General features: G+C 35.6%; 5 protein-coding genes and 1 long non-coding RNA gene across 8 annotated transcripts; 4 read left to right on the top strand and 2 right to left on the bottom strand.

The window, feature by feature from the left end:
- Positions 1-7,046: 7,046 nt before the first annotated feature.
- LOC145161493 (uncharacterized) lies at positions 7,047-9,910 on the top strand. Of its 2 annotated transcripts, none has more exons than XM_079081025.1 (8): positions 7,047-7,579; positions 7,986-8,133; positions 8,220-8,370; positions 8,441-8,566; positions 8,663-8,743; positions 8,882-9,074; positions 9,173-9,443; positions 9,539-9,910. In XM_079081025.1, the coding sequence occupies exons 1-8, from the start codon at positions 7,373-7,375 to the stop codon at positions 9,802-9,804; spliced, it is 1,443 nt and encodes a 480-aa protein (XP_078937151.1). In that variant the 5' UTR covers positions 7,047-7,372; the 3' UTR covers positions 9,805-9,910. The 2 variants fall into 2 exon arrangements, with proteins under 2 accessions (XP_078937151.1, XP_078937152.1); XM_079081026.1 differs by having other exon boundaries at positions 9,542-9,910.
- Positions 9,911-13,015: 3,105 nt separating this feature from the next.
- Positions 13,016-16,876, top strand: LOC145161494 (uncharacterized). 2 transcript variants are annotated; one of them, XM_079081027.1, is made up of 7 exons: positions 13,016-13,353; positions 13,656-13,736; positions 14,006-14,191; positions 14,287-14,385; positions 14,465-14,617; positions 14,706-16,465; positions 16,548-16,876. In XM_079081027.1, the coding sequence occupies exons 2-7, from the start codon at positions 13,666-13,668 to the stop codon at positions 16,619-16,621; spliced, it is 2,343 nt and encodes a 780-aa protein (XP_078937153.1). In that variant the 5' UTR covers positions 13,016-13,353; positions 13,656-13,665; the 3' UTR covers positions 16,622-16,876. The 2 variants fall into 2 exon arrangements, with proteins under 2 accessions (XP_078937153.1, XP_078937154.1); XM_079081028.1 differs by lacking the exon at positions 13,016-13,353 and adding an exon at positions 13,363-13,486.
- Positions 16,877-20,093: 3,217 nt separating this feature from the next.
- Positions 20,094-22,249, bottom strand: LOC145161495 (uncharacterized). Its single transcript, XR_013738512.1, has 2 exons — positions 21,154-22,249; positions 20,094-20,437 (listed from the first exon to the last, which is right to left on the bottom strand). It is a non-coding gene; the product is annotated as an uncharacterized LOC145161495 (long non-coding RNA).
- Positions 22,250-26,812: 4,563 nt separating this feature from the next.
- LOC145157129 (cell division cycle 20.5, cofactor of APC complex-like) lies at positions 26,813-29,639 on the top strand. The gene is made up of 7 exons (XM_079076247.1): positions 26,813-27,061; positions 27,153-27,251; positions 27,490-27,678; positions 27,753-28,022; positions 28,612-28,711; positions 28,894-29,210; positions 29,336-29,639. The coding sequence occupies exons 1-7, from the start codon at positions 26,882-26,884 to the stop codon at positions 29,630-29,632; spliced, it is 1,452 nt and encodes a 483-aa protein (XP_078932373.1). The 5' UTR covers positions 26,813-26,881; the 3' UTR covers positions 29,633-29,639.
- A 33,307-nt stretch (positions 29,640-62,946) lies between these two features.
- On the top strand, positions 62,947-63,896 carry LOC145157130 (uncharacterized). Its single transcript, XM_079076249.1, has 2 exons — positions 62,947-63,304; positions 63,386-63,896. Exons 1-2 carry the CDS (start codon positions 62,999-63,001, stop codon positions 63,818-63,820), a joined length of 741 nt encoding a protein of 246 aa, XP_078932375.1. The 5' UTR covers positions 62,947-62,998; the 3' UTR covers positions 63,821-63,896.
- A 1,077-nt stretch (positions 63,897-64,973) lies between these two features.
- On the bottom strand, positions 64,974-65,898 carry LOC145157131 (uncharacterized). The gene is made up of 2 exons (XM_079076250.1): positions 65,545-65,898; positions 64,974-65,464 (listed from the first exon to the last, which is right to left on the bottom strand). Exons 1-2 carry the CDS (start codon positions 65,851-65,853, stop codon positions 65,024-65,026), a joined length of 750 nt encoding a protein of 249 aa, XP_078932376.1. The 5' UTR covers positions 65,854-65,898; the 3' UTR covers positions 64,974-65,023.
- Between the last annotated feature and the right edge of the window lie 6,191 nt (positions 65,899-72,089).

Here is a 72,089-nt window from a genome sequence, read left to right on the forward strand (position 1 = left end):
GAGCAACAAGTTCTCTAATGATGCTTCTTCACTGGGGTTTGTAGGTAAACTGAGATGGTCGGAAGATTGTGGCGATGTGGTGGTGGACGGGCGACATTGTAGTTTCGGTTGGTGGTCTTTGTACATAGGGAGCTGCACTAAGTGGTTCCCACGACAAGATGATCATGTCTTATACTTTCGTCTGTTGTGCATATGTAGACATGGAGATGGTCCCACTATCCCTTTTTTTTCTTTTTGTCGGTCAAGAAACGACAAACAACAATACGCACAACTGTTGTATTTGTTTTTTTTGTTGAGTTGAAAAGGAGTCACCATTCTTGAACTTTGTGTATACGTCTTTTTTTACCTTCTTTTTTACTGATTAATTTCTTGCATCAGTTCATATCTACACCCTTTTTTTCTCTTTTTATTTTGACTAACCAGTAAACTTAAAGGTTAATAGAAACAGGATAATTTTTTGGTGATGTTTTAACTTATGGGTTTTGATAGGCGGGATAAACGGTTTTGGGGGTTTTGTGAAATGTACAATGTACACAGCTGTGTGTACAAGCAAATAATTGCAGGGATACAGGTTTACATAGAAAAATTTTGAGCTTAAGGGGTTTTTTCCTCTTTTTTTTTGCAATGTACAAGAAACACAACCATGCCTACAAGCATTTGTTTCATGAATTCATGGAGTTGTACACAGAGAAAACCCAACTAAAAAAGGATTTTCTGATCTTATGATTTGAAAATATGAGTAAAACTCATAAAACTTCTTTTCTTCTTAACTTGCTCAATAAACCCCCAAAATTTAAACCAAAAATGGATCTAAGAAGATTTTTGCAAACTTGGGGAATGTTTGAGTGAAGAAAATCGTGTAGATCCATAAATTTTAACTAAAAAATGAGATGGATCTACAAATCTGAAAGATGGTGAAGCAAATTTGGATAGATATTGGCAAGAATCATGAGGATCTGAACAAATGATGGGTTGAAATGTACAGATCTAAGCAAACCTGATGTGAAATGCAACAGAGCTGAACAGATCTGAGAGAAAAACGAGCTTGAAACCAACTAAGGCTTTTGTTACTTGCTCGAATCCGGGATGGCACCAAATGATGCGACATAGCTCTGAACCATATCTTCACTCTCTTCTCTTCTCTTGATGGCATCTATGGCGGAGAGATCTACTAGTCACAATCAGAGAGATGCGTTAGAATCGCCCCAAAGACTGTGCCCCGGGAGCAGGCTCCGACGATCAAGTTAGATCAGCTGGTAGATCTGAGATGGTTCTCCTTAGCTGGAGAGAACCATCTTGGTGTTGGTGGTGGTGTATGGTGGTTGACAGCGGAGGGTGGCGGCTGAGCCACCCAGACGGAGTATAGTGTGGCGGCGGAGCCAATGGGGAAGATATGGGAGGCGGCTGAGCCACTTAGGGAAAGTCCCCCTTCAAAGAGGAGGCATTATTCTATTTATAGTGGACAGTTAGGTCAAGGGGAATTAGGTCAGGCCTTGGGCCATCCCAATTCAGGCCCAACTAGCAAGAAGCTGGGCAAGGCCGCCCGGGGGTGCCGGGCGAGGCCGGCGGGCGCGCACCAGGAGAGGCTAGCAAGGGAGCGTCATGCAAGGCTGGCAAGAGAGTCCCCAACAAGGCTGGCAAAGGAGTCCCCAACAAGGCTGGAAAGGGAGCACCAGGCAAGGCTGGCGTGCCAGAGTTGTCTAGGCCATGCTAATGGACCATATATCATCAATGTGAATCTATCATTTCCAACCTACAATCATAAGGCAAGGTTTATGGCAAAACCAAATTCAAATTTAGCTTTCCTTCATAGATTGAACTTCGTTATTCTAAATTCCTTGCCCTCTGGTAGCTCAAGGGACTACCAGTGCTTCCATGTTGTTAGCAAGTCAACCATATTGATAAATACACTTTCACTGACCAACGCGCTTTGCTTTTGTAGTTAAATGAAAAAAACATAGAACTCATAAGCATTGCCGACTCAACTAGAAGTGCACAAAAATAAGAAAGTGTCAACTAAACACGATAGGTTATCAACCGCAGGTCGCTTGCTAGTGATAACTAAAAGGTTTATTGTTGATTGACTCTTGAAACTCTTAAGATCAATACGACTCCCACTGAGTTCTTGACATATGAGTTTTCTCTCAAAAAACATTCTTTGATGAGCTAAAACAAATATTTAAAAGTTCGCGTGGATTCAAGAAAACACTTCATAGAATAGGCCTCAGTTTATCTTTTGTTTCTCGATTAACGAAAAACATCACAACTCCAGTTCTATATATGCTAGAGTAAGAACACATTTTAAACTCCACATATTACGAGGTGTTTTCAACCTTCTTAGTTTGAAAAATATATTCAAGAAATGATTCATAGTTACTAGAGCGTGGCTCTACAACTTGACTTGGAATCAAGTATGAAACATCTCTTGATTGAACTATTTCCAACAAAATTTGATTCTATGTCTTAGTCATACAACTGCACTAAGATGTTCTTCGAGGATCAATTGTTATCTAAATCCACAATCACTACGATGATCATAAAACATGATACTAAATCATTCTCCTTTCTTATCAGATTGGAGAATCTTTTGTCTTTCTGCCTAGTAGATTCTTCTTATTCGTTATGCTACTCTTTGAATCTTTTCAAAGTATTAGAATTATGCTTAATCTTATAAGCGCAACCATATTTACTTAAACATCAGAAAATCATGACGAATAAAGTTATCGTCCTTTGTGGTGGATTTGAATAGTCCATATGAACATGTACCGGATCCATTAGTCCTTCACTTAGACTCACATAAACATATGATCAATGAATTAGTTATAATTTTCCAATGAACAAAACTCTCATATACTATACAATGTGACCAAGTATCTGTCCATTTGGTGATGAGATTTCTTTTCACTTGGTCAATTATGAAAATACCACATGAGATATCATAAGAATCAAATCCACAATTAATATTACTAATATTGGAAACATAACCAATACATTCATAAATGTCATTGCAAGGAAATATAAATAAGGCAACCAGATAAACTAAACTTTCACTTTTATTGAAAATAAACGGAAAATTGAAACTTGTCCTTACAACGCATAAAATGAAAAACCAAATTTCTAGACATCTCAAAAGAGTAATATCAATCTATTAAATTATCCTAACTCCTTAGTAGTAGCTCCAAATTCTGATCATCGAACCATGTGACCAAAGTCCATTTCCCACGATCATATTTAGCTCACTCTGCTTAAGCTTCCTTCTTTATCTTATATCCTGCAATAACATCAAATGAGATCATCACATAATGTATTAAGAGTCTATGAATAGGAACTTGAAAAAATAATGGAGTTAGATAATGTATGTACCTGAAGTAGAGTTATTCGAACTGACTTTACCATCTTTGAGATCTTTCATTTACTTAGGGCAGCTCCGCAACCAATGTCCCTCAATTGGCAGTGAAAACAAATGGACTCTTTGGGCTTAACACATGGGATGATCTCGGAACGAGCCTTTCTCTTTACCATACGATCAAACTGTTTGACCTTGGTTGATCATTTTCCATTAGGAAGAGAATTTTTTTTCGAACCACCAATGTAACATCCCGAAAAGAGGTATAGTTCTCTGACCTTAATCTTTTGTGTATTTGTCAAGACTAGTCCTTTTTGAGAAAAGGTGGAAATTTAGTACGCAGGGCGTACGCATGGGTACATGCAGCGTACTCATGCACTTTGCATGATCGCGGAGGCCACCTAGTATGCCAGGCGTACTAGGCTCAGAGTGAAACCCTAATGCCCTCTTGTGCCCCTATTTAAGGAACATGATGGCCTCATTTACAGCCACCATTTCCCGCCTCCAACCTTCCCCAAACCCTAAATTCGTGTTCGTTGCTTGTGTGAGTGTTTGTGGCTTATTCAAGCGTTCTTGTGAAGCTTTTGGTGAAGAAGGGGTCTTGAAGGACGGATAGTTTGTGCTTCTAGCTCTTGGATCTGAACTATACTCTTGTTATTGCATCTTCCAGAGGTATCAAGTTCGAAACTTGCTCATTGTTGTGATAGTTCATGTTTTGGGTCCATTTTTAGGGTTTTATGTCCCATTTTTGGAGCTTTGTGAGTTTGATGAACTCCAGAGTATAATTCTTGTCCTTTTAGGTGTTTTTGTTTGTCTAGATTCATAAAAATGAGAGTTTGGTCGTCTAAATCTCTCCATGCATGATTTATATGGACTTTTATGTTAAGAATGTTAGAGTTTGTGAGTTTGGGACTTGTTCAACCATGCTAAGGCTTAAAGTCCACGACTTTATGAAGTAATAGACCTTATTCAAATCAGATCTGTAGTTGTAGCATTTGTGTTAACGGATTAAGACCAAATGAAGTGAGTAATGGAAGTCTGGGGAGTACGCCGTTCGTACTCCCAACTACGCGCAACGTAGTGCTGAGACCCCCGATGCATGCATGGATGATTGAACGCCTAACGTAGAGGGTTGCACGCCCAGCGTACTCGTTGGGTTTTGACTTTCGTTGACTTTTGAGCTTTTGGCCAAATTGTGGACCTTTGATCAGGGGGGGGGGGCAAAATGGTATTTTTACCCCTCTGAGATTTTGTAGAGACTCGGTCTAGCATTCGTAGGCTATTACTATGAATTATTAATTAGAGTTGAATGTGATATAACTAGGCGGAGTCTAGATCGGTAGTTCGAGTGCGAGATTGATTGCTTTCCAGCGAGAGGTGAGTCTTCTCATTATACTTACCCGTGTGGTAACTTTTGTGTGATTAGAGGGTCTTATTCATGTTATGGACCGGAGGGTCTTAATTGTATTACTGACCGGAGGTTCTTATCTGTTTATGTGTTATTTTGCATTTTGCCTTTGTGACATAGGTTATTATATTATTCTGTGTATCTGTTGAGCTATGACCGGAGGGTCCACATCGAGACGTGAGACCAGAGGGTCTTACTGAGACACATGACCGGAGGGTCCTTATCAGTTGTAGCCACGAGAGGCTAATTATTTGTGTATATGGTATTTTAGGGAACTCACTAAGCTTTGTGCTTATAGTGTTGATTAAATGTGTTTTAGGTACATCACATGATCGCGGGAAGGCATCGACATGATTCTACACACAACTTGATGATTAGGGTTTATGTAGATTTTAGGATACTTGACTATGTTTTAAGATATTTTGTGTTGACAATTACATTTTAGCATGGGTTGATGCTATGAACTATGTTTTTGTGAGATTTAAAAATGAAAAAAAATTGTTTGAAATTTTGAGTTGTTACAACCAACGTCGCCATCACCAATATCCATGGAAACCTTGGAATGAGAGCCTATAAGCAACTCTACTTCAGATGTGATTTCAAGCATTTCTGCTTCAACAACTATCAACATTTGGGTTAGATTAATTAGGGTCACATTGAGATTCCTCATATGGAAGTTTTCAACAAATTGACCATATGACTTAGGAAGCGAGAGTAGAACCAAATCAATGACTTGCTCCCTTGGGAAAATGACACCCATTCTATCCAACTTGTCAATGTATGATTTCATTTATAGAATATGCGCACACACCGAATTTCCATCTTGATGTCTACATTGTAACACCCCAAAATTTTCAAACTTTTTCAAACTTTAAAATGCTATGGTTTTAAAAACATTTGGGTGTTAACCCACATTTAACAAAAAGCGGTCCCATAAAAACATTTACAAATTTAAAATATTCGGTGTTACCATTAAGCATCAATATAACCATAGCAAGCAAATAAGAATTACATCAATACAATTATCAAGGAACTTGACAAGTTCCACTCCATTCTCTATCACTTGACTTCGAACTTCCACCTACCATTCTCTCTCCTTAAGTGTAACCTGAGATACATGACATTAAAAAGAGATACGTAAGAAAATAATGTCTCGTGAGCTACGTGGGTTTGTGACCCAAAACATTTATCACATTTTCATCAAAAATGTTTCATCTTTGCAAAACATAGTTTTAGATCATAAATCAGTTTCAAGCATGTTCAAGGAAAACTCGTTTCGTACACATCATAAATATCATTTAATTTCATTTCATTTCAAAAGACTTTTTTCTATATTCCATTTTATTTTATCATTAAGGGTTAATTCTGGTTTAAGTTGCAAGTAAAACGAACTTTGGAATGGCAGAATCTGGAACACGTATTCCGAATTTTTGTGTGTGGAACCCATATATATAGCACCGAGCTACAATATTAGGCTTGAGTCGTGTATTTTGGTCTGGAATGACGCATTCCGGACCGAATAGTCATTTTGCAAAAAAAGTTATTATTATTCAAATAACATTACAAAGTGGTTAGTTTACTTAATTTTCATAATTTTTATTTAACATGATAAAAAGAATAACAATTTATATATTTTTTTTGAAAATTTCATTTTATTTCTCCAATAACGGATATCATATCTTATAGTATATAAATTATAAATAATGGACTTTTATCCAACTACATATAACTTTATGAGAGGTTACCTATCAAATTGGTTTCACCTAAATTTTGTGAAAATCTTGAAAAAGAACTTAGAGTATGTTTGGCTAAGCTTAAAAAAGTAGTTTTCTTTTTTAATCTTATTAACGATTTCACACTTGTATAAGTTAAAATGAATGTTTGGATAAACAATTTTTTAAAAACAATTGGTGTGTGATCAAAGATAAATCATTTTTGATAAGTTAGTATCCCCTGACTTACCAAAACTCATTGTGATTTATAGCTATATACATATCTATTTTTTTTTTTGGCATTTTGCCAAACACAAAAAAATGTTTATTATCTTATAGCATTTTGACACCATATAAGGTAATAGGCTAAAAAAAACACTTGTTATTTCAAATAAGTCCTCCCTAACACCCCCTTAATTGGAAATTAAGGCAAATTTGTATTTCTCTTTATTTTAATTTGTATTAACGTTTTTAAATGCAAGGGACTGAACTTAAAATTTATTAAACAACAGGGGTGTGGATGGCAATTACTCATTCAAAAAGCTCACGGTTAGATTAAAGTCGGACAAGCGAAACAAAATCGACATACATTCCACCATTTTCCCCTGTTTGAAAGTCTGAATTGAAAGAAATCAAAATATATGTAATTAAAGCAGAGAGTAAACGAATTGGCGTGAAAGAAATTTGAAATTTACTTTCCCATTTTGTTTTATTCAAGCATGTTAATTGCTCAGGATCTCGCGCAATACAAAACCCCTCCAATTTGTCTTGTGTCCTGAGATTTAGGGTTTTTACAAAAATCTTGAATCCTTTTTGCGCTTACTTATTGATTGGCAGTGGGCTACTGACACACACAAAGACAGATATTTAAGAGTTTGAGGGGTTTTTATCCGAGTGATTGTACGGATGACAGTGATGGATGGCAGGAGGATAACGGCGAATCCACGTCCGTCTAGTGGCCGGCGGGTGGTTGCGAGGAAGCGGCCGCGTGGAGGTGTTGATGGGTTTGTTAATAGCGTTAAGAAGCTTCAGAGGAGAGAGATATGTTCGAAAAGGGGACGTGCTTTTAGTATGTGTGATGCTCAGGAGAGGTTCAGAAATATTCGATTACAGGTTATTTCTAGGTTTATATATCATTTATGTCTTTATTAGTCGTTTTGTTTTAAGTTATGCTTTTTACGATTTGTTGCATCCCTATATCGATTATACTGCACAACGTTTCAGAGAGAATAGTTAATTCGAATTATAGAAGTGAAGCTTCCCACTCAACATAAGAATGAATTTAAGTTGGTTTAAAGGAATATCTAAAATTAGTGTTTTCATGTGTAGATTAGCTTGTTCGAACCCTACTTTTAATCTTGTATTAGCATTTCTTGTTGGTGTAAGCTACATGTATTGAATCCAAAATACTTTCTAACATTCCGATAAGCTCTATTATGTATTGATTATGGGCTTTGTACTTAAAGATAACAGCATATCAGTATCCACAATCTTTTTATCTGATTGATAATTGCTTCAGGAGGAGTATGACACCCATGATCCCAAGGGACACTGTCCTACAGTTTTGCCATTTCTTAAGAAGAGGTCAAAGATTATTGAGATTGTAGCTGCTCATGATATAGTATTTGCTCTTGCACAATCAGGAGTTTGTGCAGCATTCAACAGAGGTATAGTCAAGAAGATAATCAGATACAAATGAACTTCTTACATTAAAAAAAATATCTGAAAGACATGCTCTACTTATCTGATGCAGAAACTAACAAGAGAATATGCTTTCTGAATGTTACTCCTGATGAGGTTATAAGAAGCCTGTTCTACAATAAGAACAATGATTCACTCATTACAGTTTCAGTGTATGCTTCAGACAGCTTTAGTTCCTTGAAATGCAGAACGACAAGGATTGAGTATGTATCTATAATCTTTCCAAAATCTTCTTTACTGGAAGTTTACATATCATGCTTATAATGTTGTTAGATACATAAGGAGAGGTCAACCGGATGCTGGTTTTGCTCTTTTTGAATCAGAATCTTTGAAATGGCCTGGATTTGTAGAGTTTGATGATGTAAATGGGAAGGTACTCACGTTCTCAGCACAAGATAGGTAAAATCTTGTTTTTTTTTTTTTTTTTTTTTTAATATTCTTACTTGCATGTTATTGTGTCCGATGTTCATTCATTGTTTTGTAATTTTTTTTCAGCATTTACAAGGTGTTCGACCTAAAAAACTATATGATGTTGTATTCCATATCAGATAAAAATGTACAAGAGATCAAAATAAGGTAAAGATCCCCCCTTTTTCCCAAAAATATATATATATATATATATATATATATATATATATATATATATATATATATATATGAATGGTGAATGTCATCAGTTTTCTGACTTTTTAATTTTTAATTTTTTGGAAACAGCCCTGGAATCATGTTGTTGATATTTAACAAATCCAGTGGCCATGTCCCTTTAAAGATCCTCTCTATTGAAGATGGAACTGTTTTAAAATCTTTCAACCATCTTCTTCATCGACATAAGAAGGTGGATTTTATCGAACAGTTCAATGAAAAGCTTCTTGTAAAGCAAGAGAATGAGAATCTACAGATTCTTGATGTAAGTACTAGTCTCCTCATTTCCATTTAGGTGTTTATTAAATCTTCCATTTAGAACATTGAGATTCTAAACCTAATTATGTTTCAATGTGAAAATAGGTACGAACTTCTGAGCTAATAGAAGTTAGCAGGACAGAATTCATGACTCCATCAGCATTCATCTTTCTGTATGAGAATCAGTTATTCCTGACATTCAGAAACAGAACAGTTGCAGTCTGGAATTTCAGAGGGGAACTTGTGACTTCATTTGAAGATCATTTGTTATGGCATCCAGACTGCAACACCAACAACATTTACATCACAAGTGATCAGGATCTCATCATTTCATATTGCAAAGCCGATTCAGATGATCCATTAACTGAAGGAAATGGTAAATAATAATAACTTCTTGTTATTTGTTTTTTGTTATTTGTTATTCTACTTTCAGATCATTACTTATTATTTATGGCATTTTATGATGCACAGCAGGTTCCATAAATATCAGCAATATTCTGACTGGGAAATGTCTGGCTAAAGTGAAGGCATTGAATAATGTTGTGATGGATGAATGCAGTTGCAGTGATAGTGATAGTGATAGAAGAAGATGCAAGTGCAAATCAAGGAATAGAAGGATTGAAGCTTCAAGGACTACAGAAGCTCTGGAGGATATTACTGCTCTTTTCTATGATGAAGATCGTAGTGAGATATATACTGGGAATAGGCTTGGTTTGATACATGTGTGGTCTAATTGAAATTAAATCCTTTTTTTTTTCACTTGTAGTTAATGATATATTATATTATATAATATGTTGTGTGATATTGAAATGATTGGTAAAAAAACTGGATGTTTTTTGTTTACATGTGTTAGGTGGTGGGAGTTGATAATGGTTAAATTCTGTGTGCATCATTATGAGGTGGGGGCTTAGGTTTGGTTATTTGTATCATATAATGCTTTTAACGTCCAAGGTTTTGACCCACCTGACCCACCGGTGGTGGTGGTGGTGGTGGTGTTGGGTGGTGGTGGGGTTGTGAGTTCAATTTGGTAAAAACACAATAAAAGAGATAGAAAATGTGGAGGTGTCAGAGTTACAGCTAAGGAGCAACATGGGCTGTGGAAGTGTGTGGCCTGAGCTGATGCCTGGTGGGCCTTCACCTTGACCCTTGCCCAACTACCCATGTTCCCTCTTTGACACTTTCAATTTTTTTTTTTTTTAATAAATTTGTTGGTAATTATGTTATGGTATTAACATAAGCCTTTAAGTAGTTGCCCTAGCATTCACTTGTTAGAATCATGTTCCATGTGATAACAGTTGTATGTTTATTTACTCACTTTTCATTCTTGTAGTAACTTTTGTTATTTTTTTTGTTTTGTTTTAGGTTAAATTTGGTGCAAGTGCATCTCCAATTAAGTTTCATTTTAAGTGTAGAAAATCGGGTAAAACATCTCAAACCCCCCCTATTTTTACAACAAAAATAGTGTTATAGATGGTGTTACTGTATATCTGGAGTCTTTTCTTTTTATTTACATAAAATATTATATTGAACTTTTACTTGACATATTTGATATTTCAAGTTAAAGTTTATATATACTTAGTTTATTTAATTTGTTTTAGTTTTGAGTTAATTTAAGGAAAATATCTAGAAAAGGCCAATTGTTTTAGGAAAATTAACTATTAAGTCAAGAAGTATATATATATATATATATATATATATATATATATATATATATATATATATATATATATATATTACCTATTTATGTATTTTTTTACTTCAAGTTTCATTATAATCTAACTATTAGACTTTGTAAATGAAGAAAAAAAAATATCAGAGTACTTCAAAACAAACATTTTTTTTAAAGACAATCATAATCAACGCCATTTTTGCAGGTGAATTTTTCTTTTTTCTTGAATTCAGTTTGTAGATGAACAAAGTTTATGAATATTTTTGTCGTTAATAATTTATTATGAGAAAAGTATGAATGAATTATAGTCAATCATTTGTATTTTTCGGATTTAATCAAATAAATAAGAAAAACAATTAAGTAACCGTACAATTAATGAGGGAAAATATATTAATCATAATGTTAATCACAAATTATGGCCGTTTAATTTTGAAAATAATTTAATTATTCAGATTTGATTTCTTTTGTAAACAAATTTCAATATTTTTCAGCATTTGAATATATATATATATATATATATATATATATATATATATATATATATATATATATATATATATATATATATATATTACAAATACATACAAATCATTAACCATTCCAATTGAATTATGATGCATTCAAGTTTTTTCCTACCATTCTCAAAGTTAATTCTAAGGAAAACCTTTATGAAATGAATAAATCTTCACAACCACCAAAATTTATCATGATGAAATAAAATCTCTAACTAAATTTGCTTAAAAAGACAAAAACTACACATTCGAATCCAACTTTTGATAAAATTAAGTTTTAAAATGTGAGTTTTATTCTTTGTATGTAATCTTTCTAACTTTCTTAGCTATAGTGTTAAAATGTGAGTTTTAAATTTTTTTTGTATGATACACTTATAACATTCGGGACAACCTATGCAAAATAATTCTTTTTTATGATTATTAATTTAGAAAAAAAAAGAGAGGCCATAAATATGTTATATGAAGAAAACTAACCATTATGTAATGTTGATTTAAAAAAAAAATATTTTTTTAAATGACCAATTAGTCCCGAATGGAACATCTTAAAAACGGGCCAAACCCATTTATGTGGTTCGATCCTATATAAAAGGGACCAAAAACTCATACGGAAATATAATTCTAGAAAATCTAAAAAATATTAGATTCCAGACCTCTTGCACCATCTCCATCAAAGTATTACTTTGAAGAAAAGCATAAATCCTACAAACTAGGTAAAATTGACATGTTTATCTACTTAGCTTTTATGTTTATATGTGTAAAGTACAAGTATGAAATATGAAGAACATCTATGGAATTCGAAGAACAAGTCTGTATATTCTTAGTATGCCTAGATTTCATTTCCCATAATTTATTTGTTAGAGTAGTTAGTAGGCTTGTTGGTAACTTGTATGTTGCTCGGACAACCTTAGAATTACACCATGGAATACCAACAATTGTTTGAAATAACATGATTTGTTCCAGAATGCAAAGTAATATTGATAATGACAAATCCATATATTAATTATTCAATTAGAAAGGGGTAACATGACCATCATTTGGTTTAGTATTTCCCATTTAGGTGGACCAGATGGATGACACATCATTTCCGTGCGGTATGTAGCTCGATACATTACACATGTCAAATAAATATGAACCATATGGTAACGACCATACATGTTTAATGACCGTGTTGTTGTTATCACGTGACCACACGATATAAATTATACAAAATAGAACTGAAAACGGTCCTTAACACCTTTCTTAATGTTGGTGAAACTCGATGGATTTGTTCATTCGTAAACTCGATGGATTTGACAAAGCTTTCTTCTCATACACTTGATCTGATGAACTCTTTTTCAAATGTTGGCAAAAGCAATTTTGAATTCTTAGTTTGTAAGTGAAGCGAAAGGAAACAAAGGATATGTAGTGCAAAGATTCTGAAATATGTGTCCATAATATACAATTCATAATATACAAAATGTACATTACGATGTCAGTCTTAAATTCACAACATTGGTCCGAAATATATATGCTGTTAGATTCCAAAATACATTTACGTCAAATCTCACCCCCAAGCGTATACGTATACGGTATACCAACTCTAAGATGTACGTAATTACTCTGATATGTGGCTTTCTCTACAAAATGCTCATTTTAAAAAAACAAAAAAATATGCTATTTTTGTTATATTCATTGAAAGGAAGGTGATACCACGCGCCGTAGAGTCGTAGCCTCGTAGGATTTATAAATGCTTATTAATTTAATAGTATCACAATCATTCCACTACGTGTAAACCCAATGTGTGCCCACTGCTCTGTCTCTCTCTCGCAGCGTAAACCAAACTGGAAGGAAAAACCACAGTATCCAATTCAATTTCGCATTTATGATTTGAAAACAACTTCTTTGATCACTTTTGATCGTCTCCACTTCAACTCTTTATACATTATACACACTTGTATACCTTACTGTGTGTTTGAATAGTGCATTCACAGATTTGAAATAAACTGACGATTGATTTGGGGTTTTCCTGGGAATTGTGGTAAAATTTCCTTTTCAGTGTCGTTCTGAGCTGCGAATTTTGTTGCTGAAGTTTAGGGAATTTGTTTGGCTAGATCTTATCGTCAACGGTAGGTTGTATGTCTATTGCATTATCACTATGGAATTTTGTTAGCTCATAATTCCATCATTGAATTTTCAAAGATTGTGATGATTTTCACGATAAGGCTGATGATGCTTTGCCTGATTGTTTTATATAAGTCGGTGAGTTCTGTTACGGGTGACTTTAGAGTAAAATTGACTATTTGAAAGTTGAAAATGAAAAGGATGCTTATCTGTTTTTCTTTTTTGTACGACATGAGCATGTGCAGGGGTATTTAACAAACTGTAGGAGGAAATTGAGTTAACTTAGGGTTTTGCTACATTGTTTCAGGTTGGTAGAGATGGAGGGCGGAATAAATCTTGATGCAACACTTGATTATGTTGAATTTCACACATTTCCAAGCCAGAACAGGTTATTTCCCTTTGAATTTTCATTTACAGATAATTGTTTTTCACCTGTTTACCGATTACTTTTTTACTGTTTCCTCTTGAATGGGCTGATGCTAGCAGCTCTTGAATTGATCTTCCTTCTGGACTATAACTTAGAAACTGAAGTGAAATATCAACATTTTGAATTTCTCACATTTCTATGTTTCATATCAGCCATGTTAAAATTTAGTGTACTTCACTTTTTTACTAAAATGAAAGTCCATCCATCCCCCCCTTTTGCTCTTATGGTAGGTATGAGGTAAGTGTATGGAGCAGCAACAAAGAAGAGAATTTAGCATCTGGACCCTTGAAACAACTGTTGTTACATTCACCTGAAACAAGAAATTTGTCCTCCAAAGACTCCAACACAAAGTTCAAGATTTTACCACCTGACAACATAAATGATGCCAGCTGGTTTACAATAGCCACACTGACAAGGTCCATATTATTATATGTATCTCAATTCCAATTTCCAAAGTTCTGAAAAGCTATCATTCTCTTTCTTCTCACTTTAGTTCATTTTAATTTGTTAGATTTCTACAAATTATTGGTTTGTCAGACGTCCTTAGCATTGGAAAAGAAATCTCTCAACTAGAGGGGACCAGAAATTTTATAATCTCATCATCTGATAAGTATGGTTCTTTTTGGCGTCCTTTAATTCCTTATGTTATGCTTTTTCTTATCAACATATGTTGTGGTTTCTTTGGATAGGAGTGAAATTCTGGTAGCAGTTGATTTGAGATTGACAGCATTGAAAGAGGAACTAGCTGCTGTGTTAAACAAGGCTATTAGTTCAAAATACTCACTTAAAGACATTTCTGACTTGGGAAACTTTGCTCTTCATTTTGGAGCCAAGGCTCTAGGGTATCTTTCTTTTTCTTAGATTCACGTATTATGATAATTTGGGACTTGAAGATTACTATTTAGTATTTTCTGCATGTACATGTTTCAGGGACTCATTGCAGAAGTCTGTTGAATTGAGCTCAATAGAAGATGAGGATTCAAGTGAGGAGGATGAACTGAATACTGAAAGAAGTCGTGGTGTTACAAGATCTTCAATGCCTAAAAGATCAGCATCTCCAATGAGAAGAATCCAGATAGGGCGATCTGGTTCTCGAAGAACAGCTGCATTAAGTATCAAGAGTCTCAACTATTTTCCAGGTAGGGAAAAGTCAACAATGCCCCTAGGAGATGATGAAGAGGAAGAGGAAGAAGATTCACACAGACCTGTTAACAACAATGTATTGAGAATGAGTGTACAAGATAAAATCAGTCTGTTTGAAAGCAAACAAAGAGACCAAGGTGTAGTAAATGTTCAGAAGACAACAAAGAGTGCAAACAAAGCTGTACTTAGAAGATGGAGTTCAGGAATGGGTGAAAAAGGGACTACTTTAAGCAGCCCCAAAAATATAGATCCAGATGTCAAAACAGAGACTGATAATAATAATAATAATAATTCCAATACTGAAACTTGTCCTGAAAAGGGAACAACATATGAGGAGTTGGGTGTGGAAGCTGAGAAATTTGAACAAGCTGAAAGAGATGATGAATGGAGTCAAGAAAAGGGATTTAATGATCAAAATGTGACAAGTGATGATAGCAAAATAAAGATTTCAAAGGAGCAGAAAGGCGAAGTTTACGAGGATCATGATAATAAAAAAAGGGAAGAAAAGGTCCAAAAACAAGGTGCTAGAAAGAGAGTTGAGAAAAGCTCCAGTACCAATGTGAGTGGTGCTAAATCTAATGGAAGACATCAACAAAAAACTCAAAAGAACACAGCCCAATCCCAGTTGATAAATTCCAAAACCACCATGAAACCTTCTGCAATCAAGAAATCTACATTAAACTCATCTTCTTTGCCTACTACACGAAAGTCACCACAACCTGCAACTAATCGAAAACCTGAATCTCCTGCATCATCAAAAGTTGAAAATTTACAGCCACGGTTGAAGACTGTGAAGTCAACAAAACCAGATGGGAACACGAGAATTAGAGCTACGAATATTGAGAAGAAACATCCCACATCGACTGAAAACAAAAAGACAACAACAAGAAGAAGAACCAAAGTTGAGACCCCTAAAAAAAACAGTGTGGTTCCAGTAGTTGAAACAAAGCCACCTTTCCTTCGTAAGGGTTCTAGGGTCGGCCCTGTTGCTGGTGGTGTTATAAAGACACGAGGAGTTGTATCACTATCACAACAGCCTGTCGAAACTTCTAGAACCGAAGCCACAACTACAAGGAATGTTGATATAATGATTATAAATCATGATATGATGGAAAGTAGTGATCAAAGTGAAACTCCAAAAACTAATTTTGTGGAACCCGAGGTGGTTGAATGTGAGCAATCAGACAAGTTGTCATGTGATGGTGATTTAGGGGTAGAAATAGAAGAATTGTCTGGTGTGAATGTGACAGAAGAACCCAAAGTAGAAATTTACGCAGAGAATCGTGAAAATGAGATTGTTCCGTACAAGGAAAGCCTAGTGCTGCCACGTGTTCGCCATTCCTTATCTCAGATGATGCTTGAGGAAAGCAATGAATCCGAGTGGGGTAACGACTCCCACCCTCCCACCCTAGTCTACCAAAAGGACGCACCCAGAGGATTAAAGCGACTTTTGAAGTTTGCTAGAAAAACAACTAAACCTGATTCACAATCGCATTCAACTCATTGGTCAAGCCCAGAAGGAGAGGATGATACTGACGAATCTAAAGGTAAAATTAATAAAAGAGGCTACTTATTTTATTTTATTTTATTTTATAGATTCCAATATTGTGTCGTGATTTTGCTTTTCAGCAACAAGGTCATTCTTCTCTCTTTCAGCGTTCAGGGGGAACAAGATAAATGAGACCAAGATTCTTCATCGCTAAAACTTATCACAACAACTGTAAATCATACATTCGATCAGCCCCTTCCCCTTTACAGCTGAATTCAATTCAAGGGTTATAATCATATTATATTATCTTGTGGTTATTAAATCTATATTTCATTTTTGTGGTAATTGTGGGTGTTGTAGGGTACAATGTTGAATAAGTTAGGTTGTGCGTTTCAAGGGTTAATTATGTGGGATCTTGATACTATTAATTGTTATATTATAAATTTACAATTACATGCCCTTTTGTTGATTTGATGTCTCTTTTTGGTTGACCAAATGCAAAGGATGAAATCTTATCGGTCCCTGCAATAAAAGGACTTGATTTGCTTTTTAAATTTTAAGGGATGTTGTTACAACTTATTTAAATGGCTCAGTTGATATTGAGATTCATCAATTGGTACTCAGATTTATATGAACTCCCCCAAGGATTTAAACCACTCAAAGCAACTAGCAAGTTATTTGAGAACATGCTTAGATCAAATTGAAAGCATTCTTATATGGAAAGAATAACTTAAAAATATTGAGGCAATTTACATCCATATACTTAAACAAACCATCAAAATACCATACCATAAATGTATAAATATAGCCATAGTGAAATAAGTCTAACAATCACTCACATCTAGCAAACTAAATTAAACCGGGTTACTAATCGTGACTGACAAAATAACAAATATAAGATACAAAATTCTATGGCCTGATGTACACAACCTGATATCTGATAACCTTTTATAAAAGAAGACCCTCATTAAAACCTTAAACTGCATACGCCACAAACCACACAAGCATAAAGTTGAGAGTTCATGGTTTTATTACATTATTAAACATGGAATTGTCTTTGAGAAAAATGTTGCTCAATTTATATTTTTTACATCGAGGTGTAAGGTAAACATGTAATAAGTTGCGTCATTAACCTTTTCTCGATGACAAAACTAATTTTTTAAAGATCACATTCTAAAACTTGGGATCATAATACTAATACGCATAACCGGTTGGACTCCATTAAAGAGCTCCACACCATGTGACTCAAGGCAACCAAATGTATCAAACACGAATAATATATATATGTGTTGATTTTCCATATACGTTTTCTCATATTTTTCACTTTGCATGAAACAACTTTTATTACAGTCCGCCCCACAGTGAAATCTCATTCCTCAAGCCTACGAGAGAGCAAACTCTTATTAGATCTACACATGCGTGTTCCCTCCCTATCCATCCAAAAATCAAAACATCAATTGGTGTAAGTGTTGATATTAGCATGCCTAAATACATCAAAAAGAAAGTCCTTAACAATATTTTGTTAGTACTTGAATCCCGAGAGCACTCTAGAATGTATTGCATGTTCCCCAAAAAGTCCAAACATTTCGTGCAATAAACTTAACATATCTCATCAACCGGAAATAATTGAATCATGATGTCATACTTAAGGATAACATGATACTCCACTGGTGACATATGTTGTCAGTGCCGAGATTAATATATGCTAAGGTGGGGCACTTGACCCACCTAAATTTAAAATTTTTACAAGTTATATATAAAAATATTTAGGACATATCTTAAATATTTTAAGGGACCTACCTTAATGTATTTGTTTGGATGAAAAAAGTATAAACTAAAAATAATAAAAATCATATGATATTTTGTGGCATGAAAGAGTCACATATCGACTCAAAAAAAATGGTGATGTGTTTTTATTATAAATAACTATTTCTCATTTCATGCTTCCACACCATAAGCTTGGCAATGCATGGTTTAAATCGCCATACTCCAAGTATAAATTGATTTTAGTAAAAAGAAAAAAAAAATTAAGGAATGACTGACTTAGGTTCGGTCCTTTCACCATCAATTTTATACATACCGAATTGGTTGTTTTTTCGGTTGACCTGATTTTTCTCTTGAACCGGCCCGCTTGAACTCAGTCAGGGAACCACGTGATTTTCAGCTCTAGACTCGCTACTGTATGTTGTCCAAGACCATCTATAAGGAAATCCATATAAAATGTAGAGCAATGCTCATAAACACTAAAATACTGCTTTCTATATACTTCATATCTTAGATAATTTTATTAAAAAATACATTCATCAATAAAAACATGGAAACATATATTCTCTTGTCAATAAACATTTTCTCAAACCTAATAAGAATTAAACCCTCACCCGATCCATCACATGACATCATCAACATGTGGGGGTTTTTAATGGCATCAATGGTGGAATACACAAACTAAGATCGCCCACGGTAGTGTAATGCCGTTTATCTTTCAGACGTGCCAGGTGAAATTTTGTAATAATCTCTACAAATTAAAAAAAAGTTCCATTTTTGACTCTATTGTTCTATATTCTTTTTCTTGGCTTAAATGTAAAGCTTCCAAATCCGATGTATCTTGGAATGCTTGACTTTTAAAACCGTTGTAATTGATGGATTTTTCTTATTCTACCGTTTTGCTAGAATATGCCTAATATATGACTTTGTATTTGTTACAAAAAAACGCTAATATCTAACCTTTTATAAAATTGGTCTCACTGCAACTCAACAACTTTATATTTTGTAACAAATATCTTAATAATTCATAATCAATAGTTATTTAATAATAAATTAACATCAATATATTATTTATAATTAAATTGAAAAATATAAATTTAAATACAAACAAAACATTACATAATTATCCTTTGACAAACATTTAATTGAGAGGGTTTAACGATAATCGGTAAAGGACACACCATGATGGATTTTTTGCAACAATAACCATGAGAACGAATCGTATAAATTTTGAAAATTTATTAGTGCCAACGATAGGAGACCAAAACTATAATTTACTCTTAAATGATATATCTTCCATCATGTCCTCAATCAAGACGACAATTTTCGTGGAATAGCCTTTTAGTACGTTTAATAGACATCAAGCCCAAAGCGTTTCTTTATCTTTCCCTTTCTTTGTATTAATTGTATTCATAGTATTGCAACTTTATAAATAGGAAGGATGTACTTTGATCAACACACGTCATTAATAAATCTCTCTCTCTCTATATATATATATATATATATATATATATATATATATATATATGGGAGAGCTAATGTGAAAATATAAAAATTTTGCGAAAATGCGAAAATGAAGAGAACCTATTAAATTGTGCCACATTGGTCTTGTATTTTGATTAAATTTCTAATTTTAAAGTTAGGTTTGAAGGACATAAATGTAATTTAATAAACTGACTGCATTTAACTTCTAAAGTCAGTTTTCTTCTTTGTTTAACCGGCATGTGTGAAACACATTTTTATATCAAGAATTTAACCCTTTTTTTTCGAACTTTGGATTAAGCTTGTGTGTTTAAATACCACTCACACAAACTTTATCTTCTCAAATTTGTAAAGTCTTCATACTTTGATAAAGATATCACTAACCTGAGAGTTCTTGCAAAAATGCTAATATAATACAAAATAAATAGAAACAATTACAATTTAACACATCATTCTTATGTTTATTAACTAATATAAAACTTTATATAATCATAAAGGATATGTACATAATTTTCAATAGTAACTATATCCACACTTTCACAATTTTTTACTTTTATAAACCGACTACATACATAACTTCCACAAATTCCTCTATAATTTCATCTTCATCTTCATCTTCTTATTCTTCTTGCTCCATAATAACTAATTGATCATTTAATAAAAACACAACTAAAAAGGAGTTTAATTACTTCAGAAGGATTTTCATATTCAATGTCTTCTTTTACTTCAGATTCACCTTAAGTTCCCAACACCTTTTTTCCATTTCTTCTATTTTCTTCCGTCTCTGTTCAAAGAAAGATTACTCTTTTATATAAGAATTATCTGGAGATAACCTGAAGGTAATAATGAAGAAGAGGTTTTTGATCAAGAAGTTATTGAATACACTCAATTGAACGAATTCCAGCAAGGAAAGAAACCACCTAATCTTGACATTCAAAGAGGAAATATCTAAAATAAATTTCATGTCGGATACCTAAGTGACTGTAGCAGTGTTGTACAAATCAAGTAAACTAAAGCAAACAAAAGAAATCAGTAAAAGTTTAAGATGGAAGCCATTAAATATTACTCTCTATAGCTAGAGAATCCATCTATCCAGTTAAATTTTCGATGATCCAAATTCCAAAACCACAAACTATATAGAAAATTGGCATGGAAAAAAATACACTTGAATTTAGAAAAATGTAGTAATTGATTGAATAAATAAGTGCATATACAACAGATCTCAAGAAATGCAACATTCGATTGAGCGATATTGGACAAAAAACAGTAGAAATCAAAAAATGCAGCATTTGATTGAGTGAAGTAAGGCAAAGAAACAACATAATCTATTAAAAAAAAAACACCAATCAATTTGAGAGAATTAGGGAAAAACTAGAAGGGAAAAAAACAAGAATCAACTAAATCCAAAAATGCAGCGACTGATTGCGCATATTAAAGGATAAAAACAAACGTATGGTGTAATTAAAATAGAAAGAAAAAAAAAAAACGTTAGAAGCTTACCAGTCGATGATTGCATCATTGCATCTAGTTGTTTCCTTTTCCATGATGAGCACCAAATTGAACTTAAATTAACACTTGATCAAAATAAAACTTTTCAAGAACGTGAACGATCAAACCAAATTTTTTTTTGGAGCAGGAACTTTAATAAAAGAAACTAACACAGGGTGAGCAAGAACCTGAGAAATTACATAGACAAATTATATTTCACAGTTAAATTAACGAACTAAAAACCTATATATGTGCATCATAATTTCATCTCCTATCTCCTTCTCTCTTATATAACACAACACAGAAATCAAGTGAAAATCCACAAAGAAAGAAGAATCGGTTATTAATAAGGAAAAGAACAAAATCAGAATCAGGTATTAATAAGGAAAGACCGAAATCATGTATGAAAAAGGTGAAGGAATAAGAGAGATATGTGAGGGGATGATGTGATCGCAGCTAGCAAAGCTTTGATTCCTATTGATATTGGCCACCGTCACTCAAAAGTGCCTCAATTTCACTTTGTTTCGTGTGGGAGCCTTTTGCGTTTTTTAATCAGGCATGCAAAGTTATAGACTAGGGTTTTGTTAGAGAGGAGAAAGGCGGAGGTTTGTAGTGGTGCGTTATTAGTGGAGGTGGTGACTGAGAGAGAAGATGAACAGTGGTGGGTGGTTGTTGGGCGCTAGGGTTAGAGAGAAGGGAGCAGGTACCGTGTCTCTTGAATTTGTCGAGATAAAAAAGTTTATGCCCAAAGTGCTCGGATGTGTCTATGGTGGTTTGACGACGTGGAAAAAGTGGATCAGACCCCGACTTTGGGTGATATGTTGAAATGGTGGCTCGCAGTAAAAAGGATGGAGAACACCCCGACTTTGATGGTCTTAGGTCGGAGGAGGAATAGCATCGTTTATGGGGTCGTGATGGCGGTGGTGCGTGGTATTGATGGTGGCGACAACATATGATTGTCATCGATCTCGTTGGTGGTGTTAGGAGTGGCGGAGGCGGTGATTAGGTTTGGTGGTAATGGAGAGTATCAGCGTTGATTATTATAATCGAAAGTTGGACTGGGGGAAGAGGAATAAAGGATGAAGAGAGAGAATGCAGAGAATATGAAATCGTGTGCAAACCGAAAAAATGTAAATTTACTAATTAGTATATAATCACGTAATTACAATTAATAATTAATTTATAAATTATTTCTAAAAATACTTATAGGTGGCAAATTCTGATTGATTCTTTTTATTTTCACAACATATTTATATTTTCACGTGAACCTACTTTTATATATATATATATATATATATATATATATATATATGGCGAGATCGGGTGAGAACTTATAGTTTCCCGAGAACCCGAGAACTAAAAGTGGAGCGTTAGATCAAAACTAATTCATTAAGGGCATGATCGTAATCTTATCAATCTCATTTAATGTTTAATTTTTTGTGTTATTGTAAATATTAATATAAATGTCTAAAAAATACATAATAAATCAAATTTTCAGATTTTTTTAAAAATAGTATTTTTTTAGTTTTTTTTTTAAGTGTAGATTTTTTAATTTTTTTATGGAAAACATGAATTTTTGAAAAAAATATTGAAAAAAATATTTAAAAAAAAACTGCAATTTTTTTTAAAAGCATTTAAAAATCAATAAAATAAAAAAAAATAAAATGGAAAATTTAAAAAATACTATAATTTTTTAACCAAAAAAATCAACATTTTTGGTACATTTATGCATATTTTTACAAGTGCATATATGCATATTTCATATATTATAATATTTCTAAAGAATTAATAAGAAAACTCATTTTATTTACTAATCTATAAACACAATACAATAAATATTTTATTCGATACAATATAAAATATTAAAAACAAAAAAATGCTACAGAATTTCAAAGCGTTTTCATGTCTCCGTGTCAATATTTCCATATTTTCTTCAATTTATCATTTTTCACATCTTCAATATTCACCACTATTTCTTCCAAATCAACAAGAAAAATAAAAAGAAATCGGTTGATGCACATACACTCACAAAAATACATATATGATTTAAATGTGAATCACATGTAATTCATATGTGATTTACATGTGAATCACATGTAATTAATATGTTAATTACATGTGAATCACATCTAATTCAGATATGAATTACATGTGATTCATATGTGAATAACATTTGATTTACATGTGAATAACATGTGATTTACATGTGAATAACATGTGATTTATATGTGATTTACATGTGAATCACATGTAATTCATATGTGAATTACAGGTGAATCACATCTAATTCATATATGAATTACATGTGATTCATATGTGAATAATATGTGATTTACATGTGAATCACATGTGATTCATATGTGAATAACATGTGATTTACATGTTAATCATATGTAATTCATATGTGAATTACATGTGTATGACATTGGATTTATATGTGATTTACATGTGAATCACATGTAATTTACTTAATAAGGTTCGAAAAAAAATCAAGAAGAGAAGAAAAAAAGTTACACAAGGGATTTTGTAGAAGGTTCTCATTGTTGGTTCCAACATCAATCATGATAGGAAGAACCTGTTACAATAAAAAAAGGAAAAAGATATATGTTTGCATGTGAGAAATTTTAGAAATATGTATATATTGAGATGGATAATGTGCAAACATTACTCTCTGATGATTTATTCCAGCTGCAGCAACATATAAATCCAACTTCCCAATTGCAATTCCAATACCCTGAACTCCTAGATCACCAAGACCCATTATTCTGCTTCCATCAGTAACAACAATCATATCAACCTACAAAATTTGCAAAAAGGTTTTGAAATTTGAACACAAACACCAATGTATGTATATCTAATAATTAAAAAAAATGATATCATTTATTTAAAAGTAGAGTACCTGTTCAGCAGGCCAATCATAAACCATTGACATCATTTCTCCACGATCAAGAGCACTGAAATATATCCCTCTTGGTCTTCTAAACAATCCACTGTATTTCTGTCCAACAAGTCCTACTGTTGGAGTGTATACTATTGGGGCATACTCCTTGATATTCGCCATTAAAAGTTGTTATAACATTAGATACATTGTTATTGGTTAACACCAAATGTGTTAACACCACTGTATTTCTGACAACAATCAAAACTCTTAAGCCTGTAAAGTGACAACTGATAGAAGATTAACTATATAAAAGTATTCAAATAAACTAAATGACAAGATATGCAATTTCACAGACAATAAAGCTCTTATTAGAGACCAGTTATAGGAAAAAAATGAAAATCAAAGCCTGTAAAAATATTAGTAATATGTTTTCCAGAAGAAGGTAATACCAGATCAAAAAATTGAAAGCCACTGCCATTATCAACAATCATATTTGGACCGCTATTCCCTGAAATCTAGATCGATGTGTAAGAGAGTGATGAAGGTACGATGATAGGAGGAAGAAGAGACAGATTCATAAGAGGAACCTAGAGTGATCAATATCAAAAAAGTGTTGTAAACTAAAACATAATTCCAAATCTGAAAGATATACAAAAAATGAATAAGAGATGAGGTGTAGTACCAAATCGGTCACCGGAGATGAGACAGAGATGTAATTCGATTGCAGAAGATGAGGCGGAGATGAGACTCGATCGTGACATGGCATTTAAATGAGTGAAGACATTTGGCACCTCACTTTAGTTCATAAAGTCAATCAATATGCAAAGACAAGGTCAAGACCACAATAATATTAATTCATCAATAAAAAGTAACACAAAATTCATCTAATTCAAATCAAATTCTTGAATCAAAGGGTGATGATGTCTATTTGAACATCCTACGACTTTGCACAAAATGAAGCATACAACCAGGATCAATCTGTAAGCCTAAAGTACAACTTGTGAAAGATTGAAGGAAGGAAGAATGACCAACCTGATTAGCTAGAGAGACATAATCAAACTTCATAAATCATATTTGAATTCAAAAGGATGAAGTGAAAGGTGGAGGTGCAGGTCGTCAAACGACGGTGTGGTGATTTAGACTTCGATGTTGTTTCATGTTGTGGTGTGCGAAAGGTACAGGACAGAGATGGAAACAAGAAAATCAAAGAGAGGCGTGGAAGTTGGAGCTGTATGGTGTTAGAGAGATTTATGCTTAACGTGTCTTTACAGAGCAAGCTAAAGAGCCTGCAACAACCAAAAGTGCCAAAAACTGGAAGTCAAATATCACCTACCAAATGAACAAACTTGAATTACAACATTGAAGGATCAGATGAATTTCTAGAAAAACAAATCAAATTGAATCAGGTGTAATTATCCATTAACAATCTCGTAAGAACACAAAAACCATATGAAATTCTAGAAAAAACAGCAACAACCTTCGCAGAAGGATATCAGAAAATCATGTGATATCAGAAATCAAAAATCGAAAACGAGTTACCGGTTCATAATTGTTATTAGTTTAATAAAATGAAAAATGAAAGTAAATCTGACATTCTTCCTGAAATTAAACAACAACATAGGAAAATCCGACAAAAAACTCTCAACTTCTAGAGCTTGATTTTGCAATTGCTAACATCTAGATCTTGAATTTCATCATTGAAAGATCATAATCGAGATTAATCTAGACATCTCCTTCTCCATCTTCATTGATGATCGAAAAACAATCCGTTCAAGGAGTGATTATTAATTACAGATCTTGAAGGCGTTTGTGGTATACGTTCTAGGAAAGGTGGCGGTGATGTAGGTTTTGGAGGAGACGGTGATGATGATGTCGTTTTTAGGGAGATTGGCGGATTCAATGGTCGTCGTGAAGGGTCTGGAGAGAAATCTTCCACCAGAAGCTATCATGGTGGAACGAGGTACTAGTTTGACGAGAAAGAGAGATAAGATCAGTTAATTGGGGGTAAATTTTTATATCCCTAAAATACCCCTAATGTCATTTTGTTAAGGTACCCCCGTGTCTTTACTTTTCAATTTATTTACAAAAATACCATAAAGCATATTGACCATCCTTTTTTTTTTATCCAATGCTTCACGTTTAGTTCTCGAGTTCTCGGGAAACTATAAGTTCTCAAATGATCATTCTTCTCTCTCTCTCTCTCTCTATATATATATATATATATATATATATATATATATATATATATTATTCATACCCTATCTTATTTGATCCTTGTTCTCTTTGTAAATTATTTATACAATTTCTTATTTGATCGATGTTTCATAATAGAAAGCTACAAAATAAACGTAGCGGTTTTGAAAAACTTATAGAGTTGAAGTTCTTTTGTAAGGATTTGGCAATTTTACATGCGTCAAAATGGATAAGTGTCTATTTGTCTATGAAAAATTAAATATCTTCCTACTATTTGTATCTATTTATATTCCTACTCATATCAAATATTGGCATGTGTAATCCACTAATTCTTTCTCTTAATCTCCTCCTTTGATTTTGACACTTGCATTGATCTAATGAGTAGGAAGATAAGTAGAAAGAAAATATAGAAGAATATTTGATTTCTCTTTGTTTATTTTCATAAATAAATTAATTTATAAAGTTTTATTACAAATACGTATTTTGCCCAAAAAAAAAATCTATAATAGTTATTTTGGAGATATACATACATACACAATTATGGCTGTAAGAAATAATTTTACCCCGATTTAAGTAAATAGAGGTTACCAGGAGATTTCCCACGAGGAGTAACTTCTTTTTCCGGTGAAACACTCTGTTTTACAAACCAGTTTTGGCGCCAATTTCATGAGCAACCAACAAGATCTTTCTTCCTACTCTCATGTTCTTCCGATCCCAAATTCCATCCATCATACGGAAATGATGGAATTGGAATTGAATTCAGACCCTTTAAGGGATTGGAAATTACAATCGGATTGGTACTCTCCAACTCGCCTCCATAACAGCCCCGTCGAATATGATTTTCCGGTGAACCACCTGCCCTCATTCTTTCTCAATTACTTCGAACACTTCTTGATAAGCTAATTGGGGTTTTTATTTCTGGGTGTTGTTAATTTAGGGCGATCGGTTCATACCCAACAGGAGTTTGATGGATCTTGATCAAGCCTACGCCCTGTTGACCAACAGAACCAATTTTTCTACCAGATGCAATTTTAGTGTTGGTCTTTTTTCCGTTCCAGTTTTTTGTTCTGAATTTTCTTCAAAATATTTCATGTTTGTGTCTTCCTTATTGGTTTTTGCTTCAAATTTATGCTATTTTAAATTGGAATTCGTCAACGGGTAATCTGGATTTTGAGGGTTCTTGGTATTGATTCGAAATTTGAACACGGGCATTCCAGATTTTTAGTGTGCTTGAAAGGGTTTTTCATGTTTTTGATTAATTTTCTGTGGAACAGGCGGAATACCGAAGAATAATGGAGGGGAATCTGACGTTGGATAGCGAAGGAAGACCCTTCAGAATGCTTGTTTTCAGAGGAAGCCCGAAATCAAGTAGAAAATCAATCCGATACATTGATGAAATCCGTCGTAGTGATGAAGAAAATTTCAACAATAACACCTCAAACCAACAAAGAAAACTTCCCAAGGTGATCAATCTCTGTTTATAGCTTACGAAATTTCCTTTCAAGATCATCATCAGCTGTGTTGTTTTTATGTTCAGAAAGAATCAAGAATACTGGATGCACCAGATCTAAGGGATGATTTCTACATGAACATAATGGATTGGGGGAAGAACAACATTCTTGCGATTGCATTGGGTCGAAGATTGTACCTCTGGAACGCTGCGAATGAAGGGCTTCATCATATATTTAAACCTAACGCCTTGAATGATCATCCGTCTAGCGTTTCATGGTCTCATGACGGCAAAACACTCGCCGTTGGTCATTCAAGCTCCAAGATTCAGCTCTGGGACGCCGAAACTTGCAAACTCGTACGATTCTCTTTTTTTTTTCCTCTTTTACTTACAAGTTACAATTACTCTAGTGATTCTCTAGGTTTGTGAATCAAGGGCCCATAAACAAATTGGGCTTAATATAATATATAGAAAGGTGAATCCTTTATAAATAAATTATAACATTGTAGCCAAGTATTTGTTGCACTTATTTTATACATTGAAAATAGGGCTAAATATAAAAGATAGCAACATATTTTCAATTATTTGTTTATAAAAACATTTTATTTTCAATTTTTCTTATTACACCGTTACTTTTTGAAAAGGCTACCAATTATTGCAAAATATCATTAACATACAAAACAATTTTCATTGTTAGATTCTCAAAAAACAAATAAAAGTACAAAGCTATCATTTGGTTGATTACTCAAAAAATAAAAATACAATGCCTTAACATGACAAGAATTGAAAGTACATTGCTATAATAAAAAGAAATGAAAGTATGGTGATATAATACACAAATAAATGAAAGTATGTTAGCTATTTCTCAATGATATATACGAGATGTTTATTTGTTTTGACTTTTGAGTTGGTAGTGTGTTTAGAATCTTACATTTATATTACACAGATCAGAAGACTAGAAGGTCACCATGCGATGGTCAGAGCAACTTCATGGAATGGCCACATTTTAACATCAGGCGGCAACAAAGCTATCTTGAACCATGATGGTATTTGTCGATTTTTATATATATATATATATATATATATATATATATATATATATATATATATATATATCAATTCCTCGATTTCCAATAAAAAAAATACACTCTTAATTGATTTTATAGCAAATACCGGATTAAATTATATGATTGAAAATAAAATAAAAATATTGCATTTTGGTTGGCAGCGAGGGTGAGAAACAGTTTAGTATCAGAAGTAAAGGCGCATAGGAGTCGAGTGTGTGGGTTGAAATGGTCAATGACTGGGAACTTACTGGCTAGTGGTGGTGATGATAACGTGGTGTACATCTGGGAAGCATCACGGATGAACTCAGCCCGGTTTGTCCACCGCTTCACTAACCATGTGGCTGCAGTCAAGGCTCTTGCTTGGTGCCCTTATAACTTTCAAGTCTTAGCCTCCGGTGGTGGCACAGATGATGGCTGCATTAAGTTATGGAACACTCAACAAGGGACTTGTATCACTAGCGTCAACACAGAAGCACAGGTATGCATTACTCTTTCTTCATTTCACTTTCCATTAATTCTTCGTATGTATAGTTCTACATTGTGCATGAATGGAAGGTACGTTGTTCTTTGTATCTTATGCATGGAAAGTAATTAATTGTGCAGATTTGTGGGCTGGAATGGAACAGACATTATAAGGAGATAGTAAGTGGGCATGGGTTCAGCACAAATGATGAACGTAAGAACACGCTGTCACTATGGAGGTACCCTTCAATGGTTAAAGCAGGGGAGTTATCAAGTCACTCATCGCGAGTCTTGCAGCTGGCTCAGAACCCGGATGGACTCACATTGGTGTCGGCTGGTGGGGATGAGACACTGCGGTTTTGGGAGATTTTTGGGCCTCCTCCACCGGTTAAAGGACCATACAGTGTCTTGTCGTCCAAGGCCTTTCCTATAAGATGATCAAAGATCTATGAATGAATGTAATGTGCTTATTAACAAATTAATAACTTGAAAATTGACATCACATGTAATTCTTAAAGAGTATTATTGTTCACATTAATTTGTTCACATTATAGCTACACTTATATTTTATGAAACCTATATAGTATTTAATATTCAAGAAAAACAGTTTATAATAAATGATACTAAGTGTATGTGAAAACAAAATATTTAATAAAACAACGAAAAATAAATCCTAGCCTAGCTAATTGTTTAGAATTTAATATTATGAATTTTTGGAAACAATATTTAAAATCAAGAATATCAACTTGGCACAAATAGTTTATCTTTTATTAAACAACTCTTAATTAACATAATCATAAACTACAAAATGTATCAAACCGGATTTGAACCCCCAACCCCCATTGGAGAGGGGCATATTTTCCAACTGCTAAACTACCACTACAAGAATTTAACCCTATGACGACGACACATTTTGACCATGTCCTGATGACAAGTCGTAGGCATAACCTACACCGACGACATGTCGTTGGCTCAATGTCGTCGGCATAGCCTTGTCGCAATAGGTGAAAATTGTTGTCGGGATAGGTGTCGTCCGGATAGGTACCCCCTATGCCGACGACAAGTCGTCGGCACATGTATCGTCGGAAATTATTTTCGAAAAAAAAGTTTTATTAATTGCTTTTACCGACGACTTGTCGTCGGGATAGGCCAAATGTATACCGAAGACTTGTCGTTGTGATACATTGGATCTGTAGCGATCATATGTCGTCGCCAAAAGGTTCACAACCGTTTTTATACAAAAGGTTATACCGACGACGTCAATATAGATTTCACAAAAACTACCATGTTTTAATTTTTCTACTACGTGAATTATAAATAAATAGAAATTGTAATATCAGAACCTATACCGACGAAATGTCGTCGGTATAGGTTTTCAGAAAACCGCGAACCATATTTTCATTCCCGTCGAAGCCATGACGACAACATGATGTTGGCATAGATTTTCCGGTCAAACAAATTTGGTCAAAGTTGGCAACATCTATGGTGACAACTTGTCGTCACACAGGGGTACTTGTAGCGACGACTTCAGTCGTCGCCATATGATTAAATTCTTGTAGTGTATAAATAGTTTTACTTCTCCATGTACTTTTAGGGTTTATGTCAAAAATTAATACTCCAACAATTCGATGTGTTCAATTTTAGTTATTTCGGATTTTCTTTTTGTATATTAAACATACTTAGACTTTTTATTGGGATAATCACAATGATTACATGATTATGATTTTTGAGAATATAGCTAATTGACCCAACATTCGAGTATTTGCCAATTTTACCACTATTCTGAAACATTATTGTTGTGATATGGGTACGAGCTTGTTAGGCGTGTCAAACCCAACAAATAATAGGGGTACAACAGACTCCAAATACACTGCTTTAATGCACTAAAGAGTAGTACAAAGTAAGCAGGGTCGAACCACAGAGACACGAGATAAAAGTCTATACCTATTTGCGCAAGGTACTTTGGTCACAAAAGGGGGGTTTGTTTGCAAAAGTCAAATAATGAAAATAACAATCAACTTTGAAACATACAGAAAATGAAATAGATTTGTAAACAAGTTGTAAAAGTGCTTCCAGTTCTAGTTCTCAATGTTGTTGTTCAACTTGATTATGACTTGATGTAATTCAAGATTGCTATTCTAAGTTGGCACTGAAAGATATTAACACGCTCTAACACCTCTCGCTTGCCAAATTATCTAACCAAAACACACTCTTTGACTAAACCTAGCTTTACTAATTCAACCTAAATACGCTCTTAGATTGTATTGAAAAACTGCATTAAGTTTTGTACAAGCTTCCCAACAATGTTCATTTCTTCTCATACGCTCGGAAGTGTGAAAACATGTGATATATGTTTTACAATAAGAAAACTTATTGCTTGTTACCAATTATTAACTTAATAGAACGATTAGGTGCCCTAAAAGTTAATTAACTGCACAAAAATTCAATTCATGAAAGTGGCCAATCAAACACAAATCAAATTTAAGGGTTCTAGTTTAAACAAAAACATAATCACTAGAATAGAATCACAAATCAAACATCAAATCATATGCTTCAAGTCAAGCAATCAACATGTTTTGAACAAGAACTAGAAACTAGGGTTTCTTAGCCACACATGGCTAAGAACAAATCAAACAAGAATAAAGATGGAATCAAATTTTTAATGCTTACATAAATGAAATCAAATGTGATTGCAATGATTAGGTCTTCTCAAAAGCTCCAAAAATTCTCCTAGAATCGCCCAAGATCGCCCTCAACTGCTCCAAAAACCGTCCTCTCCAAAAAATAACGTCTCCTCCTGTTTTAATTAATGTTCACGTGCATGCCATGAGACCATGCGTTTTTGGCATGGCCATGCCTTTTGCCCATGTGTTTTTGGCATGGCCATTTGTCTTGACCATGTGTTTTTGGCATGGCCCATGCTTTTTGCTAAAATTCCAAAAAGTCTTCATTGTTGGCTCCATCTTCAATCTAGCTTCACCACGAGTCATGTTGCTCAAATATAAGATGACAAAGGACAAACACGACCCGTGTCGGTGTGACAAGAATCACGTTTCAAACATAGTCCTTTGCTATGATAATAATGCACAATGACTCGGGTTCCATCTTCATGTTTTCTTCCATGGAATGACCGGTTCATCTTCTCCTCATGCTCCAAAGCTCCAAGCATCCAAGCTCCATGTATCCATACATCCATGCATCCAAGCTCCACGTTCCATGCTCCATAATGCCTGCAAAATAAATCAAAAATAGTGAAGTACCAGGCGTTCTTAATGAAATATGCAATTGCCCAAATAATTAACTAAATGCAAGAATTATGAAGTAGAATGCTATGAAATGACAGAAATAACATGCAAAATAGGTGCATAAAATGCACCTATTAGACCTCCCCAAGCTTAAACCTTTCTTGTCCTCAAGAAAGAACAAAATCGAGAATCACCCTAGAGAAGACGATAGATGACTAAAAAGAAACTAAGAAGAAAAGAATGGAAGGAACGAAAAGGACTAAATGGAATGAAGAGTGAATGCATGCAATAAAAGGGAAAAAAAGACTAATGAAAATAACATATGTATATATATATATATATATATATATATATATATATATATATATATATATATATATATATATACTTAAGAAAAAATGAACCAAAGAAAAACGATCAGACTTTACATCGATGGGGCTCCAATCAGTAATACCTAGGCGACCATCCTGCTACCTTTCGTGTATCACAGACTCCCAAAGTGAGGAAGACCACGAAACGATGTAACCCAATAAATCAACCATAGTTTTATTTAAACTTTATACCTTAATTAGCTTTTGTGAGCGAAAATAACATAGTTCGGGATCTCATGTCCTTAAGACTAGATAGTCAAGAATCAGAATCGACGCATCCTTAAGAACCCGTCATGGCAAATCAGCTTTCGCTGAAGCAGTGATCCCACCCGAAGGGGCCCAGCTCCTATGCTTTCACTTTTTCGAGAGCCACAAGTATCATATCACACAGTTCTTCATTCGCTAGATTTGACTTTGATATGGCTTCTGGTTTGATTGAACTTGGATTTGTATCTTCGTTTTGAGCTTGAGTTCTTCAGTCAACTTTTTGATTTTTTTTTTTCGATTGAGCGCTTGAAATTTTGATTTGGGTACCGGATATGACGGTTGTACCCTTTCTTCATTCTTGACTGTGTGGATCTGATACTTAAGCTCTTTGTTACCGCGAGGGTAACGCGTGTCAACAAATAGGTCCGTGTTCCGTGGGTCCAGATTTGTCGATAAAGATTCTTTTTAAACATTCAAAAGCAAATCATCATAAAGCTGTTATTACCGCCCACAAAAATGTTTCAGTATGCCATTTTTTTATTATCTAAGGTTGGGGTCTCGAATTACGGTGTTTGGGTCCCCTAGTTATGACAGCTGATTCTACACTTCCGGTAACAATCCGGTCGCTTCGGTATTTTTCTCATTTTGATTTTTTTGTTTTCCCACTTCATGGAGCTATCGTATGTAAAGATTGTCCTCATCTCGTTTTTTTTGTGAGCTTTGAAATGAATGCATGAAAATAAGAAAAATAAAAATTGTTTGGATTTTTTTTTGATTAAAAGCATGTGGAAACTAGAACCTAATGTACAAAGACCCCTCCCCAAGCTTAAGATTTAGCATCGTCCTCGATGCTCGGAGAGGGTAGGGTAACCTACTGACCGCGAGGGGGGGGGGCAACGCTGCATGAACTGCATAGCTTCTTGTACCGATTGTGTCAATTGTTGAACGGAGGCGTTGGTTGCAGACAAATCAGCGCGGATGTCGGCAACAACTTGATCAAGGTGATCAAAACGCCTCATGTATGTGTCATGGTACTGAGTCGCCCGCCTGGTGTAGAAATAACGTGCGGTCTCCACCAGGGCAACAGAAGTGGATCCCCCTGCAGTGGGAGGAGTGGAGTGAGCGGGAGGAATAGGGATGTCGTCTTCGTGGTCGACGACTGGCCGCTCACGAGCTCTCGGGATGGGAACGGGAGCGCGTGGAATGGAATATGCAGAAATATTCTTTGGTAGACACCACCGAGTCTGAGTGATGTCCTGCTGGAGTTGGAGGGAACTGAAATCCCCAGCAGGAACTCGGAAATGTGGCTCACCCTGCACCAACCATGTGATACTACCATCACCTTCTCTACGGAAGAAAGATGAGGATACAAGGACATTGGATGTGATGGTAGTAGAGCCTTGTGTGATTTTCTCGAGATCCGAGCGCTTGCTCTCAAAAAGCTCGGCACAAGCAAGGCGGGTGGCAAGATAAGAGATAATCCCGCCACAAAGGATAGGGCCGAAATCACTGGTAGAGACCTTGAGAAGTTTGGAAGCAAGGAAGGCGCCAAAATGTGGTCTCTTCAAGCCGGTGACCATGCACCAAAGAATTTCTAACTCCATCTTACCGGCTCTGCTAACGTCTTCTTGGGGGAAGACAATGTTAGCAATAATTCGGAGAGCCACCCTTAAGATCGGATGAATGATATGAGATGCTTTGGCGGATCGAGCCTCATACACATCAAGCCCCGTGATTTCCTTCCAAAAGGCTTTGACCTGGGCTTTGAAAATATTATTTTTCTCTCGCATGTAGCCTAATTTGGGACCATAAGTATTGAATTTAGAAATCCCAACAAACCCACTAAGATCGTCTAGACTCGGTTTAAATTGCAAACGCATGAGACGGAATGAGAGACATTTGGCATTGTCATTGAATTCCAAAGATTGTAAGAATTCAATGGTTGTGTTTTTATACGATTCCATTGGTTCCAAAGTGAGAAGTTTCTCCCAACCGATGTTGCTAAACAATCTATGGACGCCATCATAAATGTCACAACTGACAAAAATTAGATTAATATGTAAACACCTTTATTAGGTCATAGTGGACCCAAAACTCCATCTTAGCATTTTTTAGGGTTAAAAACACTCTTAATGGACCGAACCCTTCTTATTGGGCCCTAGTGGGCCAATAAGCCCTCAACTTAGTTCTTTTTGGGCCGAAAACATTTATTAGACCTTATATTGGGCCGAAAACCCTTCCTTGGGCTCTAATGAGCCGAAAACTTCTTAATGAACCAAGAACTCTTTTAGGCCAAGCCCAAAACTCGAAACTAATCCTTTTTGGGCTAAAGATCCCTCTTGGGCCGGTTAGCCCATTATAAAAAAAAAGAGATATAAGAAAGATGTATGCTTTTGACACCTCATTATTATATCTCATACAACCAAGAAATTGTATTGCATACTTCCATGCACTAAATTTTAACCTCCATGCAAAAACCACTCTATCTCCCCTCTCTCTTCCTTATCTCGGCCAAACACCACTCAAACCCTCTCCACTTCTCATTTCAAACTCACCCACACTACTCTCATCATCTCTCTAAAACTCAAAGGAATTTTCCTCTTTCTTTCTCTAAAATTCGTGGGTGTGCATGTGTTTTTCAAAAAGCTCTCTTTAAGCCTTCATAAATTGGTAAGTACTCTTGTTAATCTTAAAGATTATCATATCCTTCAAGCTAAACTCTTGTTTACATCATTTGCTTGGTGTTAAAACTCTTAGATCCACCGCCATTTTGAGATCTCACCAAAAACTCAAGCTAGGTTCAAAGATCCTTCTTCTTCTTCATCTACATCTCAAAAACCCCCAAGGTGAGTTCATACCCCCTTGTTTTCGGTTTTATAATGTTTTTGGGGGAGAATACAAGTGCTTTTGTGTTAGATCTATGTATATATGCATGTTTATGTGTTTAACTTTTAGATCTTTACTTGAAAATGAAGTTTATCACTTGGATCTTCATATAAACCTTGAGAAAAGTATGTGTCCTCACATATAATACTTGTAAACTTGTAGATCTTGGATTTATCCACTTAAAATAGCAAAAACAAGTGTTGTGAACAAACTTAGATAACTTAAACTCAAAAATCAGCCCTTGACAGAAAAGTTTTAGTCCAATCTCGAACTGTTTTGACCTCCTTAATGGTAATATTTTTCAAAACTGTTTTACATTCAAAAAGTTCAGGTTATTACCTTTAAAATGACTACTCTCACGTTTTCATACGATTTTTCTACTATTTTGGCGAATTTTACAAAACTGCCTATCAGATTTGAAATAATTTCGGACCAACCTGTGAAGGTGAGCAATTTCACACTTGTTAGAGGCCAATAAAAATTATGAGAAAAATTGTGAACAAAGTAGACAAAATTTACAAACTTCTAGAATTTACGGATCCAAATTTCGACTTACGATGATTTTTCTACAAATTTTCCAACAACTAGGTCAGAAAAGCCAAAAACCAGAAAAATATGTATTTCACAAAAATCAAGCCAAAAATGATATTTTCGACAAAAATGAGTTTAAAATGTTATTTTTACCACAAACTAGTAAAAAACGCAAGTTTTGAACAAAATGGGGGCTAAAGTTTTATTTTTACTATAATTGGGCCTTAATTGAAAATTTTGTGGCCTATTGGGCCAAGAACGTCATTTTTACAAAAAGTGGGCTTTTTATATCAATTTTGTAAATAATCGAGCTAAAATAAACAAAACAATAACAAACGGTTTAAACACGATATTTTTATCCTTATTGGGCCTGGAAATAATATACATGTTTAGTGGGCCTTAGTGTCCTTTTACATGTATATTGGGCTCAGGGTAGACATTCACATTCCTTTTGTGCTTGAAAATAATAGATACGTATAGTGGGCCTTAGTGGTCCACTTACATGTTTATTGGGTCTGGGGATGAGTTTTATATGTGTTCTTCTTTCTTTTCTGTGTAAATTTTCGATTAAGGATCTAGTGAGACCTGTCGGTTGGCACCTTTGAGTGTATAATCGTAGCCTGTAGTTATAACCAGAGTTTCCTGGAGGGAAAGCGGGGGTTTGTGTATTGATCTATACGGGGGTGACACCCCACACCTGAGCTGTTCGCTACAGTTAGACTAGGCCAGTCTAGGGTGACAAAAACCTTATCCTATTCCGTCGGCGTCCCAAAGACGCAAAGACAGGCGAAATTGTCATTATTTAGTATGGTTATAACGACTCATTTAGAGGAATTAACGTTATAAGATTTACGGGAAACCATTCTATTTTCTTTTTGGGATAAAACAGGAAACCATTCTATTTTCTTTTTGGGATAAAACGGGAAACCTTCTTTTTGATAAAACGACAATCTATAAGCATCGGTACTCAACCACCGGGGTTGAGATTTCAGCATTATCTATTGCAGACAACATCGGGTTGTCTGGAAATCATTCTCTTTCTATTTTCGCAAACATTAACACACATGCATTAATATAAGATTGGACACAAATATTTCAAACCATTTCTTTTTAGAAAATATTGGATTTTTGAAAGCAATATGAAAACGATTCTAAACAAGTACAAAAACCATTTTTATTCAAAACTGCTTATGAACTCACCAACTTGTTAGTTGACGCTTTTCAAAACGACTTGTATTCTCAGGAATTCCAGTAGCAGGTAATAAGTTCGACTATAAGATCAAGTGGTGCGACTTCAAGAAATTTTACTTTCTTACTTTTGTGTAACTGATGAACAAGATTCAATATGTAAACTATGTAAGTGTGTATTTCCAATGTATGATGTTTGGTTGCTATGTTTCATTCATATTCAATTGTTATGATACTGTACACAAAGTCATCCGCCCCCGGACGTTTCCGCCGTCCAGGTTCGGGGGTCGAACCTTGATTATGTATATACCTCTCGCTTGTTTGCAAAAGTCAAATAATGAAAATAATAATCAACTTTCAAACATGCAGAAAATGAAATAGATTTGTAAACAAGTTGTAAAAGTGCTTCCAGTTCTAGTTCTCAATGTTGTTGTTCAACTTGATTATGACTTGATGTAATTCAAGATTGTTATTCTAAGTTGGTACTGAAAGATATTATCATGCTCTAACAACTCTCGCTTGCCAAATTATCTAACCAAAACACGCTCTTTGACTAGACCTAGCTTTACTAATTCAACCTAAACACGCTCTTAGATTGTATTGAAAAACTGCATTAAGTTTTGTACAAGCTTCCCAACAATGTTCATTTCTTCTCATACGCTCGGAAGTGTGAAAACATGTGATATATGTTTTACAATAAGAAAACTTATTGCTTGTTACCAATTATTAACTTAATGGAACGATTAGGTGCCCTAAAAGTTAATTAACTGCACAAAAAATAAATTCATCGAAGTGGCCAATCAAACACAAATCAAATTTAAGGTTTCTAGTTTAAACAAAAACATAATCACTAGAATAGAATCACAAATCAAACATCAAATCATATGCTTCAAGTCAAGCAATCAACATGTTTTGAACAAGAACTAGAAACTAGGGTTTCTTAGCCACACATGGCTAAGAACAAATCAAACAAGAATAAAGATGGAATCAAATGTTTAATGCTTACAAAAATGAAATCAAATGTGTTTGCAATGATTAGGTCTTCTCAAAAGCTCCAAAAATTCTCCTAGAATCGCCCAAGATCGCCCTCAACTGCTCCAAAAACCGTTCTCTCCAAAAAATGATGTCTCCTCCTATTTTAATTAATGTTCACGTCCATGCCATGAGACCATGTGTTTTTGGCATGGCCATGCCTTTTGCCCATGTGTTTTTGGCATAGCCATTTGTCTTGACCATGTGTTCTTGGCATGGCCCATGCTTTTTGCTAAAGTTCCAAAAAGTCTTCACTGTTGGCTCCATCTTCAATCTAGCTTCACCACGAGTCATGTTGGTCAAATATAAGATGACAAAGGACAAACACGACCCGTGTCGGTGTGACAAGAATCACGTTTCAAACATAGTCCTTTGCTATGATAATAATGCACAATGACTCGAGTTCCATCTTCATGTTTTCTGCCATGGAATGACCGGTTCATCTTCTCCTCATGCTCCAAAGCTCCAAGCATCCAAGCTCCATGTATCCATACATCCATGCATCCAAGCTCCACGTTCCATGCTCCATAATGCCTGCAAAATAAATCAAAAATGGTGAAGTACCAGGCGTTCTTAATGAAATATGCAATTGCCCAAATAATTAACTAAATGCAAGAATTATGAAGTAGAATGCTATGAAATGACAGAAATAACATGCAAAATAGGTGCATAAAATGCACCTATCAGAGCTTAACGCCGTCAGTGGTGGTTTTGCCTGAGTTAAGCCTGAGAATCACAGTAAAGAAAGAGCCGACATTAGTCGTCGTCCGGGAGGGGGTCCCGGAATGAGACTCCGACGGTCTAGTCAGTAGTTGTATGAGAGAATTAGGGTTTAGTTTGAGATAGATAGATAGATAGATAGAGAGAGAGAGAGGAGATCCCTTCTTCTGAAGAAGTATCTCTTTTATACCTGTCGTCGTGGGAGCATGTCCCCGACAGTACTTATTGTCTTGTCTGGACCGCCAGGACGTGTATGTGTCCTATTGGCGGATCGTGCACCACTAGTGGTTATCTGCTATTGGTTTAGAACCACTGAAGAGCAACACTCTGAGCACTACACTTGTTGCTCTGGGAGTGGTTGGTACTGTTTTGGCTTGTTATAAACCGGAGCGTACGCCCAACGTCTCATCAGTACGCTCAGCGTACTGAAAGACAAATTGTTTGAAGTATGAAATCTACTCAAAGGCAACAAAAAATGGCAAAATCAAAACACGAGCGACGAACACATCGATAGTGGCTCAAAACGGTCAAGAACTTCCGAATCTGATCACAGTACATCGGATGCTCGTGTTGTTTCTGATGGGTTTGAGCATAACATCAATCCTATGGTGTTCATGCAACCCTAATTGCTTGGATCTAGTTTTTCTACTTTGAACATGCAATAAACTTCCAAGACTTATAAACCCTAGATCTAATAAACTATAACTGAAATTAGGGTTTAGATCTTACCTTTGATTGTTATATAGCAATAACAATCAATCCTTGGCTTTAGAAAGCTTAGTGCCTCAAGTGTTGCACCTCTAATGGAGTCACAAACACCACTAAGCAATTGGATGAAGAAGAAGGAGAGAGGAGGCACCAAAAACGGCTGGAAACCCTAAAAGAAGACTTAGCCACGTTTTTTGGTCTCAAGGGTTCTTTAAATAGGTAGGCAATTAGGGTTATCTAACAAGGAAACCCTAATTTGACTGCTTAAGCCCTAAGCAGCCCATGGACCCCTTCTGGAACATGCCTTGGACGATTTCTAATGGGCTTCCCCATAAAATTCGTCCAACCTATTATTCCAAGGTGATCCATAACCCAATTGCAATTATCCTATAATTACAATTCCAGTCCGCTAAGTTTAATTAATCTCTTTTAGTCACAAAATTAATTCTTAATTATCCTATAATTACAATTCCAGTCCCCAAAGTGAAACGCAATAATAATATTAATCCTATATAGCCCCAAAACTTTTGAGCGTAAATAAAAACACTTTTATTTAAACACCATATTGATTACTCATTATTCATTGCTTACTGTTTTAGAAAATCAACTTATTACTCGAATTATAACCACAATTGTCCCATGCTTCAAGCATGCACATTTTGGTTTCCTATGGTCCATACTTTGTGAAATAGATCAATTGAAAAACTTTTCCAATGAAACTCATTTCACAATCCCCAATCCTTATCATTACTGTAGGAATACCAAATTCTTGCCACTTTTAGAATATGTCAGATTCTAACATTTTATGCAACGATCCTTTCGTAAAGTCATAACACAAAAGTAATCAAGACTTGGCCAATGAAATCACAAAGTACTCTATCGGAAATTGTTACAAGACAATTCCATAGACGTGAAGTCTCACATTCAAAGTACATTCCTTTGAACATCCTTCTCGCATAAAAGTTTCTAATCTAGACATATTTCTTAATATCCAACTCCCATTAATGGAAACATTTCCATATTTGCCATATGACAACTCATTCTTAATAGAATCTTATCTATTCATAATGATGTCAATATAGTCCACCCAGTACTATACTTCCAACTACTCACAAGCGACAAATCCTCAGTGAACCTCAGATCGTCCTTTGATAGTTGTTTAATTATTTTAGTCAAAACCGATTCTAGTCCTTTTTCCCTCTTAATGCCCTAGGCATTTGGAAAATTTCAGAATGGTCAAATATTATAGCATATGCAATCGATCCTTATACCCGAAGTGTATTGGATACGATGCATAATGACTCACATAAAGACGTGATACTTTATCAGCCTTCTGCCATAATATTTTATGTGCCCTGTTCCCACAATTCGAACTATGAAGAGGGATGCCGTAATCATAATCGAATTTTGAGAATGCACTATGTATCCTTGACTAAATTTATTAACATTTCTCGATCTAAACTTTAGAATTTTGAAATGAAGTATAATATTCTCACCCTTAATTATAGCAAAACAACTTTTCAACCCTTGCAACTTTGCAAAGTGAATCTTTGTTTTCTATAATTAATATTGCTAACTTGCAATACTTACCATAATAATTATGCTCCCACTAACATGATGATTATTTTCTTACCAGCATAACACTTATGCTCCCACTAGCTTTGACATGTATTCAGAACTTATGTTACTAAGTCCCAAATGTTCAGACTAATTGCCAAATCTCACAATTCGAACTATGAAGAGGGATGTCGTAATCATAATCGAATTTGAGAATACAATTTTCACAATTGCAATCTTCTTAAAATCTCTCTAAGTGAAAGCATTTCCTTACAATCATTTTCATGAAGGAGGGAAACCTTATGTCATTTAGATTTTATGGTGTATGTGTTCCTATCCATGTGAATTTGCCAAAACGAAGGTTTGCGACAAATCCAAAACCATATGGACTGAACTTGTTCAATCCTGATTTATTGCCTCATGGTAACACGAGTGCCCACCATGTCTTCCAAGTGGTTTACCCTTACATATCAATGTACTTTCCATTGATCAAGGTGCTTTGTCTTTGTGCATTCAAATGAGAACTCATATAACTCACATACATATTTAGCTTAATTGGAATGGCACAGAAACAAAATAATGTCAACACGATAGGTTATAAACCTCAAGTCGTGCTCTAGTGATGATTAACTAGGTTCACTCTTGATATTGTTCTTGAAACTTTTCAAGACCATTAAGACTCCCACTGACTCTTTGACATATAAGATTCTCTTGTCAAGAAACATTTTTTGACAAAACAAATATTTAAGTGTTAGTGTAGTTTTTATCAAGACTATCACTTCACGTAATTGATTCTAGTTGGTCTTTGTCTTATCCAAGACATCACAACTTACCAATCTCAAATGTGCAGGAATAAGAAGACTTTTTCCAATTCCACATTTGTTGAGTGTTATAAACCTACTAAAGACTTGTCACTCAATTCACAATCTTGGAATATAACTCTAAGACTTGATATTGGAACGAAGTATGATTGACTTCTTGATTTTAACCATTTCTACAATTCTCGATTCCTCTTCTTAGACATACAAATGCACTAAGACTCACTTGGAGGATCAATTGAGATATGGTTCTTAATCATTAAGACTTATCATAAAACACAATAAAAGGTACTCTCCCTTCTTCTTAGAATAGAGAAACTTTTATCTTTCTGCCTACTTGATTCTTCTTATTCGTTCTGCTATTGATTGAAACTCTTTCGATCAACTCAGAATTATACTTAATCTTATAAGTATAACCATATTTACTAAACTTTAGTAAATCATGACGAATATCTTTATCACTCTTGTGGTGGACTTGATCAACGCACAACCTAGTGTACTCGATCTCCTAGTCCTTCTCTTGACACTTTGCTAAAGAATTAGTCTAATTTCCAAATATGAAGTTTCCCATTCATCACGCAACCAAGTTGTATGATTCCAAGTTTCTGTCCAACTGAAACTTGGGCGATGAGAATCTTCCTTTATTTGGCAAATTCTCGACATTTCCACAAATAACATAATAAAGAATCAAATCCATCATTGCTAATAATGGAAACATTCAAACATCAATTTTTCATACATGCCATCGCAAGGATAAATAAATAAGACAAAAATCAAAAGTTATTTTATTGGAAAAAATTTGTCCTTACAATGCAATTCAACTGAAAAACTATGTTATTACATATTTCTTAGAAATCTACCCTAACTCTAAAGTAGCAGCTCAAAAATCCGATCTTTGAATCCATGCGATCAAAATCCATTTCTTCGTGATCAGATTCAACTCACTTCTTCCCTTAAGCTTCCTCTCTCTTCTTCGATCCTTCAAAACATCAAAATGTAATCTTATCACATCATGTATTAAGAATCTAGAATAGGAACTTAAAAGAGTTAGATGGTGGATTTCACCTGAAGTAGAGCCATACGTCTTGACTCTCTCATCTCTTAGATCTCTCAGGTAAATAGGGCAGCTTCGTCTCCAATGCCCCTTCTCGTGGCAATAAAAGCAAATGGACTCCTTTAGAATGGCACAAGGAACTATCTCAGAATTTACCTTTTCTGGATCTCCAATGTCACCATTTTCAATGTCCATTGAAGTTTAGGAGTTTGATTCACCAGACAAATTTGCTTGACCAGCTCGCCAAATCATTGCTGATTCAGCAGCTATAAGCAAATAGGTCAAATCAATGAGGGTCACGTCATGATCCATCATATAGTACTCTCTAACGAACTCACTATATGATTCTGGAAGCGACTGAAGAACCCAGTCAATAGCCAACTCACCTGAAATCTCGACACCCAACATTCTTAACCTATCAATGTGTGACTTCATCTCTAAGACGTGTGCACACACAGGTTTCCCATCTTCGTGTTTACTTGCCAATAGGGCTTGAGTGAGCTTGAACTTTTCAAGCCTTCGAACTTGTGGGTTAGGGAGAACAATTTGAGGAGGTGGAGGAAGTGAAGCATGACTCTCATTTCCTTGATCGTCTCTTGGAACGCCATCTTCATTTGGAAAGCTTGTTCCAATGGATTTCGGAAGACCATTGTTAGATTCAGACATCTACAAAACGGGAGAAATTCAATTCAAGTTGATTAGAATCCTTGATGTAACACCCAAACGAAACATCAAGGCTAGGATCCAACACAATACTCTACAACCTAGAAGAGGGATGCCGTAATCTAGTTGCAGAATATTTGAAGGTAGGTAAATGACGATTTACCAATTCCCACCATGAAAAACAAAAAAGAAGTTTAAGTTTTAAATGAATTGAAACTCCTAGATCTTTTGAGATTCATTGAACTTTTCAATGGCATGTTTAATCTCGATTTGCCCTTCTATTTGTGACTGGGATGCCGAGGATCACAAATAAGGTGTGAATAACCATACGAATCTACGTGATGCATTTAATGATACTATCACCTAATCAATGTGTCGGTTAACCACACACGCTCCATTGATCTATGATAAACATCGAGCCACCCTTCACTACCAATGTCAACCCCAAATTAGTGTATCGGTTAACCACGCACGCTCCACTAACGTTTGGCAAGGGTGTGAAGTGTAATTCCATGGATTAGCATACAATTTCACATTTTGCCTAAAGTAACAATGATTTGGGAATTTATAAAAGCATTTAGTTACTTTGTACTTCCTTATACTTATAATGGAAGGTTTCGTCCTATCCTACCCATTCGGCTAACGACCCTCGACTAGTCAAGAGTGCGGTGGGTAAGAGTGGATACCCATTCAATCGCCATTTTATATGCAATTTCCTTAAACACCCCTTATAGACCAGCTTCGTGAATGAGGCCTACTAACGGTAAGACTGACTCTTTACTCATATATATAATATTAGACTTTTAATGTTACATATATATATATATATATATATATATATATATATATATATATATATATATATATATATAGTATAGGGTGTATTTTACACTTTTAAAATACTAGGTGGTTTTATTAACTTTCTCTTTTAATTAAACTTTAATTAACTTAACAAAACCATGAGGGTGTAATTTGAACTTTTCAAAAATACTAGAGTTTTAGAATTTAAGTATTACATAATTAAACTATTAATCAAAATTTTAAATTCCAAAACTTGAGGGCAAGTTTTGAAACATTTCAAAACATTAGGGTTTAGAATTTAAATATATTTCAAAATTAAAATTTTAATTAAAAATTTAAATTCCAAAACTTGAGGGCAAGTTTTTGAAACTTTTCAAAACATTAGGGTTTAACTATTTAAATTTCAAAAACAAAACTATTAAGTTCAAATTTAAACTATAAAACCTAAAGGGTGTAGATAGAAACTTTTCAAACTTACTAGGTCAAATATTTATCTTATAATAATCCTATATTATCCATATTTAACCAAATCCATCAATTTTGATAAGGATAATCATTCCAAATATAAAAAATCGATTTTAGGCAATAAAAACGAGTTTTGGTAATTATCCATATCAAAATCTGACAAAAAATTTGAAAAACCCGGCAACTGAAGAGCCAACTCGTTGAGTCCTCTTTGGAACTCGTCGAGTTCAAGCTACTCGTCGAGTTCTAAGAGCAACTCGGCGAGTTCATCAGGCAGACAGCAAGAAATTTCGATTTTCAGGTCTTTGGCAGTTCAATTATGCATCTATTCAATAGAAAAACGACCTAGGCTCTGATACCACTGATGGGTTTTGAGCATAACATCAATCCTATGGTGTTCATGCAACCCTAATTGCTTGGATCTAGTTTTTCTACTTTGAACATGCAATAAACTTCCAAGACTTATAAACCCTAGATCTAATAAACTATAACTGAAATTAGGGTTTAGATCTTACCTTTGATTGTTATATAGCAATAACAATCAATCCTTGGCTTCAGAAAGCTTAGTGCCTCAAGTGTTGCACCTCTAATGGAGTCACAAACACCACTAAGCAAGTGGATGAAGAAGGAGGAGAGAGGAGGCACCAAAAACGGCTGGAAACCCTAAAAGAAGACTTAGCCACATTTTTGGGTCTCAAAGGTTCTTTAAATAGGTAGGCAATTAGGGTTATCTAACAAGGAAACCCTAATTTGACTGCTTAATGTTGGGTTTTGAGCATTCTAACACTCCTATGGTGTACATGCAACCCTATAAACCTTGGATCTATGTTTTCTCTATTATACATGCAAATATTAACTATTCCAAGGTTTCATCCTAACTAGCATATTATGAAGCACCTATACTACAAAGTTCTAGTTAGATGACATACCTTTTGATGTAGCTTGATGTCTTCAAGCTTTAAGAGCTTAGCCCCAATAGTTTGGAAGCCTCAAATGGAATCACAAATCACCAAAACACCTCAAATGGAATCACAAATCACCAAAACACCTTGTCAATGACTTGTCCATTAGATAAGGGATCATATATTCCTCCATTCTAGATATCATATGGACTGAGACATGGATTATAATCATTCTCTCTGTCCATTTGTTGTTTCCCGATTTTCGATTTATGATGACTGACTGATTGAACAAATCAAATCAGTCCTGGCTTGGCCAAGCACTCACATGTGTCATCGCTAAATCATTGAGGGGCCCACAGATATCGCTTTTATCCCGAAGGTAAAAGGAATGGATAAACTTCGACTCATATGGCTTGTTCTACTACTTGTTGAATCATACACAAAGGCACGTTTTATAACATCGAGTTACCAAATGCGTTTTCGTGCAATCAATGTATAACCAACTCATAGTAACAACTCATATCTTTAGGTTTGAAGAATATAAGATATTATCGTCTCATGATCACTCGTGATAAAATCCATGAAGTGATTCAAATGAGCACGGGTTGAATCCAATACTCAGAACTTATGAGCACTCATGAGTGTTGTAGCACCACTTTGTCCACCAACTTGGACCTCTACAAACCAACCCATGACAGTCTTGATTCATATCTACTTCCAACATATGACCGACTGTGGATGGTTTGAATAACTTAATCATTCAGGAAGAGCGACTTAGTTATTCTGGAAGTCAAAACATGCAAAGTGAAACACAAGAATAAATGAATCAAATATGGTATCAAACCCTATGAATATAAATAAACACTTTTATTTATCACCATACTGATTACTCATTATTCATTGTTTCGGTTTTATCAACTTTATACTTGAATTAAAAACACTAGTTGTCCCATGCTCCAAGCATGTACACTATGTTTTTCTTAAACAATAGCTTTGCCATACACCAAGTATGCACTCTATGTTTGTCTATGATCCTTACTTTGTGAAATAAACCAATTGAACATAATTTCAATGATTCTAATTTCACACTCCCAAATCCTTATCGAAAAATGTGAGAATTTCAAATTCCTATCATTTATCGAAATCTGTTTAGATTTTAAACTTATATGCACTGACCCTCCTGTAATGAATATGTACAAAGTCACAAAGACTTGTCAACAGTCATTATAAGATATTCCAATGGAGATCAACTCCATGGAAACTAAGTCTCATATTCAAAGTACATTGCTTTGGACATGCTTCTTGCATTAAGTTTTCTAATCTTACACAGATAACTTCCACCTATGGAGACAACTCCATATTCTCATTTTGACTATCACTTCTGAATAAGAGATGCCTCTTTTCAGAATATGTCAATACGGTCCTTCCAAAATTAGCACTATACTTCCAACTGTCCCTGAGCAACCAATCTTTGGTAAACCTCAGATTGTCCTCGACAATTGCTTAATCATTTTAGTCATATCCAATTCTAGACCTTTTCCCTTCATAATGCCTCTGGGCATTTGAAAAAATTTAGAAATGACAAATATTATAGCACATGCAATCGATCCTGTACCCAAAGCAAATGGTACACGATTCATGATGTCTCACATAAAGACATGATTCTAGACCAGTCTTTTGCTACAATATTTTTATTTGCCATGTTTTCAAAATTTGACTATGAAGAGGGATGCCGTAATCATAATCGAATTTTGAGAACGCAATATATAGAATTTCCTTAAGTTGAACCAATCCAACATGAAATTCATATATATATATATATATATATATATATATATATATATATATATATTCTTGACTAAAGATGATTAAGGTCTTAATCTAAGCCTTTAGAACTGAAATGAAGTATATCCTCTCCCTTAATTATAGCAAAACAACTTTTTCAATCCCTGCAGCCTCACGAATTGAAACTTTTGTTTTCTATAATTAACATTGCTAACTTGCAACACTAACAATAATTATCATGCTCCCACTAACATGATGATTATTAGCATAACACTTATGCTCCCACTAGCTTTGACATGTACTCAGAAATTAGCTGGACTTCTAGAAATCAATACTTTATTGACTTTCTTACCAAAGTTCAGATTTCTGATACGAGATGCTTTGATAAAACTTTATCAAATCATACACCTTTCCTTTGATAGCATGCATGTGTATCTAAACAATTTCAGAACTATGAAAAGGGATGCCGTAATAATAGTCTCAATTGTTTAGACCTTTTGCCATCTGCTTCAAATCTACTTGGTGGAAGTGTTTCCTCACCAACATTTTCATGAATCGGATAGAAACCTTATGAACCTTAGATTTTATGGTGTATGTGTTCTTATCCATGTGAATCGTCAAAACCATAGTCACAAGACAAGGATAATGACAAATCCAAACTCATATGGACTGAACTTATGCAATCTTAACTTCTTGCCACCTGGCAGTACAGGTCCTGCCATTGCTTCCAAGTTGTTATGCAACCAATTGAGAACTTTCAGAACTCCTATGCAAAGCCAACTTTAACTGGAATGGGCACATAATATGTCAACACGATAGGTTATAAACCTCAAGTCGTGTGCTAGTGAAGAACCTCAGGTTTTATTCTTGATTAGTTCTTGAAATTCTTTTTAGGATCTTTAAGACTCCTACTATCCTCTTGACATATAAGACTATCTTGCCAAATATTCAAGAGATAGTGCGGATTCTTTATCAAGACAAACACTTCACACAATTGGCCTTAGTTGGTCTTTGTTTTATCCAAAACATCACAACTTACCAATTTCAAATGTACAAGAGTAGGACACTTTTACTCTTACATTTGAAAAGTGTTTTAAACCTTTCTTTAAGATATGTCACTCAAGTTACAATCTTGGAGTATGACTCTAAGAATTGTTTTGGAACGAAGTATGACTCATCTTCCTGATCTAACCATTTCAAAAATTCATGACTTTTCTTCTTAGTCATAAGAATGCACTAAGATGACCTTTAGAGGACTAATTGTGATATGATTTCTAAATCATTAAGATGATCACAAACATGATACTAAAGTACTCTCCCATCTTTTCAGATTTGAGAAACTTTTATCTTTCTGCCTAATTTGATTCTTCCCATTCGTTCTGCCATACACTGAGACTTTTCCAATGTTTCACAATTATACTTAAACTTGTAAGTATAACCATATTTACTAAACTTTAGTAAATCAAATAGTCTTAACGAGCTTTGTGGTGGATATGACCAGTGCACAAGAATGTGTACTCGATCCCTTTAGTCCTTCACTTGACTCACACATCCATGTGAACAAGTAATTAGTCTTGATTTTCCAATGCTTGAAAGTTCTCATTCATCATACTATTCAACTTGCATGATTCTAAGTTTCGGTCCAATTGAAACTTGGGTGATGAGGAACTTTCCTGATTTGGTAAATTTAGACACTACCACAAATGAAAGAATCAAATCCATTTTCCAATATTGATGTCAGTGGAATCATATAAGCAACAATTTTCCACAACTGTCATTGTAAGGATACTTCAAATAAATAAAATTAAACAATTTTCTTTTATTTTAAAACTTTGCGGAAAAACTTATCCTTACAATCCACATGGAAAATTATTGTTATCTATTCCTTAGCAATATATCATAACTTCTTAAGCAACTGCTCAAAATTCTGATGCGATCGAAATCCACCTTCGCGATCAGAATCAACATATACTTCCTTTAAGATTTCTCTCTATTCTTTGATTCTTAAAACATCAACATGTGACCCAGTCACATCATGTAATGAGGATCTCAGAATAGAACTTAACAGAGTTAGATAATGGGCTCTACCGGATGTAGAGTCAAACTTATTGACTTTAACATCCTTAGGTAAATTTGGCAGCTTTGCAATCAACGCCCCTTCCTTTGGCAAAATAAACATATGGACCCTTTGGTAATGGGACTATCTCAGACTTAGCCTTTCTCTTTACCATTTGGTCAACCGGGTTGACTATGGCCAATCCCTTTCTATTGGGAAGAGAATGCTTTTTCTGGATTTCCAGTGTCACCATTGTCACTGTCCATAAAGTTTTTGGGAAGTTGATCTTCTAATCAAATTTGCTTTACTATCGTTCCAAATCATAGTCTGTTTCATAGTAGTCCCAAAGGAACTCACTATGTGACTTAGAAAGTGATTGAACATCTAACTTTCTCAAGACTTTGACACCCAACTCTCCCGGCTTGTCAATATGTGACTTCATCTCTAAGATGTGATCACACATAGACCTTGCTTGCCATTAGGGCTTGAGTGACCTTGAACTTGTGGGTTAGGGAGAATAATTGGAGGAGGTGGAGGAAGAGAAGTATAACTTCCATGAGCCAAACTCGGGAAGTCATATTCATTAGGAAAGCTTGGTTTGGGAAGATCATTGTTGTCTAAACCAGACATCAACAATGGGAGAAATTCACGTAAAGTTGATTTAAGTCCTTAATATAACACCCAATATGATATATTAAGGCTAGGACCCAACAAACTATTTTATAACTTGGAAGAGGGATGCCGTAATCCAAGCTATAAAATATTTGAAGGTAGGTGAATGACGATTCACCAATTTCCACCAAGATAAACGAAATGTATTATTAGGTTTTAATTGGTTTTTGAAACTCCTAGATTCTTTTGAGATTCATTGAACTTTTCAATGGCATGTTTCAATCTCGAGTGTGCCCTTCAGGTTTTGTGACTGGGATGCCGAGGATCACAAAACAAGGTGTGAAGTAACCATGCAAATATACTTGGTACCCTTAATATTTACCCCTCAATCGATGTGCCGGTTAACCACACACGCTCCAACGATACTATGATAAACATTAAGTTACCCTTTGCCTACCTTGTTAAGTCCAGGTTAGTGTGCCGGTTAACCACACACGCTCCACTAACAGCTTAAACAAAGTGTAAAGTGTAATTTCATGGATTAGCACCTTATTCACATTTTCCTAAGTAACTAAGATTGGGAATTTATAAGTGTTTAGTTACTTAGTATTTATCATTATACTTATAATGAAGGGAGAATTATAGTCCTTGTCCTACCTGTTTCGGCTAACGACCCTACACCGGTCAAGGAAGCGGTGAGTGAGAGTGGACACCCATTAAACTGCCATTTTATAGGCAGTAACCTTATACCCCCCTTATAGACCGGCTTCGTGAATGAGGCCTACTAATGGTAAGACGACTTGCTCTTATACATATAATATATTAAACTTTTAATATTATAATAGTATAAGGGTGTATTTTAGACATTTAAAATACTTGGTGGTTTAATCTATTAATTAAACTAGACTTTTAATTTAATTAAACTCAAACCATATATTTATGGATTTAATAATACTCTTTTAATTAAACGCTTTAATTAACTATTAATAAAGTCCATAAGAGTTAATTTGAACTATTCAACAAAACATCATAATTCCAATTATTAAACTCAAAATTAAAACCAATTAATTAATTGTTTAAGTTATGAACCCAAGAGTTTTAGAATTCAATTCTTTTTTTCATAAAAAACTTTTCTCAAATTCCAAAACTTGAGGGCAAGTTTTGTAATTCTTGAAAACCTTTGGATTCTATAACTTATGGAATTAATGGTGTTTTATGATGAAACTTTCCATGTTCCATAACTTAAGAACAAGTTATGGAATTCTTTAAAACATTAACACCAAATTTTGTAACTCCATAAAACTTTAAATCAAATTTTTTTTAAAAAAAAAAACTTTCATATCCATAACTTATGGAAGTTTCAAAAACCCTTAAGATCACAACTTTAAAAAAAAAACTTTTGAGCTCCAAAATTTTATGACAAAATATGTAACTCCTTAAAACATTTAGATCAAACTTTTAAAACTAATAAAATAATCATATCATTTTATCTTTTACTAAGTTTGACATAATTCAACTCATATAACAAATGATTCAAATTTTACAAATAATTCGTTTTTCACAAAACAAGTAATTATCTTAAAATTTGACAAACGTCATGTTTTTTTTTCCTTTTTTTTCCAACTTGAAAATAAAACATTTGCATCAATATAACAGAAAACAACCCATGACTCTGATACCACTGTTGGGTTTTGAGCATTCTAACACTCCTATGGTGTACATGCAACCCTATAAACCTTGGATCTATGTTTTCTCTATTATACATGCAAATATTAACTATTCCAAGGTTTCATCCTAACTAGCATATTATGAAGCACCTATACTACAAAGTTCTAGTTAGATAACATACCTTTTGATGTAGCTTGATGTCTTCAAGCTTTAAGAGCTTAGCCCCAATAGTGTGGAAGCCTCAAATGGAATCACAAATCACCAAAACACCTTGGAAGAACTTGAGAGAATATGTATGCACACTAAAATCGGCCCACTCTTATTTTCACACACTTGTTCCAATTTTGTGAGCCAAGGACCCCTTTATATATTATGGAGGATTAGGGTTACATCCATGTAAACCCTAATACCCATGACCTTTCATTTACGTAGGATCCATGGGTTAAAAGCTCCATGGACCATCCATGAAAGCTTAGCCCAACCTAAATGAACTTGGCCCATTCCATATATATAAGAGTCCATATTTAATTAGTTCTTTTTGATCACTTAATTAATTCTAAATTAATTCTTGATCAATACTAATTAAATAATATGATTCCATATTAATATATTAGAACTTATAATATATTAATATAAATCATAAATATACTATTCTCAAAAGACTATCCATATAAATTGTGTCGGTGAAGTGCAACCCAAATGGACCATGCCGGGTCGGGTCAAGTACATACCAAATATAGTTATGGACTTAGACATTAATCCAATAGAAATAGCATGTGATGAGTTGTTAGATTGAATAATATAAATACCTGCATAGCCCTAAGCAGCCCATGGACCCCTTCTGGAACATGCCTTGGACGATTCCTAATGGGCTTCCCCATAAAATTCGTCCAACCTATTATTCAAAGGTGATCCATAGCCCAATTGCAATTATCCTATAATTACAATTCCAGTCCCCTAAGTTTAATTAATCTCTTTTAGTCACAAAATTAATTCTTAATTAATTCTTGACTAATATTAATTAAACAATATGATTTCTCCTTTAATATATTATTCTTATAATATATTAATAAATCATAATTAAACCTTTCTCTCCTTAATTCATCCTACATATTGCTATGGTGAAGGCAACCCAAAAGGACCATGCTCATAATCGGGTCAAGTACATACCAAAATAGTTATGGACTTAGACACTAATCCAACAGTTTCGACCTCAATGATGATAAATTTTTGCAACTTGCTTCGGATAGAGAGACGCGAAAACAAAGGGACATCGATATAAAAGTGCTAGTGATGGACACGTTGAATATGACCACGGATGAGTTTCAAGTTATTTTGGTGATGAAGGAGGACGTCAAAAAAACGTTACGTTAATCGTTTTTAATTTCTAGTTTTTTTTCCAAGTTTTTAATCCTTTGATTTTTTTTATTTAAAGTTGTAGGTTTAGTATTTCTAATTTGCTTTTCTAAATTTTTAGGTAGTTTTTTTAAGTTATGCAATGTAATGGTACTTTTATTTTTAATTAATGAAATATTATCTTTTTTAAAAAAATAAAGTTTTTATTCATTAAAAAAAAACCTAAGTGTGGCACAACTCATTAGGTGTGACAACAAACAATACTTTTGTGGTAAAAATACACATGACACCTACGTGGCAGTGTGATAAAATGAGGAAGTATGATGAAATCAACTGCAATAGTAGCGGTATAAAGGGGTCATGATGGTGGTATAGCGTAGGGCTCATTTGTTAGTTTAGTAATGAAGACCAAAATCGATGGATTGGTCACTAAAGTAAATAAAGCATGGTTGTTAAGATCTTGATATCGACGATTTTAAGATTCTACAAGCGAGAAATAATCTCGATCACACTACGACCGATCCTGATCTCACATCTTTAGTTTTATTATATGGTCGAGACAAAAAGGTCTTGGGCCTAGCGGTAAGGACTGACTCTCTCAATTGAGACGTTATGGGTTCAAGTCTCGTTGGATATATATATATATATATATATATATATATATATATATATATATGATCGAGTCTCAAAAATTCGTCAATTCAAATTGAAATCGAGTATCGCTTGCAAGAAGCCTCATATAGCTTCACTATTTCATTGAATTAGGATGGACACACTCATAATAATCCATTTGTAATCTTATGTATTTAGTTGTACATGAAGAAATTAATGATATTTTTATGATAACGGCAATTTTTTTCTTAATATTTACAGTTTGCAGCAAAACAAAATTATTGTTCATGCTTAAGAAGTTAAAGTTGCTTCCACTACCAATGTTTTAATCAACATCAAGTTATAATGGATGTTTCACACCCAAGACCTTGTGAAAAAACATTAATAAAAGTTTATTTTGGTAGGATCTTTGGATTATGAGATTCCATTCCGATCTTACAATCCTGATATTGAAAACATGAAACGATCTTAGGTAAAATCACGATCTTGACAACCTTCAAATAAATCAAAACCATAGGTAAGCCAATCAAAAAATCAATGATATCAAATTTACAAAATTCAGATCAAAATTAAAGTATATACCACATGATCGAAAACCGATAGATTACCGAAAACTGTAATTTACTTAATATTATACTACATCCGTCCCAAATAAATTGTCCACATTTGACTTTTGAAGTCTTTATTCTTCAACTTTGACCTTAAATATTTTTGTTTTTGATAGATAATACTTGATGCAAAATATATGAATGAATTGTATTTTAAATGTCTTTTCATTATTATAAGTTTCATCAAGTAATATATAACACAAATAAAAATATTTAAGGTTAAAGTTGAAGACAAAAGACTTCAAAAGTTAAAAGTGGACAATTAATTTGGACGAAGGAAGTGTTGGAGCATGAAAATGATCTACAATGATGAGTGTTTATTAGGTTAGAATATTCCCTTGTATGAAAAATATATTCCCTCCACTAGTATATAAGGTGGAGGTGAGGGTCATTTGTTTAAGAGTGTTTACTATGTAGATTTTAGTGTAGAGAGAGTTTTTGGGAGGGGATTCTCCCTATCCATGAGTGTTTTTTCATGTAATATTTTGTATCTCTCTATCTATTTACTACAGTTTTACTCACATATCATGTTCTTGTTCATATTATGTTCATACGATTATCTTCTTGGTAATATTCTTCCGCACCAATCCAATCAACAAAATGGGAACCTACAAGTGGTATTAGAGCGTAACCTTGAAGATATCATGATTAGTTCAAGGGAACGGTCCCGACTGGTTTTTTATCTTGAAGATTTTCGTCATTTATGAAGCATTGCTCAGCCTTCGCAACTGAAAAATCTTTTGTGAGTTATTTACTGTTTTGTTGGTGATGTTGCTAGAAAAATAAAAATTTTGCTGCTACTGTTCATTCATTTTGCTGCTGTTAAATATGAGTTTATTGAGAAAATATTTTTTCTCAAGAAGATGAAGTTTCTTTTAAAAATGTGGTGTTTGATCTTGCTATCTCATGCAAAAAGATGTTTAGAAAAACACAAAAATATGGTTATGGGTAAGAGATTGACAGGTGGTTATGTGTAACGCCTGGTTCCTGGTACGCATTTAATCATAAGTTATTCAATTTTATAGAGCAACTCGATGAGTTGGGAGCCCCAAACTCGTCGAGAAGGAACCAGATTTGACGAGGGATTTTAAGTCACCTACTCGACGAGTTGAGAGCCTCGACTCGGCGAGTAGGGCTGCCAGGATGAAACCCTAATTTCGGGGTTTTGCACCCTATTTAAGCATCCTAATCCCCACTTGTTGGCCTCATTTCCAGCCTCTAAGTCCCAAACCCTAGTTTCATAAACCCTAATGCATTTATGAGCTTGTGAGCCATTTTTGAGTGAACTTTGTGTATTTTGAAGCTTGTGGAAGAAGATGAAGCTAGAGGATTAAAGGAGAAGATAGTAGATCCAAAGACTTCCTTTCATCCTCATCATTTTCTGGTAATCAAGTCTCTAACTTGCTTAGTAGTTTCTTAGATCTCCTTATTTTCACTTTATTGGGTTTTTGGTCCAAGAGGCTTGATCCTTGGGATATGGACGTCCCAAATGCATATACATTCAGATATGGGATTATAGAGGGCTTTCATGGCATAAAGGTGCAAACTTTATGGCCATTGAAGCCCCATGCAAGCCATAGGATGTCATTTTGGCCTTTAAGCTCCAAAAGGCCATGCATGGAGTGAAAGGTGGAAGCTTTACGTGTCCATGTAGTGTTTAGGGTCTAGATCTTTGTTTGTAAGCTTTAGTTTGGAGTATGGATGGATTGTAGACCAAGATCTAGGTCCTAAGGAGTTAGGGTTTGAGCTAAACCCATGAAATAAAGGTATTAACGGGTAAAGTTGGAAACTTTACCCTTAAAAGGACATTTTCAGGGTATATGAGGAGTATGAAGCTTAGATCTGAAGAGTTGGGGCTTAATCTATTAAGATCGACCAAACAGACTGAGGAACTCGACGAGTCCAGAGAGGGACTCGACGAGTTGAGTCGATTTGTCCTGATTCTGTACAAGGTAGAACTCGACGAGGCTGTGTAGGGACTCGACGAGTTGGCTCGTGTTATCACGACTATGAGTAGCAAGGGAACTCGGCGAGTCAGGGGGATGACTCGACGAGTTGAGTCAACTCGGATTGTTGACTTTGATTTTGACTGAGCGTTGACTTTGACTTGGACATTGACATTGACCAAGGTTGACTCGTGAAGGGGTCTTGAAGTAAGGAATGGTATCTAGGGGGTTGTTTTGTATAGGGCGTGAGTAGAGCCGGTTGCGGGAGCAGAGACGTTCAGCTACTTCACTCGACATTTGATGTGAGTTTTTCCTCCAGTAGGAACGGGTCGAAGGCACCAATGTCGGCCCGTTTATGTATGATAGCGTATGTCGAACTTAGGTCTGATGTCGGGGATTAGCCCGATGTAGTTTATATGTTTCCGGACTTCGGTCCGATGTCGGGGAAAGCCCAAGGAATGTTTGTATGCTTGATGTCTTCGTGATTCTTGCATGTGTATGTTTATATGTTCCGGACTTCGGTCCGATGTCGGGGCAAGCCCGAGGAATGTTTAGCTTATATGTTATGTGTTATATGTTCCGGGATTCGGTCCGATGTCGGGGCAAGCCCGAGGAAGGTTTAGCTTATATGTTATGTGTTATATGTTCCGGGCTTCGGTCCGATGTCGGGGCAAGCTCGATGAATGTTTATATGTTTATGTTATGTGTTTATGTTATATTCTTGTTGATATGTTATATGTATACCGGACTTCAGTCCGATGTCAGGCGGGGCCTGATGCCACGCGAGGCCCGATGTCGGATTCGTCCGATGCTGGGCGGGGCCCGATGTAGCGGGCAAGGCCCAATGTATGTTATTATGTGATTATGTGTATGGTATGTCGTAGTTTGGGGAGACTCACTAAGCTTCGTGCTTACAGTTTTCAGTTTTTGTTTCAGGTACTTCCGCTAGTAAAAGGAAGAGCTCGGGATGACTACATCGCACACACCACAACGTTTAGCCTGGGATGATTTACTCTGATATTTGGATATATGATTTTGATACAGTGTTTGATATGATGTTTCGAGATATTTTCACTTATGTTTTTATGAGATGATTTGGATTACTATGGTTTTATTTATTGATTAAAATGAAAAATTTGGACTGTATTTTTGGGATGTTTCATTATGAGTTTGGAGTATATGATTTTTTGAAGTGTTGGGATATTTATTTCGGAATGTACAAGTTATTATAGCTGTGATACAATGCTTTGATGCATGTATTTTCCGAGATGAATAGGAGTTATGGAGTTGTTTTTCCGAGATGACATGGCTTTTAGTGTGTTTGGGTATAAAATTTCCAAGATTACAAGTGATATATGTTGATTGTACAAGTCTCTTACGCAGTGCGTGTTTATGCAAGAATTTGGACAAATATCGTTTATTTTATTCAAAAATGGTTACAGTTGGTTGAAATGAGCTTTTGGTCGACATATGTGGATCCCACCTGAGACAATATTCCAATATCCCGCATTTTGTGCAAAAAGTGGACAACTTTTATGAATGTCAGCCTGATTTTTTTTATGAAGTCTAAAATACTCTAGCTGATGTGCATCACACGCATGCATGTACTTCCAAGACTTGAGACAAATCAGTGTGCTCTTTGTCAACATTTTCTGGTCAACTCTTAGAATGTTGCACGAGTACTCACACCTTCAACGAGTGATCTTCACGTCCCAATAAGCCTTCATCGCGTCAGCAAGTGACGCATCACTTATCTCTCGTAGGGGTGTTTGTTTGGATGGATCGGTTCGATCCGATCCAATTAAGTAATCCAAATTGATTTCGGTTTTCAAAATATGGCTCCGAATTGTCCAAACTAAATTCAAATCCGATCCAATCCAATTACAATTCGGTTGGATCGTTTTTATAATTCGGTTTTCAAAAAGCATAACATTTTAAAACGACATATAATTATAATATTATCCAATTTTTACAAAAAAACAAAAACAAATTATTTAGTTGTAATTTAAAATTTATAAACAACTACTAAGAAGGTATATTATATTTAATATTTAATTGATAAAAAAGTTTTTAGAGAAAATGCATATTAATTTTTTTACTAGGTGAAACCTTTTGAACTTTTTTTAAAAAAATAAATTATAAAATTAATAAATAGTTATAGATATATTGAAAATAATTATATAATAAATTGTTATTCGGTTTTTTTGGACTATTCGGTTCTTATTTTATAAACCAAAACCAATCCGAAATCCAAAATAATAATTCAGTTTTGGTGAAATCCAATCCAAAAGTCCGAAAATCTGAACCAAATAGTCCAATTGGGAAATTCGGTTTTATCCAAATAGTGAACATCCCTAATCTCTCGCCATCTCACCAGCCGGTCCCACAATGCATTAAAGAAGAAGCCAACATCAGCAGCACAGGCCCACCATCTCTTTACTTAATGTGCATCACACGTATGTTGATGAGTCAAATCACCTGCCGGTCCCACATGCATTAAACCTGTAGCTTTTTGAAGTCAAACAAGAAGCAGCCGTCGTTTGTACATAAAATCGGCCGGACCCACCTGTCTCCTCAAGTGCTTGTTCAAACAAAAAGGGGCTTACCTGCTAAATCAGCTCTTGTCGGCTGAAGAGGGAGACATTGTACCCTTTCTTGGTACACTCATCTTTGACAGGGTACAATGTCTCCCTCTGCAGCCGACAAGAGCTGATTTAGCAGGTAAGCCCCTTTTTGTTTGAACAAGCACTTGAGGAGACATGTGGGTCCGACCGATTTTATGTACAAACGACGGCTGCTTCTTGTTTGACTTCAAAAAGCTGCAGGTTTAATGCATGTGGGACCGGCATGTGATTTGACTCATCAGCATACGTGTGATGCACATTAAGTAAAGAGATGGTGGACCTGTGCTGCTGATGTTGGCTTCTTCTTTAATGCATTGTGGGACCGGCTGGTGAGATGGCGAGAGATGAGTGGTGCGTCACTTGCTGACGCGATGAAGGCTTATTGGGACGTGAAGATCACTCGTTGAAGGTATGAGTACTCGTGCAACATTCTAAGAGTTGACAAGAAAATGTTGACAAATAGCACACTGATTTGTCTCAAGTCTTGGAAGTACATGCATGCATGCGATGCACATCAGCTAGAGTATATTAGACTTTATAAAAAAAAAAAATCAGGCTGACATTCATAAAAGTTGTCCACTTTTTGCACAAAATGCAGGATATTGGAATATTGTCTCAGGTGGGATCCACATATGTCGACCAAAAGCTCATTTCAACCAACTGTAACGTTTTTAAAAAGGGTGTTGCTAAATGCTCAGAGGGAGACATTGTACCCTCTCTTGGTACACTAGTGTGACTTCCGAGACCCCACTTGTGTTTCACCCATTTCGAGACCTGCATCCTATTTTTTTTTATTGTTTTTTTTTTCATTTTGAAACCTTTCTTTTAAACTTGTCTCGGATCAAAGCTCAATGTGAATCCATATTTGGATCCATACTCAGAGACAATCCAAACCCACTTCGAACCTTTAAAACTTACGAGATTTAACCCAGTTCTAAGTGAATCCATATTAAGTGATGGATCCCATTTCGGACCCAACCATAACCGTCTCGGACCTTTTCTTTTAAAACCCATTTCGGACAGCCATACCCACTTCATTTCGGATTCATATTTCTAATATGGATCCACCTCCAATCCATTTCCAACATTTTGTTTTAATTTCAAATCCTTTTTATATATTCCGAAATTATTTATTTATTTATTTATTTTTCATTTCCTTTTTTAAGCCTTTTTTTAAACCAATTTCCATTTTATTTTTACCGATTAATTCTTTCATTTTTCTTTTAATACCAATTATTTTTTATTAAAACTATTTTTTTTAATTAAAACCAATTATTTTTTTTAACACCAATTTTAGGCTCATGGTTTAAGGTTTCATTCTTTTGTTGATTATGGGTGGAGACACAATTTAATTCAGAAATTATTATGTGTGTGCTCTTTCTCTTTCCGAGTAACTCGCATTTGCAGCCTCATATTTATGTCCTTCAGAGATCTGGATCCACATATTTTCCGAAGTTTGGATCTTTTCTGAGGTTTGCATTTTTACTCCCTTCGGCCTTTTTACATATGGTCTCGAACTATTATTTGGGAGTTCGAGTTTGTATTTCGGTTTTTGGCATTACTTCGGTTCAGCGTTATGATTCTTCAGCAGCAGGTTTATCATATATATTCTACAATGTTTGTTCAGTTCGGCAATACATCACCAAGTCTACCCTTGACCCGAAAATAATATCCTCGTTTTCACGGGTAGATGCTCACATCAAGGGGGAGCGTGCGATGCTTCATCATATCCGGCATATTCTCTTGCCCAGTTTCATGATTATTTTTTATCTTTATTGCATGGTCGATCAAAAATAGGGGGATAATCATGAGCATCCATTCTGGTTTATTATTGGAGTTTTGAGTTAGAGACATTTGAAGACGGATATTGATTTAGTAGTGTGATGTGACACTGATTTTTGGTCTTCATAGATCGAATTTTTGGCATTAATAGATGTTCTTCGGATTACGATTATTTATCTTCAGACTCTACATTTTGGGATGTCTCATTTGTGTTTGCATCTGGTTCAGATCTTATGATTTCTCGAGTTTGGATTTGCAATATTTTGAAGACGAAAATTATTTTGGCGATGTGGCGTGACAGTTATTTTTGATCTTCCGATCAAATTTTTGGCATTGCTAGACCATGTCTTCGGACTCACATTATTTATCATTCAGACTTTATTTTTGGATGCTTCACATTTTCAGCAGGTTATTCTTCAGATATTATTTGGTGCATTATCACTTGAATTCGGACTATTGAAGACGTTGTGTGATTTGACATTGTGCTCTTCGGTTCAACAGTCGAGGGGGGGACTGTGAACATGATTGGTTTTTGGGGACTGATCACATTCGAAGATTGAGATTTCATATTTCTATTCAGAGATTGGGTTCCTCTGTATGTTATTTGATGATAGAGATTTCATTGTCAGATTCCGAGATCACGACTGCTTCAGCTTTTCCAAGACTCTTCAGCACCAGACTTGCCGGACCTGCCCGTCGGATGTTCTGCCTTTTATCACTGCTTTACCCTTAACATTTCCAAGCATTTAGGAGGAGATTGTTGCAGCATGAAAATGCTCTACAATGATGACTGTTTATTATGTTAGAATATTCTCTTTTATAAAAAACATATTCCATTTACTAGTATATAAAGTGGTGGTGATGGTCATTTGTTTAAGAGTGTTCACTATATAGATTTTAGTGTAGAGAAAGTTTTTGGGTGGGGATTTTCCGTATCCATGAATGTTGTTTCATTTAATATTTTGTATCTCTCTGTCTATTTACTACACTTTTTACTCATATATCTTGTTCGTCATGTTCCTCCGATTATCTTCTTGATATTATATTTCCGCACCAATCCAATCCACAAAACAAAATAAGAACCTACCGGAAGTACTAGAAGTATGGAACACACGAACAATTCGACTAGGAACAGTTCGACTTAAACAATTTTGAGAAAAGAATAAAGAAATTTATTTTTATCGGTCTTATCGACTGATCGACTCCATAATGACTTTTACCAAAGCACTTTCTTCTCCAATGACAAAACCACCCCATAAACCCACTTTATCGTATTACACCTGCCGGAAAACCTGACAAAAAATGTGTGTGTGTGTGTTTTTTTTTTTTTTTTTTCAAATCAGACGAAAAATACACTATTCTACTCATCAAGTTTATGGTTGTTACACAAAGTGATCATGGAATCGACACAACTGTTAAGAACCGTCGTGACTTGCTAATCCGATGCGTCTCCTTGAACCACCACCACCGTCGCCTCACACGTCGTTTGCCGCCGTTTCACATCCTTTATTATCCCCAATGCCACCACCAAAGTTTCATAAAGTTATCGTCCGCGTGTCTGTTTATTCATCTATTTCCTCGGTCCACATAACTTTTCTGTTTACAACATGGCACCCCGGAAGAACAAGAACAAAATTAACGATGAAGCCCACTGCGCTGCCGCTGCAAACAAACGGAGAAGAATTGAACTTATGAATACTACAACCGGGGTGCCTTTTACGAACCCAATCTCCCAATTTCTATCCCTTGACCTTCTGCACCAACAACGCAATCTGCCACCACAAACCACCGTTATCCACACCGATCTGAACCTCTCTCCACCATCAGCAACACATCAGGACGAAGAAGCGGCTGTAGACGAAGATCATTTCAATTCTTTAATACCACCACAAAACTTCCTCATCGGCTATCATGTAAATAACTTTGCTCTTTTGCAGTTAATTGGTTTTGTTGTTAATCAATCACTTATGCATGGCGTTTTCATGTTATTGCAGATCAACCAGATGCGACTGAGCGTGGAGGAATTCTGGCGGAGAAACTTTGGAGAAGAAGTTAAAAAGAGACAGGAGATCGAAGCAAAACTAAAACAGAAAGAAGAACTGGCGGATCGGTTAAGACAACTGTACAATTTTTATGAAGAAAGGACGTTCCGATTAGAAGAAATGCTGCAGCGTAGGGTGGCAGAGGGATGCAGCACCCCGGCTGCCGCTGTTCGTGAGGAAGAAGTTGAATCAAATTTTGTTGATCCGAGAAGTGCCTCTAAAACGGACATGGCTTGCAGGAACTGCCGGAGTCGGCGTGCAACTATGCTGTGGCTTCCATGCCGGCATTTGTGCGTGTGTTTGGTGTGTGAGAGGAGGGTTAAGATCTGTCCCATTTGCGGTGCTAAGAAAACCGAAAGTTTCATGATCAGTCTGCCATTACCTTGAGACAAAGATCTTTAATTTACATCTCTTGATCTAGTCGCATACTAATAAATTTCATATTTTTTATTCAGAAATGTTATAATAAACTATTTCCAGAATACCAAATGCAAACTTGGTTTTTCTGGAATTATTCTAGTCATAAGTTAATTACTAATTCATTCAGTAATGTTATTATGGTAAATTTTATTTCTAGATATACGGACATAACAACATACAAAGTTGGTTTGTATTGAACTATTTGTCATAAGTTACGTTAATTTTAGTTGATGGTTATCATATACCGGATGAATTTGAACAATAGTATGCACGACTATGTTGCAACGTTATATATATCACATCTCAAAACAAACTTTTTATAACATGTTGAAGCGTTTGTTGCATCAATGATAGTTGTGGCTTTTGAAATCAGAAAAACAGTTTGCTGAGAACAAACTTATAGAATTGTACACAAAACTTGGAACTACCCAGTACCCATGTTCAATCTTTACTTTGTCACGCCACCTAACTACCTAAGTGTAATATTAATGAACAAGATGAATTGATGCTCATTTTTCAGCTGAATTATAGCTTAAAAACTGGTCATAAGCATTGTTTTGTTGGAAGTTCATTCTATTCAAACAAGTTGTTCATAAATTATATGATGTCTTGAACTACCTATGGATGATAATGTTGTTGATGAGCTTTATTATGAACCTTGTAGTTTTCTATACTTAAATAAAGAACAATTTGGACATCATTTAGGTGTTGTGGGGAAATGGGATATGGTGGAATGTAATGAAGATATGTGGGATGTAAAAGTTGGGTTCATAACTAACAGATGTGGCAAAAACAAAAATAATACAAATAACTGCATTTGCTTTTCAATATTACAACCATGTACATCACATTTCCACCCAAAATCATTGGCCAAAAATACATCTAAAAGAATATAAACAAAATCCCCAGTTTTTCAAGTTTTAAACAAAACATTGCAAGAAAATATATTTTGTTTTTGAATTTATTTGTTTTCGTTAAAGTATCCAAACCTTTCTTATTTAAAGAAAAAAAAAAGTCTAAAAAAATACCGTTTAAATAAGAAACATTTAATATTTAGTTCATTTAAAATAGTAAAATATCATAATTCATTTAAAAAGTCTTAAAATAATAAGTGGTACGGTATTTAGTACATATTTTTAATTTTTAACAGGAGAGAAACCGTCTTCTCTCTCAGGGTGGAGGCAAATTAATCATTAAACTCTCTGTTTTCTGAACACCGCAAATCGGACATATCTTAACCCTTCTGTCACACACCAAACAGACGCACAAATGCCGGCATGGAAGCCACAACATGGTTGCAGGCCGACTCCGGCAGTTCCTGCATGCCATATCCTTTCTTGGGACGCTGTTCAGATCAACAAAACAAGACTCAACTTGTTCCTCTGGAACGGCGGCGGCGGCAGCAGTGCTGCACCCCTCACCGGCGACCCTCCGCTGAAGCATATCCTCCAAGAGAAACGTCCTTTCCTCATAGAAATGGTACATTTGTCTAAATCGAACAGCCTGTTCGTCTTTCACTTTTATCTTTTCTTCAATCTCCTTCCTCTTTTTCACTTCTTCCGCAAAGTTTCTCCGCCAGAATTCCTCCACGCTTAGCATCATCTGGTTGATCTTCACGAATACGAATATCCCATAAGTGATAGATTGACAAAAAATCAACTTAGATATATGTAAAAGAGAAAGGTATTTACATGGTAACCGATAAGGAAGTTTTGTTGTCCTACTAAAGAAGACAGAAGATGATCATCAGCAGTCGCAGTTTCGTCCGGAGGAATTGGTTCTGGAGGAGACAGTTGCAGATCGGTGTCGATTGCGGCGGTGGTTCGTGGAGAATTGCGGGAGTGTTGATGGAGAAGATGAATTGATGGGAATTGAGTGAAAGGGTTTGTAAACGGCACACCAGTCGTACTATTTAGAAGTTCAATCCTCCTCCTTTTGTTTCCAGCGGCAGAGGGTTCCCCTTCATCGTGTATCTTGTTCTTGTTCTTCCTGGGCGCCATTTTGGTGAAAAAAAGTTATGTGGTTATAGATGAACAGATACCCAGTAGTTGATAATCTGATGGAAGATAGATCGTCGCTTTGGGGAAATATAAAGGGTGTAAAACGGCAGCAAACGACATGGGAGGTGGTGGTGGTGGTGGTTCGAGGAGGCGCGTCGTCGGATTATAAAGTTACGACGGTTCTTGGAAGAATGTGTCGATTCCATCATCGTGTATATATAAATGTTCATTCGATTTTGATTGCAAAAACAGTATTTTGTTTCTCCGATCTCTGACTGGATCGATCACCTTTTCTCTGGTTTCCAGCGGGAGTAATGTGATCGAAGTGGTATTTGCGATTGGAGAAGACGGTTAAAATCTGGTTTTATTGGGTAAATTTGTAATTTTACATAAAACGAACGGTGTGGGCAACGTGCATGAGGCGTTATCTTACGTGGCATACGCCCTTAACGGCGCCATGGCGGGGAACACCGCCCTAGAGACAAACGAGGCTTCATAGGGTTGCAAAAATGTGTTGTTGCAATTAAACTTATGGCAATGGGGGAGTCGCCCGATTCTATTGACGATTACATGAGAATGTCTGAGAGGACCGCACGAGAAAGTTTGTATTTATTGGCAAGAGGTGTTGTCGAAACCTTCGGTGACCAATACTTGCGCAAACCTTCGTTGCATGATATGCAACAATTATATGCGGCGCATGAAGAAAGACATGGTTTTCCGGGTATGCTTGGGAGCATTGACTGCACGCACTGGAAATGGAGAAATTGCCCCGTGGCGTGGAAAGGCCAAAATTCGAGCGGTCATCATGGAGCGCCTTCGTTGGTATTAGAGGCTGTTGCTTCACAAGATTCATGGATTTGGCATGCTTTTTTCGGGGTTGCGGGTTCTAACAACGACGTCAACATTCTCGATCAATCACCGATATTTGACGATCTTTTGTCAGGAAAAGCCCCGGATGCTCCTTTCACAGTGAATGGAAATGAATATAAATTCGGGTATTACCTTACAGACGGAATATATCCACAATATTCTACGTTTGTGAAGGCGTTTCGACACCCAATAGATCCAAGGGACAAATATTTCAAGAGACGACAAGAACGAGCACGTAAGGACGTTGAACGTACTTTTGGGGTTTTGAAATCAAAATGGCACATTGTTGAACATGCGGCGAGACCTTATGAGTTAGATACTCTACGATATATCATGTATGCATGTATCATAATGCATAACATGGTTGTCGAAGATAAAGGACGCAATATTGCAACGTATTCTCCTATGGAACCAAGACATGTGCAATTTCAACCAGGGACATCAGAATATTTACATAGAGTGGTTGATATTCAAGATCAGCGAAAACACAAGCAACTCCGTGAAGACTTGGCGGATTACATCTATGTTGGTCACGAAGATGAAGATTAATAGTTTTAGGGCAAAAAATATAGGTTTTATCATCTTTTTTTTTGTTTTTTTTTTTTAGGTTTTTAAATGTTTTTTTGTGTTTTGTTGTAATTTTTTTAATGTTGTTTTTAATTTAAGATTTATTAAAATTTTATTTTTTACTTTTCAAATATAAATAAATAAAAAAAACAAATTCGAAATATAGAAAAAAAACATAAAAAAAAATAATAAATAAAATAGAAAATAATTGATGTTATCACATGTTATTAGATGTTGTCCATTTCTACCTTGGGTGTTATAACACCATGTATGAGTAGGATGCTGACATGACACCTTTTGGGTGTGATAACATTTGATAACATGTTGCCCACACCTAATAGTCTAAGAATGTCTGAAAAAAAATCCAGGGCAGAATAACAGATAAACTTAGAAAATAAATGTTTTACCTTGAACGTTTATAGTATTTTTGTTGGTTAGGATTTCAATTCCATTTTTTTTGTCGTACTTTTTGCCAAAAGATTTGGAATTTAAACTAGACAAAATTTGCAAAGATGGTCTGTGGCATGCATTTTTTCCGAGGTTTTGTCCAATCTTTGATTTTTTGGTTTTCATGGTTCTTTTAGCCTAATTTGTATGTGGAAATGGTCCGCGGCTTAACTCTCGTTAAGTTCTTGTTGTTAACCCCCTCATGTGCCACCCACGTGAGGGTATATTTGTCTTTTTATTTTTTAGGGAGCATTTTTGCACCTGAAAAAAAAATATATCCCCTTTCTTTTAAAAAAAAATTAATACCTATTTATTTATTTAATAAATAAATAACAAAAGAGCTCTCTCTCTCTCTCTCTCTCGTCTTTTTCGTCAAGAAAACACACACTATATGCTTGAAATCTGCTTGAAACGCAAAACTCGAAACACCCATTGCGATGCTTGTATACACACTAAATGCTATGCTTGAAACCCAAAACTCGAAACACCCTTTGCGATTCCATACAAAATGATTAAGATCTCCGGGCCCTTTGCGATTCCATACGAATTTTGGTTTTCGATTTTAATCCAAAGTCATGGTGGTGGGGAAGATGAAGACTGGCGACCACCGATGATGGGTGTTCCATGGTCAAAGACCCACAGACAGAATCTGTAACATCCCAAAAATTCAAATAAAATTTTTACTTTTAAATTCATTTCAGTCATACGGTAATCATATAAAAATAGTCGAGAAAATATCATAATCACATATTATCTGAGTACAAAATCCCAAAATCACATGATGTGGAATTTCATAGGTGGATGCGGTGCGATCAGGTCGAACACTTCCCTTTCGAGCTGGGAGTACCTAAAACATAAACTAAAAACCGTAAGCACAAAGCTTAGTGAGTTTCCCCAAAATACCCATACCATACATATATAACAGTCAAGCATATCAGGATGCTCGCAGCCCCTTCGGTCTCTTTCAACCGATACTGGGTATATTCCAACTCTTTGGTCTCTTTCAACCGGTATTGGGTATATTTCAACCCCCTTAGGTATCTTTCAACCAATATCGGGTCTATTTCGCCCCTACCACAACCACATAATCTCATAACAGACAATTTTCACGAAGTCAATCATCATACTACAAGCATAATTGAGTGGGTCGGCATTGGTGCCTTCGACCCACGAATACAGTGAAGGAAACTCACCTCAGACTGAAGATATCAAATCACATTCGGGTTGCTGACTTGCAAAATCCTCTCACTAGATCACAAGTATAAAACCCTAATTACAAATTAGGTCAATAATCTAACCCGAGAGTCTAAACCCTAAATTCAGACTTAAGGGTAAAAAGGCTGCTTAAACCCTGCCTTATTGGGCCTACCCTATCAAGGCCCGAATCCAAACTAGCCCAAAATGCATTCCAAGTCCGACTAAAAAGAGACCCTAAGGCTCAAACACGGGCCCAAGAACTCCATCATGGCCTAAGGCTTACAAATAATCTAATACTGCAAATAGGCCTATGACACAAACTCGATCAAGGCAGAAGCCCAACAAATCCCGAGCCGAAAACGCCAAAGGCCCACAGACAGATGTACGCACGACGTACCTGGCACGTACGGCCGACGTACGCTGCTAATCCAAAAATTAGGGCGCTGGCCCAGTACGCGCAGGGTACTCATGAGTACGCCCGACGTACTGGTCAGACAGCCATCCATCAAGATTTGTCTTAACCCATTAAGCTTTTGACATCCAAAATCAAATCCAAGGTCGTTATAGTGTATTAAGCCATAAAGTTTCAAACTTTTTGCTATTGCGTGACTTAATGGGACTCAAACCATGGATTAAGCCTTCTATCTCCCTTAAGTGGTCACCAACTCAAGCATGGTTGAGTTCCAACCTCCAAGATACAATTTTTATGACTTCATGCACCCTAAGAGTCCAAAAGGAAAACTCAAATGGTCTAGAGTAGCCCATACTCCAAAAGACCAAGTTATGAGACCAAAAGATGCTAAGTTCTTCCCTAAACCTAGATCTAGAAAGAATGAGCTAGTTTCAGACTTTATACCTCCAATGAACTAGAAATGATGCATATAATCTAGATCAATAAGCTTCTTCTTGTCCTTTGCATCTCCTCAAGCCTCCTTCTTCTTCAAGATCACAAAAGGAACACCCAAATCTTTTAGTAAGCTCAAGAATGCTCTTCAAGGTGGCTAGGGTTTCAAGATTAGCACAAAAGGCAATGAGGGTTGATAAAGTGAAAGGCTTGAGGGGTTTAATTAGCTTAAATATGGTGCAAACCCTAAAAATCAGGGTTTTCACTTGGCTTGCGTACGCCCCGCATATGCATGGGTACGCCCAATGTACATAGGGGACACCCCGACTTTGTTCATGCATGGGAGTACGCCGTGTGTACCTTGTATACACCCAACGTACTCGGGCACAGTCCACGAGTAAAAAGAAGTTTAATGCAAGAATTTTACCTGGCGAATCCAGACGTTACAAATCTCCCCCACTTGAATCAAACTTCATCGTTAAAGTCTACTGTCACAAACAACTCAGGGTAATGCTGCCTTATTTCATCCTCTGGCTCCCACGTCCACTCAGAACCCTTGCGGTGCTTCCATTGCACTTTTACCAACTCAACAACCTTGTTCCTCAAGGTTATCGTCTTCTGGTCAAGGATTGCTACCGGTCTCTCGATATAATTCAGGTGATCATCCACCTGAATAACCTCTAATAGAACCACTACGTAATCATCAACCAAACATTTCCACAGCTGAGAGATGTGGAACGTGCTATGGATCTGACTAAGCTCCTTAGAAAAATGCAAGCGATAAGCCACCCGGCTCACCCGGGCCAAAACCCTGAAAGGACCAATGTACCTAGGGACCAACTTGCCCTTCTTCTTGAATCGGATGACCTTTCCAAGGCGACACCTTCGGGAGAACCATATCTCCGACCTGGAACTCTAGATCTAATCGGATCTTGTCGGCATAGCTCTTCTGCTGACTCTGTGATGTCTGGAGTCTACCCCGAACCTGCTGAATCATCTCGGTCGTTGTGAGTACCACCTAGTTACTCTCCATGACCCGTTGACCGACCTCAACCCAACATATCAGGGTCCTACACTTCCTCCCATAGAGAATATCAAACGGAGGTCGACCGATGATGGCATGATAACTGTTGTTTTATGGAAATTCCACTAAAGGAAGATCTGTATCCCAACTACCGCTGAAATCTAGAACACATGCCCGCAACATATCCTCCAATGTGTGGATGGTCCGCTCACTCTGACCATCCCTGTACGGGTGAAAAGCCGTGTTGAAGTGAAAACGAGTACCCAACTCCCCATGGAGTCTCTTCTAAAACTTAGAGGTAAACCGAACATCCCTATCCAAGACCACGGAAACCGGCACCCTATGGCGTGCCACAACCTCCCGAATGTAGATATCTACCAACTTCTCTGTATAGATACTCTCCTGGATCAGGATAAAGTGCGTGCTCTTGGTCAATCGGTCCACGATGACCCATATCGAATCCACTATGCGCGTCATCTGTGGCGGCTTCTTGATGAAATACATAGTAATCTCTTCTTATTTCCAAACATGAATGTCTAACAGCTGCATCTTGCCGTGAGGTCGTTGATGCTCGGCCTTGACTTTCTTGCAAGTCAAGCACCTCTCTACATACCAAGTTACATCCTGCTTCATACATGGACACCAATAATCGGGACAGAGATCTCTATACATCTTTTTTGCTCTGGGGTGAATAGAGAATCTCAACTTGCGCGCCTCCTCCATCAAAAACTGACGTGCACCACCCCAGTATAGAACTCATACCCTCTGATTAAAGGTCAATAATCCCCAGCTATCATAATCAAAGGAAGCCACCTGCCCCACAATGAACTCCCTCTTCCAGTGCTCTTCCTTTATAGCCTCAATCTAAGCCTCTCTAATCTGCTCCAACATTGGGGTGATAGTTGTCATCCTTAAGCACATATCCCTGATCGGATCCATGACCACCTTGCGGCTGAGAGCATCAGCCAGCATATTGGCCTTCCCTGGGTAATAAAGGATCTCACAATCATAATCCTTTACCACATCCAACGACCTACGATGTCTCATGTTCAGATTCGGATGATCCATCAAATACCTCAGGCTCTTGTGATCCGTGTAGATAGTACAACGGACCCCATAGAGGTAATGTTGCCAAATATTGATGGCAAACATCATTGCCCTCAACTCCAAATCGTGTGTAGGGTAATTCGCCTCATGAGGATTCAGCTGCCTAGACACGTACACAATCACATGACCCCGCTACATCAACACCGCATCTAGACCTGTGATCGAAGCATCATAATATAC

The sequence above is a fragment of the Lactuca virosa genome, chromosome 2 (assembly GCF_052849685.1).
Source record: "Lactuca virosa cultivar CGN04683 chromosome 2, Lactuca_virosa_CGN04683_v6, whole genome shotgun sequence".
NCBI lineage: Eukaryota > Viridiplantae > Streptophyta > Magnoliopsida > Asterales > Asteraceae > Lactuca > Lactuca virosa.

Excerpts from the sequence above, each read along its gene's own strand:
- LOC145157129 (XM_079076247.1), top strand. The coding sequence starts at position 26,882 with ATGAGCAACCAACAAGATCTTTCTTCCTACTCTCATGTTCTTCCGATC. Across the intron at positions 27,252-27,489 it reads CTACCAGATGCAATTTTAGT|GCGGAATACCGAAGAATAAT; the intron begins GTTGGTCTTTTT and ends TCTGTGGAACAG. Across the intron at positions 28,712-28,893 it reads AGCTATCTTGAACCATGATG|CGAGGGTGAGAAACAGTTTA; the intron begins GTATTTGTCGAT and ends TTTGGTTGGCAG.
- LOC145157130 (XM_079076249.1), top strand. The coding sequence starts at position 62,999 with ATGGCACCCCGGAAGAACAAGAACAAAATTAACGATGAAGCCCACTGC. Across the intron at positions 63,305-63,385 it reads ACTTCCTCATCGGCTATCAT|ATCAACCAGATGCGACTGAG; the intron begins GTAAATAACTTT and ends ATGTTATTGCAG.
- LOC145157131 (XM_079076250.1), bottom strand. The coding sequence starts at position 65,853 with ATGGCGCCCAGGAAGAACAAGAACAAGATACACGATGAAGGGGAACCC. Across the intron at positions 65,465-65,544 it reads ACTTCCTTATCGGTTACCAT|ATCAACCAGATGATGCTAAG; the intron begins GTAAATACCTTT and ends GTATTCGTGAAG.
- LOC145161493 (XM_079081025.1), top strand. The coding sequence starts at position 7,373 with ATGACAGTGATGGATGGCAGGAGGATAACGGCGAATCCACGTCCGTCT. Across the intron at positions 8,371-8,440 it reads TGCAGAACGACAAGGATTGA|ATACATAAGGAGAGGTCAAC; the intron begins GTATGTATCTAT and ends TAATGTTGTTAG. Across the intron at positions 8,744-8,881 it reads GTACAAGAGATCAAAATAAG|CCCTGGAATCATGTTGTTGA; the intron begins GTAAAGATCCCC and ends TTTTGGAAACAG.
- LOC145161494 (XM_079081027.1), top strand. The coding sequence starts at position 13,666 with ATGGAGGGCGGAATAAATCTTGATGCAACACTTGATTATGTTGAATTT. Across the intron at positions 14,386-14,464 it reads ATAATCTCATCATCTGATAA|GAGTGAAATTCTGGTAGCAG; the intron begins GTATGGTTCTTT and ends TTCTTTGGATAG. Across the intron at positions 16,466-16,547 it reads TGATACTGACGAATCTAAAG|CAACAAGGTCATTCTTCTCT; the intron begins GTAAAATTAATA and ends TTTGCTTTTCAG.